The sequence below is a fragment of the Zingiber officinale genome, chromosome 9A, assembly GCF_018446385.1.
Source record: "Zingiber officinale cultivar Zhangliang chromosome 9A, Zo_v1.1, whole genome shotgun sequence".
Lineage (NCBI taxonomy): Eukaryota > Viridiplantae > Streptophyta > Magnoliopsida > Zingiberales > Zingiberaceae > Zingiber > Zingiber officinale.
The window spans coordinates 112,542,276-112,614,364 of NC_056002.1; the positions used below are offsets into that span (position 1 = coordinate 112,542,276).

Consider the following 72,089-nt stretch of genomic DNA (forward strand, 5'->3'; position numbering starts at 1 on the left):
AACTCAAATGGTCCTACTCAATACACTCTAAGTTTACTAGTGTAATTATATAGTTAAGATAAACTAATACCTAATTACACTACGACCTTCCAATGGTTTGTTCCTTTCCATCTTGGTCGTGAGCTACTATTTATAATTTATAAGGAACCGATAACATGATCTTTTGTGTATGACACCACACACCATGTTATCTTCAATATAAATTAATTGAGCAACTACATTTATCATAAATGTAGACATTGGACCAATGTGATTCTTATTTCTAGATAAATGTTTATACCAAAAGCTAGGCTTTTAGTATACATCCTAACACTACTCACAAAACATAACATAAACGTAATATTAAACATGCGAGAAGGTAAAAAATGATAAGTCCAAGAGCCAAAATAACAGATAAAGTTACTAGTTATCAACTCCCTCACATTTATTCTTGCTCGTCTCGAGCAAATAAAAAAAATAAGAAAAATAACTAAAGATGCATTCTCTTAGTAATTCTCAATTATATATAGAAAATAGTGAAAAGAAAAATACCTAAGATTGTCCAATTCAAATGACCCAGGCAATTATAGATTCAATTCATACACTGATTAACAAACATAATAACTTCAATCCATAATCGATAAACTGAAGATGATAACGAAATAACCTCACAAGGTAAGTGATGGTGGCTCTCCTCTCATATACATGTAATAATGAAGCTCACTCAAGGTACTCATGATTTATGCACTACCATAAGCTTGCTTTTCTTCTACTCTCCACCACTATATACATAAGAGTGCACAATAAAATAATGAAGGCATTATTTGAAATGTAAAGGAAACATGAATCAAAGCAAATAGTAGGATAAGAAAAGATATAAGGAAGGTAAAACAAGGTAATGATGGAAGACATGGACATAATGAAATGCTACATAGATGAGTACAAGTAAACAATGCCCACAAAGATATTCCATCCAAACTTCTAAGCTAGCTCTCCACAACTCAATAAAAATGTGAACAAACTCTATTATAGCTTTTACAATAAACATCCACTCATGATCTACAATAAAGTCTAAATTTTACTACAATAAAGATTGCCACTAACAAAAAGTTCTACCACATATGAATGCAAAAATAACACATGCAACATGTCAAAGTATTTTTTTTCCTTTTTCTATTTTTTTCCTTTTCTTTTTTTTCACGTTTCTGTTTCCACTTTTTTTTTCTTTTGTTTTTTTCCTTATTTGTTTTTTTTCAACATGTCGTGCATCTTCCCTATGCATCATCATCAATAGCTCAAATAAAAAGATGCATAGCATTGTTTACCTATGGTGATCAAGCATAGTTCATCTATGTTTCCCCTAAATTTAACTAAGCTATTTCTCTCCCCTACACTTAAACTTTTGTCCATCCTAGGCAAAACACTCATCATGTAACATCCAAAAATATCCACATCCCAAAAGTGAAATAGAGAGTGAAATAAATGAACATGATGGAAGAGAGAAAAGAATGATATAATGGATGATATGGATTTATTCAAGAAAAGTGTGATAAAAAAAAGAATGAATAAAAGAAAGTGAGATAGCCTTTAAAAAATTATGCAAACCTATGATAATGTGGTCTCGAAAGAATTAAGCAAGTTCTAGAGTAGCATTAACCACAAGTGCATCACTCATCAATAGGAATAATAGGCTCAAAAATATCCTCACTAGGTATATCAAAAATTATCATCTCAATCTATCAAGATAGAATCCATCATCAAGTTGTAACCACATGCAATCCAAGAATCCAAGAATCCAATCATGAAAATAAATTATCAAACTTGACAATCAAATTTAACTAGCTTTCATAATTTCTAAAATAATAAAAAACGTATAAAGAATTTATTATGAAAACCAACTAGACAACATAAAAAAAAACCTGCAAAAACACATAAAGCAGACAAAGCAAAGAAATATATACAAGCAAACAGAAAAGAGAAGTGAGATGGAACAAACTCCCCTGAAATTCTAGTGGTCGGAGCCGATTCAGTTCCAGAAGTCATTTTAGAAGTGAGATGAATGTAGATGAAGTGAGGATCGCTCCCTCCACCTTTAACTCCTCAAAACTTTTCTCCAGTGGCCGAAGACGGTTCAGTTGGAGTATCCACTCCAGAGGCTTCATTATTTCATACAAAGTTAGGGCCTTCTTCAAATGGTAGAATGCATCCTTGCGTGAGTGACTGCAAATGAAATGTCTGTAGAAATCCTGTGCACTAAAAAGGGAAAGATGCAATTCCTACATGCATGTAATGTGAGATAGACTATAAACAATATCAATATAAATAGAGCATGAATCAAAAGATGTGTCAAATTCAATAAAATCTAACTTAATTACCTCCATGGAATTTTCTAAGAATTTAGAAGAAATATTGACCTTACCATCTTGAAAGGTACATGGAGGGTCTAGAATATTGAATGTGACATTATCTTGGTTAGATGAAGGATCTGGCTCTAAATCAGGTACAATCAATGAAAGTGATTCTTGAGTTGCCCCTACACTTCCATCGTCACTAAGTAGAATTGGAGACTCAACTAGCTTAAATGGTAAAATAGTCATAGGAAGCGATTCTTGGGTCTCCCCTACACTTCCATCATCAAAACACTTGCAATATCAAGAATATCTGGAACAACAACATTATCGAAAAAAATATTATCAGGATCAACTACAACATCACAATGTAAAAAACTAGAAGAGTCATGTAGAGAAGCAGAATTAAGATCAGGAATATCACAAACTCTACAATCGATCTCTTTGGGAATTGATGCAGTAGATTAATTTGATAGCAATTGTAACTATGTTGATGAATGTGTTCTTGGCTGGAACTGTGTTTCTTGATATTGCAAAAAATTTGTAACTGCTCCCTAAAATCCTGTTCAGGTTGATGCTGAAAATATGACTGGTAATGGTGGGACCACTTAGAAATCCCTTTTTATATGTTCCCATGCCCGAATCCTGCAAATGAATTATACATGTTCTGCTGACGAGTCTGATAATACTGAGGATCAGGCTGGTGATACTGGATCCTAGTTGGAAATACATTGGTAAAGGAATGAACATCTTTAGCAATCACTGGTCTAGTCCCATACTGTTGATAATTTACAGCCATAATCTCAATAAGTTCTCTGACTTGAGTAGATGTCTTGTTAACTAGAGCCGCTCCACTAGCTGCATCAATCATACTCCTTTCCATAGGACACAATCCCTCATAGAAGTATATAATCAGTAGTTGATCGCTTATCTGGTGCTGAGGGCAAATAGCAACAAGTCTTTTAAATCTATCCCAATAATCTTGAAACGGTTCTCCTGTGAATTGTTAGATTCGACAAATACTCCTCCGAATAACTGCAATCCTAGAAGCAGGAAAGAACCTCGCCAGAAATAATTTCTTCATCTTGATCCAGCTGGTGATAGAGTTGGGTGGGAGACAATACAATCAATTTTTTGTTGAATCTGCTATTGAAAAAGGAAATGCTCTTAGTCTAACATCATCTCTTGATATGCCATGTGGATTTCATGAAGAGCAAACCATATCCAATTCTTGTAAATGTCTGTTGGGATCCTCACCAGATAGTCCATGAAACTTCGGTAATAGATGTGCAATTTTTCATAACTCAAAGTCTACCTCTAAATTAGAATATCTAATGCAAAATGAATCAACTGACAAATCTGGTGCCTAAAGCTCTCTGAGACTCTTTTTAGTGTTCTCCATAATTCATATCAGTCTGAGATCCTGATCACACTGAAACTTTGGAACTACTGATAACACACAAGAGATTTCCTGATCTTACCTGAAACACTCATGCAAATATCATCAAAAGACACAAGAAAATATACAAGATAGCACACATGTATACAAGAGATGAAATAATTAAGCCCCTAACAATATTTTTGAATTTTTGCAACCCAAAAAAAATAAAAGCAAGAAAAGAGAGAAAAGAGATAAATAGAAAAACAATCCTAAGATCACCAAACACCGCTACTTCTCCCCAGCAACGACGTCAATTTGATTATGACCCAATTTTGTCGTGAAATGGGCATTAAACAATGAAGTACCAAACCCCTCCTACGCTAATGTAGCATAGAAATGACTCGGGTTGTCCACCAATGAATGTAACGATAAGTGATAAACTTAGGATCATATGTTATTTCTATTTTTGGGATTTTTAATATGGAATTGGGGATTTTAGGTTTTGATTCTAAATCTAACAAATAAAAGTAAAGCACATAGGAAACTAATCTAATGTTGGAATGAAATCTAATTGAGTGCTAGCAATTAATCCACAACGCATTGTCACTCTACATTATGGGTTTCACCGTCAACACAATTAAACTAAGGAATGAAATGACAAAGCATTAAATGAAACCTAATCTAATAAATAAAAGACAATGCGAGTCATAAAGTTAAGCCTAACCTAACTACAATTGCAGAAAATAAAAGACAACATGAAGTAAAACATAGAACGAAACCTAAAGCATGTAATGAAACCTAAGCTACTCTATCCTAATTGCATCCAAATAAAGAACTAGAACTTAACGAAATTGATAGAACAAGACAAAGCTAGAATTAAACATGCTAAAATGCATCAAATTGAATCTAACTAATGGTTGAAGCAATTCATCGAACATGTTATATGCTTAGATCAAATTAGATAAAGTGCATGCAATATAAACATGGAAGATCAAGTTTGCTACAAACATTCAATGAATTAACAAACATCAACAGTAAACATGAAATAAACTAAGACTTCCAACCATAATTCTTACATCAACTACCAATTCCAATGACTACCCTTCGTCGTCACATGAGGACCCGACTCCGGAACCCCCAAAGCCGATGGATAGCAGTGAAGAACTAGTGGACAACTCACTAGCTTCGACAACGATGATGGGATTGTTGGACCCCGTGGTAGTTTTGATGTGATCAACCAAGTTGGTTAGGTCCTGCTGTGTTTGATCCCTGTGTCTGAGTGTGCAGGAGCTTAGGAGCACAGGAAGTCAAGCGGAAGACGCAGCTAGCGAGAAGGACGGCACGGGAAGGGAGCCGACGGGCTCGGTGCGTCCGAAGGACGAGAGAGCTGCAGAAGAGTACTCCGGTGGGCGTGAAGAGCGTGCGCGGCGTTCGAGGGACGTTAAGCCGGGACGGAAGGCTGCCCGAGGAGAAGGCCGGAAATTGGGTTCGGGTGAGCCCTATTCCGGTTGGCCGCAATCACCCAAAAGAACGGAGCGTCGGAAGCTGAAGAAAGCAAGCTGTAATTGGAGCTGCCAGCTTGGAGGCGCCTCCATCAGGCTTGGAGGCGCCTCCAGCTTGAAGGCGCCTTCAACCTTGTTGAAGGCGCCTTCAACAGGTCAAAGTGACCGTTTCAAGCTGCGGATAAAGTTTTATCCGCTCACCTCTTGGAGGCGCCTTGGACCCCTATTGGAGGCGCCTTGGACCCTCGAGATCAGATTTCCAGAGGCTATTTAAAGGCCCCTGGAGCTAGGAATTCACAACAACTTCTACATTCAACTCTGTAAGCATTTCCTAGCAGTAGTTCTGAGCCATTAGAGTGTAAAAGGTTTCTTTGCCTTCAGCAAAGGAGAATTTTCTTAGTGCGCTTTTCACTGCCCTGGATTAACAACCCTCTTGGTTGTAACCAGGTTAAAAATTTTGTTTCTGCTTTTATTTTCTGCCTCGATTATTTTACTACTGTATTTGTTCTGAGTTGAAATTCGAGGAGGGTAGTTTTATTTTTTGTTTACAGCAATTCACCCTCCTCTTGTCGGCCTCCGCTGCACCTACAGGGATGATATGAATCTTCCACCGAAGAACCCCCTCGGATGGAAGTTGATTGGAAAAATTGGACTGCTGCCACTCCTCTACCTCTGCCGCCTAAACCCCAAATGGTGGAGCCTTGGAAAAGTGTCGAAAGGTGAAGGATGTCATCGAAGAACCCCTCCGGCGAGGTGGATGACCGAAATCACTGCTGAAGTTCGCTGCTCCCGCCACTTGTGCTCGCTGTCGTCACCGTTAGAATTGAGAAGAAGAAGGTAGAAAGGGTTGGAGATCCGGCCGGCAGTAGTAAGGGTAAGGGAAGAGTGGCCACCGGCTGGAGGTGAGGAAGAAGAAATGAAGGAGGTGTTGTGGAGAAGTCCATGTGCCCTAGCTGTGTCGTGAGTAGAGAAGTCATGAGAAAGAGGTTCGACCATTGTTCGTCCGTGTGAAAAGAGTAAAGGAGTAAGTTTCTTAATGGGGTTCAGGTTTGGGTAAGGAAAGGGTTCCGAATCCAATAAGAGAAGGGAAATTGAGTTATGAAATTGCGCTTCAAGAGTTGAATTGGGTTCTTCCCTCTTGGAATGAAATGATCCAAATTCAATTGAAGCTTCAAATGAACTCTTGGATGACTTGAGCACTCAATCAACGGCCTAGATGCTCCAAATGTGATCTCTACTTTTTCCCTTCAAATCAAGCTGAACTTGATTTGACTCGACTCAGATTCATGGCTCTTTAGATTTCCTAAATAATCAAATTAAAAATATAAGAACTAATGTCATAATTGTAGGAAAATTATAATTGAGTCCAAAATAAATCCTACTCACAAAACATAACATAAACACAATATTAAACATGCGAGAACATAAAAATTAATAAGACCAAGAGCCAAAATAACAGATAAAGTTGCTAGTTATCATGGGCCCACCCCGCCAAACAATTTAAGCGGATTGGGTTGGAATTTTATCAACCCAAGCCTGTCGCGGGCCAACCCGTCTAGGCCCATGACCCGCGTGGGTCGACCCGCGACGAGCTTGGGTTGGCCCGTGGGTTGAGAAACATATGTAAACTAAGTTTTATGTCAATTTATTATCCTTCTTTATTATAAATTTAAAATAAAAATAGTACTTTTCATCTAACATAAGTACTCATTTGTGCCAATTTATATTTAAAATACATATTTATGAATACATTTGATTAATGAAACCTTTCCGAAGTAAAATGTTGAAAATATGAAATATTTTTTTAATTTTTTTTTTAAATGATGGGTTCGCGAGTTGGCCCGTCAAACTTGCAACCTGTCTTGGATTAGGTTGGGTTAAAAATTTCTCAACCCGCCAAGTTGACGGGTCGGCCTACCCCGCCTCGCCAAGTTATTAGGTCCTCTTGAGTCATTTACTGCACGCTTGGTAAATAATACATTAGATCACACATAATCTAACTTTAACATTTTGTCATACATTGTTGGTGCAGTTAACATCAATGATTAAACCTAAGTTTTGCTGATTGAAAAATGGATTAAAGTTAGACATGTTGTGTGATCTAACTCTTCTACCAAGTGTGCAAGACTTGACTGGTCTGACACCAGGCTGAAATCTAGTTAGGTCTAGAGGACCTAATATTGATGTAGAAGTCCAGATAGGTCAAGGAGTGACCCGATATTTGACAGGAAGTCCGACTAGGCCCACGGGGCCTAATAGCTAGCCGAAGTCCAGTTGGGTATGTGGATATAACTATTAGAATTTGAGAGATGTCCTAAGGAAATCGCCTTACGATTTTTTTCTATTTATTTGATAAGTATAGATTCACTATTTGAGTACATATTATATGTTTGATTATCTTAAACTCATTTAATGAATGTCCATAATATAATTCATAGCATGAGAAAATTTATAATTAGATCGCAATTAGTGATTACTTCTACATGTGTAATTATGAATATATTGAAATTTCCCTAGTCGTCGAATTGATGCATTCGGACATCATCAATTCTGTAAAATTAGCACGGGTTATACTCCTTGGCTTGGCCAAGTAGCTATTTTCTCACTGACTAGAGACATTAGGATGTCGAGAGTTAAACGTGGATGCTAGTTATGGTAACTAGTTCATTGGAGTGACTCGCTGTAAGACTTCATATAGTTCTCTACATATATATAGATATGTCTGTGAAGTTCTTACTACAACACAAGTGCAAGTTTCCTTCGATTTGAGGAATACAAGTCATATTGGTCATGGAGACATACTTTGACATCTTAAGCAAACATCTTATTGAGATATGGACCCGGGATGATTAAGTATAAGTTAAAGTGCCCGAAGGTGTTTGGATAGCCCACATAGGATTTACTGCTCCTTGTGAGGAGACGTATACCCTACGGTGACTCATTCAGATTATTACTCAAAGTTTTTGGCCAAAGCATCACATGTTAAGAGTGCGAGACTCTTATACACATGTACGAGTAATTTGAATTCGTAGAACGAGGAAGTATTACTTGGGCTAGGTGTGACGTAGTTAGTCTAGTGGAGACAAGACACATAGATCATGTCCTAAACTAAATGGGTATAAGATGATTGAAAGGAACGAGGCATGACTCACTGTAGTTGCTGAAGGGTTTAGAATTAATTCTAAGATCAAATATGATTTTTTGACTAATTGGAGATCATGATGTACTACTAGGTACCACTCATGATCATTCTATAATTAAGTAGTTAATTATGGACGACCAAGATAAACCGGGAAGCTATGGGGTCACACGTACTAACGAGTCTCTAAAAGACGTAAAACAAGTTAAAGAATATGATTTTTAGATCAAGAGATAAATGTTTGGTTGGACCATACATAAGACAAATATGAAAATATTTGTCGCAATGGAAGTATGGATGGGTCACATCTCTTATGGAAGAGTTGGACCATATTTGGTTTAATCATGAATTATTCATGAGCCAACTTGGTTTAGTTGTGAACCAAACCAAGAGTTTAATGGATAAATTTTTAGTTAAGGGATAATGGGTTGGATTTGAGCTTTCTAATCCAACTCATTAATGAGGGCTATATATTGATATGGTCGAGAGAAGATTATACAGATGATATCATTAATTGGCTTGTAAGGTTTTTGGAAAACCTTAACCTAATTTCTCTTCTCCTCTCTCTCTCCCCTCTCTCTTTGCCGCCGCCAACAAGGGGAAGTCTTTCCCCTTATTGTTGTGACCACCATAAGGGAGAAAACTCTCACTTGTGTGCTTCTCTTCTTCCTCTTGATCCCTCTTCTTCGCTCATGGCTAGTAACTTCCGAAGGAGAGGCTTGTACTCAAGGAGTTATTTTGAGGAGTTCGTCGTGGATACAAATAGAGGCAAGGTTTGACAACGTCACTATGGTTGATGCCCTTCTCGTTATAGGTCATTCGTAAGATACACCTAGAGTAAATTTACTTTACGTAAAAATGTAATTATGCGATCATGTTTGGCATGTTGTATCCTTGTATGCGTATGGTGCATGTGATGTAATAATTTAGAAATTATTATTGTTTTATTTTCTGCTGCATATGTTTACGAAACATGTTTTAGCATACACCATATTGGGTATATCCCAACAATAACAACTAGCGGGAAGACCTAATAGACCAAGGTAGAGTTAAGAAATTCTACAAGGTAAGTAAGTCAAGTCACTAGAGAAGAGTGTTCCAGTGAAGACGAGTCTCAATTTGGGACTTTAGGCACAGGTTCAATTTAGGTCCATTTCGAAAACCTAAATTGAGACCCAAACTAGATCTTGATCTCGGGGAGACGGGATATAATTACTAAATTGATTACTTTTATTGTGCTAACTTCATTTTGTAGGGTATACTTTATTGTGTTGGACTAACACCTTTTGCAGGGCGAAAGGAGCACAAAATGCCTCAGGTGAACAATATCGAGACACCTTTTAGATGAAGGAAGGTGCCTTGAGCTTGGCGATGGAAGGCGCCTTCAAGAGCTTGGAAGGCCCCTTCGGTCGGATCAAATTAGACTTCGTTAACGATAAGAGGCAAACTGTTCGGGATAAAACTTAGCAAATGGAAGGCACCTCCAGTGCCATGGAAGGCACCTTCAACACTCAATAAAAGAAGGTCTCGCTTAAGGCTTCAACACATCTCATGCACAACTCTTCTACAAGCTTCTAAGCGTTCAGTCGACATTCTGACTACTCTGACTTCATGCTACTACTCTGCTATGACACTGGCATGCCCAACTACAATAGACAGACTGTCACTAACACATAAATGACCCCACTTCTACTTCGATTGTTGGTAACATTTAAATTAAGTTGTTCATTTATATTATTAAAGGAAATGTAGGTTGTTACACTATCCTTTGTTTGTTTATCTTCAATTCCTCTTCCAATGGTTTCGAAAGAAGCTATTAGTAGATTACCCATCAATATGTCCAAACGACTTTGAGGAGGAGTCGTTGAAAGCTTCGAACTAAGTAAAATCGTTTCAGTTCTTGTACTTTTACGTTTCTATTTTTTTCTACTGCACGCTCTTTGTTTTAAAAAAAAAGATTAAAATAAAAAGAAAAGTTTTTAAAATTACATAATTCACCCCTCCCTCACACGTCTCACGTGCGATATGATCCAATAAGTGATATCAGAGCGAGGTTACACTCTGAATTGGTGCGACCACCAATCGAGCAAAGGGGGGTTCTCTTATTTTCTTTCTTACTAAATCTCATTCGATTTTAAGATTTTCGATCTAGTTCAAATTAATGCAATCACCTCTTTTGGACAAGTTTTTCATGTTGCAAAATACTCTGAATTGGTGTAACACCAATCAAATTTCTTTTTATACTTATCATCTCCCACACTACTAATCCAAGACCTAGTTTTGGGATTTCTTTATTAGTTTATTTTTTGTTTGAAAGGTTATATCTCTAATGGCCCAAGGCAAAGGTTATAGCATTGCTCACCCTCCCCTCTTCAGCGGGGATGACTTCTCCTACTAGAAGAGAAGAATGGAGGTATATATTTGAAGACGAATATCGATCAATGGTTCACCATCCAACGAGGATACAAGGCACCGGTAGACAAAGCAACTAAAGTACCTCTCGACCCAGAAAGATGGAATCTAGGAGACAAGAAGAAGGCTCATATCGACTCAAAGGCACTGAATACACTTTAGTGCAGTTTGACGAAAGAAGAACTCAACTGAATTAGACCATTCGAGAACGTCAAGGAGCTCTAGGACAAACTGATCGAACTGCATGAAGGCACAAGTGATGAAAAGGTAACAAAGCATGACTTATTATTAAATAATTTGTTTAACATTAAAATGTAGGGTGGAAAAACAATAACTCAACTGCACGCAAGAATCATGGATATTTTGAACGGGCTCCACCTAATCAATTACCAACTAGAGAATAGGGATGTAATAAGGTATTCCTTAAACTCCTTTCCTTAAAATGCACTGTGGCATCTATAGTAGATGCCTACAAAGTTTTGAGGAATTTAAACAAATTAAAATTAAACAAATTATTTTGTGAACTTGAACTCCATGAACATACTAAATTTAAGCAGGTCGAGAAAAGTGTGATTTTTCTTGCAGGTCCATTAAAAGAAATGAAGACTAGAACTCAAGTCAAGCTTGAGTTAGAAGATGAATCTGACTCAGAAGCTGACGAAGAAGAACAATTAGTGAACATAGTCAGAAAAATATTCACTAGAAGGAAGAACAACTTCACAAAGAAGGACTTAGAAAAGGTGATTAAATCAACATCCAACGACATGAAGGCGAAGATCACATGCTACGGGTGTAACAAGAAAGGACACTACAAGCATGAGTGTCCAAAAATGAAAGAGAACAAACCTAAAACAACTAGAAGACACTCAAAGCGACTTGGGACGAGTCATCTTAAGAAGAATCAGACAATGACCAATCGAAGCATCACAACTATCTCATGCTGATGACATCCAGACCAGAATCAGAAAGCGAGGCGGATCAAGATGACGAGTCCAAATACAAGTCAACCTACGAGTCCATACTCGTTTTCGATGGTTTCGACGAGGTACAATCTATTTTAACTACAAAATTCTTTACAATTATTGTCTATTTAATAAAAAATTAATTAAATCTAAAAAATAAAATAACACACTCGTTAAGGAAAATCAACACCTTAAGAAACAACTTAATTCCCAAACAGAAAACACTAACCCAACTCAAGTCGAAAGACTTGAGGAAGAAAACTCTAAATTTAAAACTGAAGTAACCAATCTTAAAGAATTATTAGAAAAATGTATAACCAGATTCAAGTACCTAGATATAATACTTGGATCTCAACAAGCTGTATATAATAAATCCGGACTCAAATACAAGTTCAACTCGACAAATAAAACGTTCATCTCATTAATAAGTCAAATAAAAAATAAACCAAAGCTTGAGTTTTAAAAGCTTGTGTAACCAAGCAAGAAGGACTCAATCAATATTATGCACCTAAAAAAGAAATTCACTACCTAAAACCAAATCAAAATAAACCAAATGTAACACCCCACCCTCCTCACTACTGGACTGGGAGGGCGGAGCGCTACTGGACTACTAACTTTACTTAATTAGAGTTGTTCACATGTAAAGATCAATACATAAACTCTCTAAAAATACAATTAACTAGCAGCGGAAAACTAAATGACTCATCTAATATATTCTTAATAAATGGCAATCTTAATAAATCCTTATGCTAGGTCCCAAGGCTTCTATAGTCCAGGCATCACACATCCATCCGCACCTCCTTGTCATCTTCCTTTGCTATAACTTTTCCTTTCCTTTATCTGCAGTAAGAGGAAATGCAACTATAAGCAAAATTGCTTAGTAAGTGCTATCTAACTCACAAAACTCGAATATGCATGTGAATAAAATAAATCTAAAATTGATTTGTGAAGTTTTGAAAACTATTTTCATAATAGATAAAAATAATAATCAAAATGCTGATGGGCCCGACAACTGTACTTGCTATGTGCGCATCCCTAACTAGACTCGAGATAGCTGGTCCCGAATCTAGTAGGGTTTACTAGGTTATCTAAACCTAGGGACTACTATGGGAGCCCAACCCAAGGACAACTAAGAGTCCAGCACAGTGCCACTGATAAAAGTAAAATACTGATTTATAAGCTGATTTATCTTAATTACTTATCTTTTAATACTTCTAATATATAATGCCTCGGCATTTTCTTTAAGCACCTTGTGTGCCAAAATCCCTAAAGTCTTGACTTTGGGATATACTTAAGGCCTTGGCCTTTTTCTGTTGGGTTTTTCAGGCCGTGAAAACCGCTTTTCGCGTCGCGGAAACCCCGAATCGCCCAAGCCACGGATCTCGTGCAAGGTAAAACTTTCAAAAAATGCGAGTACGAGTTTAAAACACGATCGACTCTTAGATCTACGAGGGAAAAACATTTACCCTTGATGCGTGCCCTTCGCAATCCCGCAACGTCCAAAGGTAGCCAGATCTCGAGACCGTCAAGCGAACGGTCCTCTAGCGGTATCCACACGAACAAGGAGTGGTCTTCTACCACTCAAAGATGGAGAAGAGAACCCACAAGTGTGCTAGCACTTTCTAGGGCTCTCGGATTGGATCTAAAAGGTGAGAAAGGAGAGAAGGGGAAAAGGAACTCACACACTCCTCTAGTTACTCTCCTTTTGTGACCTTCACACCACCTAGTTGCTTAGAATCAACTCTCACTTCTTCTCCACCATGAAGCCACGACCATCAACAAGCTAGAGAGAGGGAGAAGCACCCAAGGAAGAAGAAGCATTGAACACAATTCAATTTCACTAAATGAAAACCTCTCATCACTTAGTGTGGCCGGCCACCACATGTGTAACCCCCACATTAATGTGGCCGGCCACATTAAGAGGATTAATGGTGTGTAACCTCCATGAGGTGGCACACCATTATATAAGGGGATGATGTGGCATGCCATGTAGGATGAGTCATCCTCATGATGTGGCAATTCATCAAGTCAAAACTTGATGTGTCAACCTCTATTTGGTCAAGTCAAACTTGACCAATGCTCTTCCTTGTTGAGTTAAATCCAAGCTTTGATTCAAGTCAATTTTAATTTAATGAATCTCAATTCATTAATATAAATTGACTCATGAATCAAATTTAAATTAGACTCATTCAACAATTGAATCTAATTGAGTCTAACTCAATAAGTCTAATTTGAATCCAATCTTTGATTCATCATATGAATCTAATCCTATTGGTTCATCATATGAACCTAATCTCCATGCACATGTTCTTTGTGTGTGACCCAATAGGTTCTTGTAACGTTGGCAATGTTATAAACTCTTTTAGAAACACAAGCAATGAGCGGCATCTAGCAATACATCATTGCTACCCAAGTTACAAGAAATGTTGAGATCCAACATCACCTTGTGACTACTAATTGTGACTCCTCACAATATGTGACAAGTGTCCTTCTATCCTAGACATCTAGATTGATCAATGTGAGGCATAGACCGTGTCATCCTCTGACCAATCTAAATCTTGAACTCCGAGTAGACTCACTCAATCAAATGAACTCAATATCTCATATTGACTCATTTGGGTATGGCCATACACTTCGTGGTCTCACTCTATCAAGAATATCGATGTCTCTCCCGTCATATAGGAGGGATAGATCCCATCTACATCACTCACATCCCTCTGCATAATTTGTTATATACCCAGTAATCGCCTTTATAGTCCACCCAGTTACGGGTGACGTTTGAAGAAACTAAAGTACATAACTCCTTATGTAGGGATCCATGGTGACTTCAGGTCTAAGGACTAATAGTCATACTAATAGCACATGAGAAAGTATATGACACTCATATAACGATCCATGATACTTTCTCATGGCGGGTCATTCAGTATACATTCTCTAATGCATACCCATGTGTCAGCTTGATATCTCTATATCCATGACTTGTGAGATCAAGTCATCGAGCTGACCTACATGCTAGTCTTATTGTATTAACATTGTCCCTGAATGTTAATACTCGACTAGGAATGATTTAGAGTAGTGTTCCCTATATCATCTCACTATCGATTCAACTAATCGATTGATATAGGTATGAACGTTCTACTCAAGGACGTTACTATACTTATTTTATCTGACACTAATACAAATAAGCATAATAACCAAAAACCAATGCCTTTATTAATATACAAAAAAATATGATATACATGAGTCCATACAATCATCAAATGATTGGCTCTAGGGCTCTAACTAACATTTTCCTTCTTTTATTTATCTTTCTTATACTTGTTAATACCTCTAATAAAAGAAGACTTCTTTAAAAACTGAAATGTTTAAACAAATTCTAACTTTGAAATGCATAAACAAAAATCTGCATACTATGCTAATCAAAATTCTACATATTATACTAATCAAGATTCTGCATTCTATGCTACACTATTTCTGCATACTATGCAAACATAAATTCTGCACTATAATACTTAACCAAACTGCACTATAATCTTTTCCTTTAAAAACTGCACTATAAGTTCCACCAAAAATCTGCACTACAAGTTCCACCAAAAATCTGCACTATAAATCCCACCAAAAATCTGTACTACAAGTTCCACCAAAAATCTGCACTATAAACTTTAAAGAAATCTACACTATAGGCTTAATTAAAAATCTGCACTACAAGCTTAATTAAAATTTGCCCTATAAGCCTACATAAAAATCTGCAATATAAGCTTAATTAAAATCTGCACTATAGGCTTAATTAAAATCTGCACTATAGGCTTAATTAAAATCTGCATTATAAGCTTAATTAAAATCTGTACTATAAGCTTAATTAAAATCTGCACTATAAGCTTACATAAAATCTGCATTATAAGCTTAATTAAAATATGCACTATAAGCCTACATAAAAATCTGCACTATAAGCTTAATTAAAATTTGCACTATAGGCTTAATTAAAAATCTGCACTACAAACTTAATTAAAATCTGCCCTATAAGCCTACATAAAAATCTGCACTATAAGCTTAATTAAAATATGCACTATAGCTTAATTAAAAATCTGCACTATAAACGCTTCTCATGCTTCTAATTCAAGAAGAACTAAGGTCCGAAACTACTCCTACTGCAGTTGAGAAGCACTTACCTTTGCGTTCTTGGGCTTAAACCGGAAAGAAAACTTCTAGGGGTTGCGGGAATTGCAAGCTTCGACCCCTCCTTCGTGCTCACAATTTCCCCTTGACGAGAGGATCACAACCATGTGAAGATCTCCCAAAAATCTCCCTTGGCCGGCCGCCGGAGAGGAACCTTAGATTCCCCCCTTTTTTCCTTCGCCCAAACAGGAGACGTTGTGCCGTCGGGAGAGAAAAGGAGAGGAGAGGTTTAGGTTTTGGAAAATAATCTCTAAGTTCTCCCTTTTTATAACTTAATATTTCTGTTAACTATCTTAAATAAATTCACTACCTTTTCTAAACAAACAAATCCAACGTCAACTTATCCCTTTTATAATCCAATATTCTGTTAATTATCTTAAATAAATTCGCTACTTTTTCTAAACAAACAAATCCAACATCAACTTATCCCTTTTATAATATTCTGTTAACTATCTTAAATAAATTCGCTACCTTTTCTAAACAAACAAATCCAAGATCAACTTATCCCTTTTATAATCCAATATTCTGTTAACTATCTTAAATAAATTCGCTGCCTCTTCTAAACAGAAAAATCTGTTTGCCCACCTGGTCAGTTGGATTTTGACCGAGTCAAAGGTCGTGGGTTCAATTCTCGGCTTGGACATTTTTTTGTCGAAACTTCCTTCGTCTAGTAAAAATACCAAACGACCTCCAAAAATTATATAAAAATACTCTAAAAATTTATAAAAATCCCTAGAATATTTCTATAGCATTTTTAAATATTTTTAAATTACTTTTAGGACTCTAATTGAGGAAATTTGGGTCGTTACAATTCCCCATATCTTATAAAAAGTTCGTCCTCGAACTTAGAATAATTCTATAGCATGTTCTCTACCTTGTACATGCATTAGTTTGCGTCCATAATCTAATGTACTAAGGAAAACCACATCAAAGGTATCTTAGGACCTCCTAACCTACATACAATGAACATAAGCATAAGCAGTGACATAAGCATGATAACATAAACGTAAGCATGGTAGATGAACTAAACATAATGATAGACTCGATCACAAGCATGTCCATATGCATACGCAAGAACATAACATGAATATAACGTGGACCTAAACATAAACGTAAATATAAATATAACATGACTTGAACATACTTGCATGCATACTTATAAGCATACTATTGTGGTGGCCTAGTTGCACTTAGTAGTACCGTAACATAAGTTGTTGATCAGACAACTACCCTAGCGCTAGGTTGGTAGGGGTCCGAACTTAGGACCGGAGTTCCCCTTTATTCTGGCGCGCTCACCGGGCTTAGGTCCCCGGATCATACTTCCCCTTTGATTCTGGCGCGCTCACTGGGCTTAGGTCCCCAGATCATACCACCATCCCAGAACATATCTTGTTTGATTCTGGCGCGCTCACCGGGCTTAGGTCCCTGGATCATACCACCATCCCAGAACACATCTTGTTTGATTCTGGCGCGCTCATTGGGCTTAGGTCCCCGCATCATACCACCATCCCAGAACACATCTTGTTATGTAAAAGAAACTAAGCAGAATTCTTAACTTTATAAGCACTTCTAAACATCTCCCTATTCTGTACATATAATCTAATACTTCTAAGGATTTCTCTTTACTGTAAAGAATAAAAAAAAGCATACTAAAAATTAAATACTTTCTTACTTGAAGACGGTAAGGTTGGTGCTGATGTGTGATGTTGGAGAATAGGAACTGCTCTGATACCAACTGTATTTACCTTTATTCTTGGACTCACAACCGAACAAAAAGGGCTTCTAGGACCTTGGTCGGCCGCCGGAGATGATGCCCTAACTCCCTTTCGTTTTCTGCCCGAGCTCCGCCATCGTACGCAGAGGAGAAGGAGAGAATGGTTTAAGTCACGAAAAAATAGAGCATCAACTGTAACACCCCACCCTCCTTACTACTAGACTATGAGGGCGGAGCGCTACTGGACTACTAACTTTACTTAACTATCCTTGTTCATATGTTGATAGAAATTCCTAAAACTCTCGGAGAACTCAAAACATACAATTAACTAGCAGCGGAAGACTAAATGACTCATCTAATACATTCTTAATAAATGGCAATCTTAATAAATTCTTATGCCAGGTCCCAAGGCTTTTATAGTCCAGGTATCACACATCCATTCGCACCTCCTTGTCGCCTTCCTTTGCTATAACTTTTCCTTTCCTTTATCTGCAGTAAGAGGAAATGCAACTATAAGCAAAATTTGCTTAGTAAGCGCTATCTAACTCACAAAACTCGAGTATGCATGTAAACTGAAAGAAATCTGGAAACTGAATGCTCATCTAATAGCAAATGAAACATAGCATACTGAAATACTAAACATGTAAGCAAATCTAAACAACATGTCAGTATATAAGAAAGCTAAACTTGCTGAATTTTAAACTTATGTGAAGTTTATTTCTTTTGTTCAAAAACTTATACTTATAATTGTAACGCCCGAAAATTCTCAAAACTATTTTAGAAATATTCTATAATTATTCTGGAATTTTTAGATATTTTTCTGGAATTTTTAGAGTAGCGGAAGTAGCAAAAATAATTAGAAAAGCAAAATAGCTTAAGCGGGAATCGAACCCGGGAACCCTCGGGTCCGTTAAACCTTTAGACCGCTTAAGTAACCGGTTGAACCCAACAGGGCCGTGCTGAAAGGAAAGGGAATCAATTAAATTTATATTGGAGTTGGGCTAATTAATTCCTAAATATAAATAGGGAAATTATTAAGTGAGGAGATTATTTTTCCACCGTGAACTTTCTTTCCTCACCCTAGCCACGCCGCAACCCTCCCTTCTCCTTCTCCCTCTCGGCGCCAACTCTAGGGTTCCCTCCCTAGGGCCCCAAGGTCATCTTCCGGTGACAACTCCGGCACGAGGACGCTCTTCTTCACGAGAGGAACGCATAGACGCGAGAAGATTGTCGAAGGGGTCGTCTCCACTGGAATTTTAGCGAATAGAATTGTAAGGAAATTAGCGTACGAGGTAAGAAACCCCTCACCTGCAGTATAAGTAGCTTTCGTTTGATTGCATGCCTTTAGTTTAGCTATATGCAGATTTTTCGGCACTCAGGGTGTGTTTAAACCCTCCTCGCAGATTAGGGATCTAGTTGAGCACCTCTAGATGGGCCAGACACGTTATTCTCCTTCAGTTGGAGGCTCTAGACGTTGTCGGGTGCCTAGAGGTGGTCTCCCTATTAGAGGGCAGAGTTGGGGCACACCAAGTGTTCGACAAAATGATTAGTGTAGCTAAACACCACCTCAGATATTTTTTTAACAGCTCAGTTAAATGCATTAGTAGCATTTAAATCAGTATATTAGTCTAGTTTCAGCTTACATGGGATTACGGTCCAATGGGTGGGCTCCCACAGTCGCCTCTAGGTTCAGATAACCTAGTTCTTGGTTCAGATAACCTAGAAACAGCAAAATAAGCAACTAGTAGCTATATTCAGTATTTTATTTTCAGTGGCACTGTACTGGATTAGATATCCATTGGGTTGGGCTCCCACAGTCGTCCCTAGGTTCAGACAACCTAGTAACCCTACTAAATTCGGGACTTGCAAACCCGGGTCTAGTTAGGGATGCGCGCACAGCAAAGTACAGTTGCCGGGCCCACTAGCAACATGATTATGTATTTTCACTTATTACGATAATAGCTTTCAAACTCATAATCTAGTTATGTGATCATAGTTTAAGATCAGCACTAGCTCAGTTTCAGTTACAGTTTCTGCTTATTTTCTCCTAGTTGATATCATGAGATAGCTCCATGCTTAGTTTTTATTATGCATGCCATGTTTCAGTGTTTATGCCATGTAACTCCAGCATGCCATGCTTTAACAAATTCAATGCATGTTTTCAAATAGCATTCTTTAAAAACATGTTTGCATCGTTGCATGTTTTTAGTGAGGTAGATGGTTTCTTACTAAGCTTAAAGCTTACAGATACTATTTTCCCTTATACTGCAGATAAAGGTAAAGGGAAGATGGACTAGCAGAGGAAGCTGGAGGTCAATGCAGAGATGATGTGTGTGGCAGGAACCTGGAATGAAGATCCTTAGGAAGTTTAGCAAATTAAGAACTTAGTTTCTTTTCTTAAGATACATTTATGCATTTCTAGTGGTTTAAATGCTATGAATTAATAAACCTTGCACTATGTCATGTTAGAATGCTAGTCAGTGGATATTAGAATGTTTTCCATGCATTGTATAATCGTTGTGTGAGGTTTTGGCACGAACTAGTGCTGAAATCAGAGTTTCAGTGCAAAATCAGAAACTCCGATCGATCTACGGATCGATCAGAGTTGAGTTGTGCCACCGGATCGGTCAGCTGATCGATCCAGTCGCGAACAGAGAGTTTATGGATCGGTCAGCCGACCGATCCAGATGCAAACAGTGGGTGCAGAAGCTCACTGATCGGTCAGCCGACCGATCAGTGAGCCACTGGATCGGTCTACCGACCGATCAGTGTGCTCCTGGATCGGTCGGTAGACCGATCCAGCCACATCCAGAAGCGAGATAGCTTGTAGATGGCTTGTGGATCGGTCAGCCGACCGATCCAGAGCATTTCTCCGTGCCAGTGTCAAGTTGGATCGATCACTGGATCGATCTGACAGCCCAATCGATTCACAGATCGATTGAAATGCCTGATTACAGCTAGCAGGACATCCGAGAGGCATAGATTACCTTCCCTAGCATGTGTACAACTCCTAGGTACACCTAGAATATTAAGTTCTGATTTTACAGTAATCAGTTTAGTTAAGTTTTAATCAATCCAGATTTTCCGCAATAGTAATTTAGCACAGCATTACGTAACGATCGGCCTTACAGCCTAGTCAGTAGAAGGCGGGTTGTTACAAAGTGGTATCAGAGCAGTGTTCCATACTTCCTACACACACATCAGCATTGTACCTACAGCTTCCAAGTAAGAAACGTCTCTCACTTTATTATGTTCTTTCTTTCATGTTTATAGATACTGTAGCATGTTGATTGATGATAGTACCTAACATGATAGTGATAGTAGTTATATAAACATGATTGCCTTAGTATGTATATCCTCTATGTCTTTAGAAATGGCACGAGGACGCCCAGCTAGAAGGGCACCAGCTACTGAGCCCCAACATGAGGTAGGCAGTTCAGTGCCTCCCCCAGAGCTTACAGCACTAGTGGCTCAGTTACAGCAACAGCTAGCTGAACAGCAACAGGAAATAGCCACCTTAAAGGCTGATCTTAGAGGTTCCACCAGTCCAGCCTACGGCACCAGTAGCCCCAGCAGCAGGAGCGCAGAGAGAAGCCTATCTGATCTAGTGGCAGAGAGTCAAGCCAGAGAATTTCTCAAGCAGCAGTGAACCATGGGATGCTCAGGCATGGTTCAAAACACTGGAAAGTACGATGGAGCTTCTGGACTGGCCAGAACATGAGAAGGTGAAGTGCGCCTCCTTCTGTCTGATAGGAGATGCACGCATGTGGTGGGAGAGAATCAGAGCGAAGCGCCCAGTGAACCAGATGACATGGGCTGACTTCGAGAAGGAATTCTTTGAGGAGTTCTTTCACATACGGGTCACCAACCGCCACTACGACGAGTTCACTGAGTTTCGTCATGGCAACCTATCAGTTGAGGAAGCCGTGAAGAAATTCAATAGATTAGCTCGTCTATGCCCTGAACTAGTCAGCACAGAAAGGGAACGAATCCAGTTGATGCTCAAGATGCTGAGGCTGGAAATAGCAATGAATGTGGCTGGTGGCGTTCATAGGCCACAAACCACAGAAGAGCTAGTGAGCAGTGCTCTAATCACTGAGCATTACCAGAATAGCATCAAGCAGCAGAAGCAAGTCCTCTCAGAAGCTAAAGGTCAAGGAGGCTCAGGCACTCAGAAACAGCAGGGCCACAGCTCCCATGGCTCTAACTGGAAAGGGAACTCCAGCAACAATCGCAAACCAGGGAGTTACCCAAAAGGAGGACCAGCTAGCAAGCAGCCCAGTTATCCAAAGTGTGCCACATGTGGGAAATTCCACCTTGGAGTTTGTCATAAGGGCACACGAGGATGCTTTGAATGCGGACAGGAAGGGCATATGGCCAAGAAGTGTCCAAGCAAGACCAGTCTTCCTCAGCTACAGCCGATTCAGTATGGAGGCCAGCCAGCTCAGTTACATCAGATGCAGGCCGCTTTAGATGGTCCACATATCAGCCAGGGCAGGTTAGAAGCCCCTCCATCTATGACCAATGCGAGGATATACTCACTCACCAGAGAGGACGCAGCAAATGCCTCGACAGTTGTTATAGGTCAGATTAGTATTTTACAGCAAAATACAACTGTCTTATTCGATACTGGGGCAACCCATTCATATATATCCAGGGCATTTGCCGAGAAGTTAGCAATACCTCCAGAGGTACTCAGTAGTCAGTTTCTGACGACACTGCCTTCAGGAGAAATTATGGCATCCACGCACTGGCTCAGAGCAGTGCCAGTCATTATAGAAGACAGAGAACTCTTCTGTGATCTGATCGTGCTAAATATGACTGACTACGATGTCATTTTTGGAATGGACTTCTTGATCAGATACGGTGCCTCCATCGAGTGCCGTAAGCAGAAAGTCGTATTCCAACCTGAAGCAGAAGCACAGTTCGAGTTTATCGGAGAACCCAAGAGAAAAGCCAAGAAATTTCTCTCAACTATGAAGGCACAGAAATTATTGGATTCAGGATGTACGGGATTCTTAGCACACATAGTCAGTACCAGCCAGGACAAGGACCAACAGCTAGCAGAGGTCCGAGTCGTATGTGACTACCCAGCAGTCTTCCCTGAAGAGTTACCAGGATTAGCACCAGACAGGGAGATTGAATTTGAGATAGAGCTCATTCCCGGTACCAATCCGATCTCCAAAGCGCCTTATCGCATGGCCCCAGCAGAACTGAAAGAACTTCATGAGCAATTACAGGAGCTGCTTGACAAAGGCTTCATACGCCCTAGTCACTCACCATGGGGAGCGCCTGTATTGTTCGTGAAGAAGAAGGACGGGAGCATGCGTCTGTGTATAGACAATCAAGAACAGGTATCCTCTTCCCAGAATAGATGACCTGTTTGATCAGCTAAAGGGAGCAGCAGTGTTCTCTAAGATAGACCTCAGATCAGGTTATCATCAGGTGAAGGTTAAAGAAGGGGGCATACACAAGACAGCATTCAGGACTAGATACGGACATTACGAGTTCGTAGTCATGTCATTTGGCGTGACAAATGCTCCAGCTACTTTCATAGACCTTATGAACAGGGTATTCAGAGAATATTTAGATAAGTTTGTTATCGTGTTCATCGATGACATTCTTATCTATTCCAGAACTCAGGAAGAACACGCAGAGCACCTGAAAACAGTATTGCAGACCCTTCAGCAGAATCAGCTATACACCAAGTTCACAAAATGTGAATTTTAGTTAGATCAGGTGTCCTTCCTGGGTCACGTCATCTCAAAAGATGATATTATGGTAGACCCCAGTAAGATAGAAGCTGTGAGCAACTGGAAAAGACCCAAGAACGCCAGTGAAATCAGAAGCTTTCTGGGATTAGCAGGTTACTACAGGAAATTCGTAGAGGACTTCTCCAGGATAGCCTCCCCACTGACAGCTCTTACCAGAAAGAACAGAAAATATCAGTGAACAGAGGGCTGTGAGAACAGTTTCAGCGAGCTGAAAAGGAGATTGACCAGTGCACCTATTCTGACGCTACCAGAGAACGCAGATAGCTTTGACATATATAGTGATGCCTCTAAGTTGGGACTAGGAGCAGTACTGATACAAGATGACAAGGTAATCGCCTACGCCTCCAGACAACTCAAGGATTATGAGAAGAACTATCCTACTCATGACCTTGAGCTTGCAGCAGTGGTGTTCGCTCTCAAGATTTGGAGACATTACTTGTATAGAGCTCAGTGCAGAGTGTATACAGATCATCAGAGTCTGAAGTACTTCTTCACTCAGAAGGATCTGAATATGCGCCAGCGCAGATGGCTAGAGCTGGTCAAAGACTACGACATAGACATCCTCTACCACCCAGGAAAAGCAAATAGGGTAGCAGATGCACTTAGCAGAAAGTCCAGTGCTACCTTATTATCTCTAGCAGCCATGTCACCACCCCTACAGAAAGAGATCACAGATTTCGGTCTCGAACTCATAGTCGGACAGCTCTCTACTATGACATTAGAGTCTACCTTGCTTGGTGACATCCAGACAGCTCAGGAGCAGGATCCTGAAATTCAGAGGATCAAGCAAGGCTTAGCAGAATCAGAAGGTGGAGAGTTCAGAATATCAAATAGCGGGGTGTTGTACTTTAGCGACAGATTATGTGTTCCAGATCAGGAAGAACTCATAAGGAAGATTTTAGATGAGGCTCACAAGACTCCCTATGCGATGCATCCAGGCTCCACCAAAATGTACCAGGACTTAAAGAAACATTTTTGGTGGCCTGGGATGAAGAGAGACATCGCTCGATATGTCAGCACCTGCCTAACCTGTTAGAGGGTTAAGGCAGAACATCAGCGACCAGGAGGAGTCTTGCAGCCTATTCAGATTCCGGAATGGAAGTGGGAAGACATTTCTATGGACTTCATAGTGGGATTACCCAGAACCACGAGTGGTTTTGATACCATCTGGGTAATAGTCGACAGATTGACCAAATCAGCCCACTTCTTAGCTATCAGGATATCCTACTCCATGGAACAGCTAGCTCAGTTGTATCTCAAGGAGATCGTTAGATTACATGGAGTCCCACGAACCATTATATCAGACAGAGATAGCAGATTCACATCACACTTCTGGGAGTGTGTACAGTCAGCTTTGGGCACGAAGTTGAAGTTTAGCACGGCCTTCCATCCTCGGACCGATGGAGCGAGTAAATCAGTACTCGAAGATATGCTCCGAGCATGTGCCCTAGATTTCAAAGGAAGTTGGTGCAAATATCTGAGTCTAGCAGAATTTGCATACAACAACAGCTATCAGGCCACTATCGGTATGGCACCTTATGAGGCTCTCTATGGGCGGAGGTGTAGATCTCCAATCTGCTGGTATGAGAGTGGTGAACAGAAAGAACTAGTGGCAGATACCACAGCAGCTATACAGCAGATCCGCCAGAGGATAGAGACAGCTCAGAGCCGCCAGAAAAGCTATACTGATACACGGCGCAGACCTCTAGAGTTTTCAGTTGGGGATTCAGTATTCCTCAGAGTGGCTCCCATGAAGGGAGTAATGCATTTTGGGAAAAAGGGCAAGCTAAGTCCCCGATATGTGGGACCATACCTTATTAGCAGAAGAGTGGGCAAGGTAGCATATGAGCTAGAGCTACCCCAGGAAATGTCAGCTGTCCACAATGTATTTCATGTCTCTAAGCTGAAGAAGCATACCCCAGATGCCACTCAGGTGATTGAGCCCCAGTTGGTACAGATCCGCGAAGACCTCAGTGGTAAGTCCATAACTAGTGTCACAAATGAACTTCAAATTAATTCAATGTGTGAAACCCCTCAACTACTCAAAGATATGACATAGCATAGGGCCCAAGTCGATTTCTCAAGGAACCTAGCAAGTGAGTGCTTGATTTAGATCCAAATCCATGTTTTTGAACTAAATCCTAGATAAAGGAAGAAGTGCCAACTAACAAAGATAATGGCAGAGAAATGAAGTGTGCTTAAATGCAGAAATTAAATCTAAGTGAATAACTCAACCACTTTTCAACTAAAAACCTTGCAGAACAACTTTCAACGTAGTAGAATTGAATCTACGCAAGTTATTAAAATCTGAAATCAAAGTTAACAGAGAATTTTAGAATCTAAGTTGAATGCTAATACAGAAATTTGCAGGAATTAATTTCAAAACAAGCATGCAAAAATTCTGAAACAAAGTTAGATTGCAGAACTCGAAATCTGAATTGTAACTTTAGAAATAAAAGTTGCAGAATCAAAAATTCAGATCCTCAGCTAAAGAAACAAATTAAACCAAATTGAATTGCAGAAATTAGATCTAGAGTAACAACACTATAACTACTCAGTCCAAATTTGCAGAAACAAGGAATTCGTTATCAAGTTCTTAAGGAAACAAAATGCAAAAACAGTAAACTGCAGAATTCTAATGACTAAATCTGAAGAGAAGTAAATAAAACAAAGCAATACTCTAAAATTGTCAACTACTCAAAATTGAAACGATTCAAGTAATTCTAAGCAAGCAAAAACAATTGCAATCAAACAACAACTACTCTTTAATGATAAAACGATAACATTCTTCTTTGAAACAAAGTTAGAAACTAATTACACTAAAAGAAATCTGTTGAAATTGCTGTATCAACGAACACAAATAGAAACTAACTAATCCAACATAAACTACTGAAATTACTGCATCTAAAACAAGGATTGTAAACTACTTTCATTAAAAGAAACATGCTGGAAATTCTGCAGCAACGAACAGGGATTAAAATCTGCAACAAATATAAAATCAGCAACTCGGTACACTAAACAAATTCTTTAAATTACTGCATCAAATTCAAAGATTGAAAACTGATTACACTATCAGAAACTTGATGGTATTTCTGCATTACAGAACAGGGATCGAAAGCAAAATTCTGGAAAGAAACTAATCTATGCAATAAACTGTGCTATCAACGAAATCTAGATGTAGCTAAGAACAGTAATGAAATGCAGGATTAAAACTAAACCAATTCCAATCACAACCAATTCTTGAATCACAACTCTTGTCGTCACACAAGAGTCCTCACTTGAAACCTCAAATGCGAAATCCAGAAAAGCAGAAAAGGGAACGTAGCTGATCCGAGTTCAGATCCAAAACCCGCTGATCCTAGCCAAAGAAACCTCTCTGGAAGAACACAAGTTCAGATCTGTGCGAAATTGTTGAAATCTGGATCTGTGATTCAAATCTGTGAGCAGCTGTTGCTTGCTGATGGATCGATGATTGCGGCTGGAATCAAGTCGGTAAACACTAGAGAGACCTCTCTAACTCTTCCCGATGATGGCTGATGATCTCCTGCTGTCAACACCGTTCGAACAGGGGCGGAAATGAAGATTTGAATCGCAGCAAAGCTTGCCGTCGAGACCTCTTTGGCAAGCCTCCAGCTTCAGGAAATAGATCAGCAGCTTCCTTGCATCTTCCTCTATGGATCTGGAACTCAAGATGAGATTATCACTGGAATCGGGGGCTTGCGCGCGCGCTCACGGAGAGGAAATCGCCGTTGGCACGATGAACAGTAGACGCAGCCACTGTTCATCCGCGATTCTTTTTGGGTTTTATACCAAGGTTTGAACCGGGATTTGCATTTGGTTTAGGGCTTAGTTTAGGAGGAAAATTAGGGATTTGATGATAAGGTTTGACATGGGTTAGCTCAAGAGGAAAGCTCCATTTAATGGATCGGGCCCAATCCAAATTCTTGTAGTCCAATGAGCCTATTCCTTCAAAACAAATAAAGTACCATTATTAGATAAGATTCCACAAGAAATATATAGAAAATGCAACAAGGCTCTAAATAATTCTCAACTCATAAGATATAAGATAAAACAAGAATTAATCATATGAGAAGATGCAAAATACTCAATTCAAGAGCCTAATTATGCACAAAAAAATACTAGATATCAACTCCCCCACACTTAATCTTTCTGCTCGTCCCGGGCAAGTAAACAAACTAAAGTAATGACCGAGGTTTCACCCCCCTTACCTTTCTTAATCATATTCAGAAGATAGTAAAAAGAAGTCACCTAACATCATGAAGTTTCAAAAACTCAAACAATCATGAACTCCATTCTTACTTCGGTTAATCACTCAATGATTTCATCCATCATGAATAAAATGAAAATAATAACACAACTAGTCCTCACATGGTAGTTTTCAGTGGCTCTCATCCTAATTCTCAAATTCATGTAATGGTAGAGATCACTCAAGCTACTTATGGCAAAAGCACCACCATATGCTTGCTCTTCATCTAATTCTCACCTCCATCACAGATATTAAAATACATCCTTATGAAGGTTCATTGAAAGTATAAAGGAAAACAAAAGCAAAAGCAAATGGAAGCATTAGAATTAGGAAGGCAAGTTAAAGAACAGAGGTTGAAGTAGAAGTGGAAGACATGGAGTTAGGATGCTATGTGAAACTAATTTTCAGCCATGGCTTCCAATTCTGTACTCTTAGTCTTGATCAATGTTTTTGCAGATTTTACTCATGGCAGATACTTCAATTAGCACTTCCCTTGTTGGTCTCACATATGTTTCCAGCATTCTGCTTTGAATTCGAAAGTTGGCACATTTCCTTGCTATATCCTTCATTCCCTCTTTAAATCTGCAGATTCAACAATTTTTCAGAACTTACATGCTGTTGATTCAGCCAAAACAGATTTGGTTCTGCAGGTGGCTCCAAAGTTTCTTTCACTCATTTGGTTAAGCTGTAATTTGATTCAGCCATTACATGCTGTTGATTCCATCCATTCTATATCAAAAACAACAAATTCCTGATAGCTTACAGATTCTGCTCAGAGATAGTGTGGAAAATTCTGCATTCCTTGCTGAAAATCTTAGTTCCCAGTTTCAGCTCACGTTTCTGTTTTGTGACCATTTTAAAGTCTAAAAACCATGCAAATTATAAAGAAACAAGATCATTATTTCACCACAATCAAACAACAGCTGCATCATGCTTTTCAGGTATCCAGTAGCTTGATAACATGTAGCTGATTTTAGTGTATTTCTAAATTTCCTCTACAGCCCTGACTTTGTACCAACTACACATCATTTAGCTTCCCTAAAATCTCAACTCCTTTTCATTTAGCTTCTTGTGATCCCTATTGATGCATACTTCACAGAATTACAAGTTTCAGCAATTCTAGATGGTTACAACTTAATCCCCAAATTGGCACAGAAATGACTATTAGCTGAAATTCTGAACATTCTGTTTCTGTTTAATTGCTCTTAACCTTCCCGAACTGTTTGAACTTGAACCTTCAAAAGACTATCTTCTCATTTGATCCAATCAAGCTCAACTAATTGATGTCTAAAACTCAGTATGCAGTCTTGCACATTCCTGCAAATAACATCACATTTCTGTGATTAACAGTCCTTGCATATGTTTCCATCTGAGGAATAATATCTGTGCCCTCTTTTCTCTAATCTTATTTGTCCCATTTCATTCCCTCAGCACTTAAGAATCAATTAAACTGAATATATTTCAACTTCAGCTAACAGCTCTCAGCTTTTGCAACTCTGCACAAATCTGCATTTTTGTGTTTCTGCACAAAACTGAATACATTTCTGTGTTTTTTTTTCCAGTTCCTGCAATTCTGTTTTTGTTTCTGCATTGCTGCCTCTTGATCAATTTTTTTTATATCCGATTCCGCACAGATTAGCCTTCATCCAATTTCTCAACTGGCCACTGTTCCCTGCACACATGTATTCAGTTTCTCGAGATCAAAATGGACATGACAAATCTGAAATACCATTCGTTTCTGCATCTTGCAAGGCTTCCCTTGAACGTTTCAGTCATTGAAATGCTGCATCAGATTTGCGATACACCTTGATACTAAATTCCAGCTCTGTCTGAAACTATCAATATCACCTCTGACTACTGAAAAACATGATGTGCAAACACAAACAGCAGCAACCTTCTATAGATTTCTGCAACCATAAGTTTAAACCAAATGAAGCCATTTCTGAATTCTGCAACCATAGATTTCAATTTCAGAAATAGAATTCTACTGTAACTTCCTTCCAATGCATTACAACTTCACTGAATGCAGCTGGCCAAATCCAAAATTCAGCTACCAATTTCTGCATTTCCACCATTTTTTTTTTCAATTTGCTAATCTGATGTCTTAAACAGTTGACATTCCATTCCAATTTGCTTGAGAATTCCATTCCAATTCTGCACAGATTGAACACGAATTATGCTTCTGCAGCAATTTGGAATTAAGGTGCAGTTTTTGAAAATTTCAGAAACTGTACATCATTTTTCAGCTTTAGCAATTCAGTATCAGCAGAATGTTTTTCATATTAAGTACCAGCACTTCATTTCTTCTTCACAAAATGGTAAATTCCAGAATCTGAGTTATGCTTTTTATCCAAATCTTGATGCTGATTATTCCATAAATTGAAATCATAACTTTCTTCCCTTAAAACAGGTCCTTCATTTGCTGTAAATGATTACTTCTGCTGAATCAAAGACTAAATATCTCCCCCACACTTAAATTTTTGGCGTCTCGGTCAAAATAAAAGCATCACACAACATCCCATGTAACCATATCCAAGAAAATAAAACAAGGGAAAGATAAATGATATGATGATATAAGAAAAGACAATTAGTGAAAACTAGTGGGGAATTGGAATAACCTTCATTCAAATGATTTAATCTCTGATCAAGTGGAATATTGAAAAGATTCAAGCAAGTTCTAGAGTGACAAAAACCATCAGCGCATCACACAAGTAGGCTCAATTCTCACTAGGCAAGCAAAAGTTATTATCTCAAATTATCAATTAGAATCCATCACTAAATGTTAACCTTACGCAAGCCTAGAATTCATTTATGCAACAAAGACTTGAAACTTCATGTTCAAATGTAACTCTATTTTAAAACCTCTGAAATGATATAAAGAAGTGTAAGGGGGGTACCAATTATTAACCCAAAACTACCAAATTTGATTCAATGGTTTTTATAGGGACATGATTCCTAAAATTTGAATTATTATATGTGAAAGTAAAACTACTAAGAAAACTAAGAAGTTAAACCGGCCACCAAATGATGATATCTTATTCACTATGACCAAATTCATTATTAGAAAACATAAAGACTACTAAAACGAACAAGTGAATTATTCATGTAAATATGTAAAGACATTTATATCTTCGAAGACAAGAAATAATGAGAAATAACAAGACTTCCCTTTCACATTGGATAGATGGCCTCGGTACTGTTCATTTCTTGCATCACCATCCCATTTGCTCCTTCATGAAATATCTTTAGCCTATGTCCATTCACTTTGAATTTCCGATCAGTAGACTCTTCCTTTATCTCCAAGACTCCATAGGGGAAAATGTTAGTCACACTAAAGGGCCCTTCCCAACGAGATTTCAATGTGCCTTTCATCAATTTAAGCTGGGATTTATACAAAAGCACTTTGTCACCAATTTTGAACTCCTTCCCTATAATGTGCTTGTCATGAAAATTCTTGGTCTTTTCTTTGTAGATCCTTGAGTTCTCAAATGCCTCTAGTCTAATTTCTTCAAGTTCTTGGAGTTGTAATTTCCTCTCTTCTCCAGCTGTGCTAGCATCAAAATTACAAGCTTTCACTGCCCAAAATGCTCTATGTTCAATTTCCACTGGAAGGTGACAAGCTTTACCATACACCATCCTATATGGAGACATCCCTATGGGTGTTTTGAAAGCTGTCCTGTAAGCCCAAAGTGCATCATCTAATCTCTTACTCCAATCTTTCCTGTCAGGTCTCACTGTTTTCTCCAAAATTGACTTCACTTCTCTATTTGATACTTCTGCTTGTCCATTTGTTTGGGGATGATAGGGAGTAGAAATTCTATGTGAAACTCCATATCTGCTCAACATAGCCTTCATGCGTTTGTTACAAAAATGTGACCCTTGATCACTGATTATTGCCCTGGGCACGCCAAATCTGCAGAAAATATGTGTCCTGACAAAACTAACAACAACTGAAGAATCATCAGTCCTGGTGGGGATAGCCTCCACCCATTTGGAAACATAATCAACTGCCAACAAAATATATGAAAATCCAAAAGAGACAGGAAATGGACCCATGAAATCAATACCCCACACATCAAAGACCTCACAAAATAGCAAAAAATGTTGAGACATTTCATTTCTAGGTCCTATGTTCCCAGTTCGTTGACATTTATCACATGATCTACAAAAAACATAGGCATCACGAAAAAGGGTGGGCCAGTACAATCCACACTCCAAAACTTTTCTTGCAGTCCGCTGTGGTCCGAAATGTCCCCCACACTCAAATGAATGACAATATGCCAGTACAGACTGGAACTCAAAATCAGGTATGCATCTCCTAATAATCTGATCACTACAAAATTTCCACAGATAAGGATCATCCCACACATAATATTTTGAATCACTTTTCAATTTGTCCTTTTGAGCTTTTGAAAATTGTGCAGGAAAAACATTACCTACTAAAAAATTAACCAGATCTGCATACCATGGAGACTCACCATGCACCCTGAAGAGTTGCTCATCTCTAAAGTCATCATCAATAGCCGTATGGTCCAAATCCCCTTCAATTCTGCTCAAATGATCTGCAACCAAGTTCTCCTTCCCACTCCTATCACGAATCTCCAAATCAAACTCCTGGAGGAGAAGCATCCATCTAATCAATCTGGGCTTAGCATCTGGCTTCTTGAGGAGAAACTTCAATGCTGCATGATCAGAAAATACAACCACGTGAGAACAAAGTAAATATGATCGAAATTTATCTAAAGCAAAAACAATGGAAAGAAGCTCTTTTTCTGTCGTGGTGTAATTTGCTTGAGCCGAATCTAAGGTCTTCGATGCATAACAGATCACATGTGGTGCTCTCTCTACTCTCTGTGCAAGTACCGCCCCAATGGCAAAATTCGAAGCATCACACATCAACTCAAAGGGTAAAGCCCAATCTGGTGGTCTAATGATAGGTACAGAAATTAAAGCCTCCTTCAATCTCTGAAAAGCTTCCTTACACCTCTGATCAAACTGAAACTCCACATCTTTTTGAAGCAACTGAGACAGTGGAAGAGCAATCTTACTGAAGTCCCTAATAAATCTCCTGTAGAATCCTGCATGGCCAAGAAAAGCTCGAACATCCCGCACGCATGCGGGGTAAGATAAAGAAGATATAGCGCTAACTTTAGCAGGATCTACCTCAATACCTCTCTTAGAGACTATGTGTCCTAAAACAATACCATGCTCAACCATAAAATGACATTTTTCAAAATTAAGTACCAAGTCAGTCTCAATGCATCTATCTAAAACCCTAGACAAATTTTCTAGACATGCATCAAATGATGAACCATATACAGAAAAATCATCCATGAAAACCTCCATGCAGTGCTCTAATAAATCACCAAAAATACTTACCATGCATCGCTGAAAAGTTCCTGGAGCGTTGCATAATCCAAATGGCATCCGTCTGTAGGCAAATGTACCGAAAGGGCAAGTGAAGGTGGTCTTCTCCTGATCCTCTGGATTGATGCAAATCTGAAAATATCCAGTGTATCCATCTAGGAAGCAATAATGCGATTTCCCCGCTAGTCTTTCCAACATCTGGTCAATAAAAGGTAGGGGGTAGTGGTCCTTTCTACTTGCTTGGTTCAACTTCCTATAATCCACACAAACTCTCCAAGAATTTTTCACTCTGGTGGGCACTAACTCATTCTCTTCATTAGTCACAACTGTCACCCCTGATTTCTTTGGAACCACATGGATGGGACTTACCCACTTACTGTCAGAAATAGGGTAAATGATACCTGCCTGTAGAAGTCTAGTCACCTCTTTCTTTACTACATCAAGGATCAGTGGGTTAAGTCTCCTCTGGGGCTGTCTCACTGATTTCACATCCTCCTCCAAATAAATCCTGTGCATGCAAATAGAAGGACTGATACCAGGAATATCTGCTAAAGTCCATCCAATGGCCTTCTTGTGCTGCCTCAAAATCTCTAATAATCTGCTTTCTTGTTCTGGTTCTAGATTCTGAGCAATGATGACAGGTAGCTGCTGGTTCTCTCCTAAATAAGCATACTTCAAGTGTGGCGGCAATGGCTTCAACTCATCTTGTGTCTGGTCAACTGAAAGCGATCCTAGGGGTAATGCTTCTCCTAAGCAATCCCCTACGCATAATTTCTCTTCTCTGGGCGATCCTAGGGATAGAGCTTCTCCTAAGCAATCCCCTGCGCATAAATTATTTCTCTCACTCGGATATACTCCACAAGACTCATCATCCACACCCAAGGCTGAAATATCCTCCTCTTCTGAAAACAAAAAATCACCTATACCACCCTCTGCAACTTCTGAATCTGAATCAATCACTGAAAAGAAATCTCCAATATCCAGCTCCTCTGAAATATCCAAACTAAGAATTGAATGATCCTCTCTAGGATGTTTCATAGCGTCAAAAATACTGAATTGGACCACTGTGTCTCCTATCTCCATAGAAAGTGTGCCCGCATGAACATCAATCTTGGTCCTTGCAGTCTTCAAAAATGGTCGTCCTAGAATGAGTGGAGATCTATTGGCCAGATAGTCTCCCTCCATGTCAAGGATATAAAAGTCTGCAGGAAAGATAAGTTCTCTCACTTTCACCAATACATCTTCAATAACTCCAGCTGGGTGAGTCTGACTGCGGTCAGCTAACTGAATGACTACTCCTGTAGGTTGTAATGGTCCAATGCCTAAAGTTTGAAAAACTGATTTTGGCATCACATTAATTGAAGCTCCCAAATCCAGCATGGCATCTTTAAATAGATTACTCCCAATCTCACAAGGAACCGTAAAAACTCCAGGATCTTCGCATTTCTGAGGAACTGTTTGAAGAAGTGCAGACACATTCTTTCCCATGCTAATTAACTCATTCCCCTTCAATTTCTTCTTGTGCACACAAAGATCCTTCAAAAATTTTGCATATTTTGGAATTTGCTTGATCATTGTGAGTAACGGAACATTTACTTCCACCTTGCTGAATACATCCACAAGCTCTTGGAATTCCTTTGCTTTTTCCTCCTCTACATTCTTCCTTGGTTGAACTTTGCGTTGAGGGAAAGGCAATGGAATGCTCTGCTCTGAATTCTGAAATCCTGCATTTCCAGATTTGCTGCTTTCTGGAGTTGCTGCTGGAAAATGTTCAGCTGGACAAGAGTTGCTGGAAAAATCTGGCATCAGATTTCCACCTCCTTGTGAATGTTCCAAACCGTATGGATCAATGTGAATTGGATTAGAACTTGAAACTGGCACATTCTGCACTTCTGGAAGTTCTTCATTGCTGAAACTGGATGGCTGGATTTCTGAAAAATTTTCAGCAGCAGCTCTTCCTCTTGAAGATTCTGAAATTTTTCTCCCACTCCTTAAAGTTAATGCACTAACGTTCCCTTTAGGATTCGGAATTGTTTGAGATGGCAATTGACTCGATCCCTGAGCTTGAATTTGATTAATGCTAGAAGCCAATTGCCCAATCTGCCTTTCTTGATTTTGTTGTTGCTGAAGAATTTGCTGCATTAATTCCTCCAATCTAGCTTGCTGTGGATCTGAATTTGAAGCATTATTGGAACCTCCTTGAGTTAAACTCATCCTTGTAGGTGCTGGAAGTGCTGGAATTGCTTGCTAGAAATTCTGATTTTGAGATTGATAATGCTGATTCTGATTCTGATTCTGATTCTGAAATTGCTGATAAGGCTGATACGATTGCTGATATTGATTTGCAGGTTGGTAATGATGCTGAAAACCTTGCTGGAAATTCTGATTATGCTGCTGGAAACCTTGCTGAGGTTGCTGGAAATTACTGGAATTGTGGCTGAAATGCTGATTTGAAGATGGATGTTGATAGAATGAATTGCCATACTTCAAATTTGGATGATCTCTCCAACCCGGATTATATGTAGATGAATATGGGTCATGTTTTTGTTGGAACTGAGCTCTAGAGAATGCTGCCAAAGATTCATCTTGATGGAGATTTGGACAAAGTTCTGAAAGATGATCTTGACTCGAACAAATGCTACAAACTATGCTTTGTTTACATGGAAATTGCATATTCGGCTCAACAGAAGGTTGAATAGCATTGTTCAAAGCTAATTGTTTCACCAAGGTCGTTAATTCCATCAATGAATTCTTTATCTCCTTTTGCTCATTAGAAACCATTTGAACTTCACCAACTCCTCTAGTAGTGAGTGCTCTACTTCCAAATTGCTGTGAATTTTCAGCCATGTTTGAAATTAGCTCCCGTGCTTGTTCTGGAGTTTTGTTCACTAAAGCTCCTCCGGCTGCTGCATCTATCATACTTCTGTCCATAGGTAATAAACCCTCATAGAAGTATTGGACTAGTAACTGCTCACTGATTTGGTGTTGAGGACAACTTGAACATAATTTCTTAAATCTCTCCCAATAGTCATATAATGTCTCTCCCACCACTTGCTGAATCCCACATATGCTTTTCCTAATAGTTGCAGTCCTTGAGGCTGGAAAGAATTTCTCCAAGAAAGCCTTCTTCATATCAATCCATGAAGTAATAAATCCCGGTGGCAAATAATACAACCAATCTTTTGCTACTCCCGTAAGTGAAAATGGAAAAGCCCTTAGCTTGATATCCTCTTCTGAAATCCCTTGTGGCTTCATGGTTGAACAAACCACATGGAATTCATGCAAATGTCTGTTTGGGTCTTCTCCAGATAATCCTTGATATTTGGGAAGCAAATGAATCAACCCTGATCTCAGCTCAAAATCACCAGCTAAAGTTGGGTAAGTGATACATGAATACTTGAAAGCCTCATCAGGAGCTGCAAGCTCCTTCATTGTCCTACTATGATCAGCCATGGGGGTATCTGAAGATGATAAAGAACTTCCTGAGTCCTCTGAAATTTTCTCCTGAATTCTCAAAGCTCTGAAGGTCCTTTCAATTTCCGGATCAATATCAAGTAACTTATCACATGAAGACCTGGTCATACCACCAAAAATCAATTATTAGAACAAAAGTGGATAGACAATAAAATCAAGAAAGTGAAAACAAAGAAAAGATAAACTATGCACAATCTAAAAACAAACAAACTCTACTAAGTTCCCCGGCAACGGCGCCAAAATTTGGTAAGTCCATAACTAGTGTCACGAATGAACTTCAAATTAATTCAATGTGTGAAACCCCTCAACTACTCAAAGATATGACATAGCATAGGGCCCAAGTCGATTTCTCAAGGAACCTAGCAAGTGAGTGCTTGATTTAGATCCAAATCTATGTTTTTGAACTAAATCCTAGATAAAGGAAGAAGTGCCAACTAACAAAGATAATGGCAGAGAAATGAAGTGTGCTTAAATGCAGAAATTAAATCTAAGTGAATAACTCAACCACTTTTCAACTAAAAACCTTGCAGAACAACTTTCAACGTAGTAGAATTGAATCTACGCAAGTTATTAAAATCTGAAATCAAAGTTAACAGAGAATTTTAGAATCTAAGTTGAATGCTAATACAGAAATTTACAGGAATTAATTTCAAAACAAGCATGCAAAAATTCTGAAACAAAGTTAGATTGCAGAACTCGAAATCTGAATTGTAACTTTAGAAATAAAAGTTGTAGAATCAAAAATTCAGATCCTCAGCTAAAGAAACAAATTAAACCAAATTGAATTGCAGAAATTAGATCTAGAGTAACAACACTATAACTACTCAGTCCAAATTTGCAGAAACAAGGAATTCGTTATCAAGTTCTTAAGGAAACAAAATGCAAAAACAGTAAACTGCAGAATTCTAATGACTAAATCTGAAGAGAAGTAAATAAAATAAAGCAATACTCTAAAATTGTCAACTACTCAAAATTGAAACGATTCAAGTAATTCTAAGCAAGCAAAAACAATTGCAATCAAACAACAACTACTCTTTAATGATAAAACGATAACATTCTTCTTTGAAACAAAGTTAGAAACTAATTACACTAAAAGAAATCTGTTGAAATTGCTATATCAACGAACACAAATAGAAACTAACTAATCCAACATAAACTACTGAAATTACTGCATCTAAAACAAGGATTGTAAACTACTTTCATTAAAAGAAACATGCTGGAAATTCTGCAGCAACGAACAGGGATTAAAATCTGCAACAAATATAAAATCAGCAACTCAGTACACTAAACAGATTCTTTAAATTACTGCATCAAATTCAAAGATTGAAAACTGATTACACTATCAGAAACTTGATGGTATTTCTGCATTACAGAACAGGGATCGAAAGCAAAATTCTGGAAAGAAACTAATCTATGCAATAAACTGTGCTATCAACGAAATCTAGATGTAGCTAAGAACAGTAATGAAATGCAGGATTAAAACTAAACCAATTCCAATCACAACCAATTCTTGAATCACAACTCTTGTCGTCACACAAGAGTCCTCACTTGAAACCTCAAATGCAAAATCCAGAAAAGCAGAAAAGGGAACGCAGCTGATCCGAGTTCAGATCCAAAACCCGCTGATCCTAGCCAAAGAAACCTCTCTGGAAGAACACAAGTTCAGATCTGTGCGAAATTGTTGAAATCTGGATCTGTGATTCAAATCTGTGAGCAGCTGTTGCTTGCTGATGGATCGATGATTGCGGCTGGAATCAAGTCGGTAAACACTAGAGAGACCTCTCTAACTCTTCCCGATGATGGCTGATGATCTCCTGTTGTCAACACCGTTCGAACAGGGGCGGAAATGAAGATTTGAATCGCAGCAAAGCTTGCCGTCGAGACCTCTTTGGCAAGCCTCCAGCTTCAGGAAATAGATCAGCAGCTTCCTTGCATCTTCCTCTATGGATCTGGAACTCAAGATGAGATTATCACTGGAATCGGGGGCTTGCGCGCGCGCTCACGGAGAGGAAATCGCCGTTGGCACGATGAACAGTAGACGCAGCCACTGTTCATCCGCGATTCTTTTGGGTTTTATACCAAGGTTTGAACCGGGATTTGCATTTGGTTTAGGGCTTAGTTTAGGAGGAAAATTAGGGATTTGATGATAAGGTTTGACATGGGTTAGCTCAAGAGGAAAGCTCCATTTAATGGATCGGGCCCAATCCAAATTCTTGTAGTCCAATGAGCCTATTCCTTCAAAACAAATAAAGTACCATTATTAGATAAGATTCCACAAGAAATATATAGAAAATGCAACAAGGCTCTAAATAATTCTCAACTCATAAGATATAAGATAAAACAAGAATTAATCATATGAGAAGATGCAAAATACTCAATTCAAGAGCCTAATTATGCACAAAAAAATACTAGATATCACTCAGCTATGACAGTCGGCCTATTCAGATAATAGACCGAGCAGTTAAGAAATTACGGAACAAGGAAGTACCATTAGTCAAAGTTATTTGGCACAGTCACACAGCAGAAGAGGCAACATGGGAAACAGAAGCCAGCATGAGACAGAAGTACCCAGAATTATTCTAAATTCGAGAACGAACTTTTTATAAGGTATGGGGGAATGTAACACCCGAAAATTCTCAAAACTATTTTAGAAATATTCTATAATTATTCTGGAATTTTTAGATATTTTTCCGGAATTTTTAGAGTAGCGGAAGTAGCAAAAATAATTAGAAAAGCAAAATAGCTTAAGCGGGAATCGAACCCGGGACCCCTCGGATCCGTTAAACCTTTAGACCGCTTAAGTAACCGGTTGAACCCAGCAGGGCCGTGCTGAAAGGAAAGGGAATCAATTAAATTTATATTGGAGTTGGGCAAATTAATTCCTAAATATAAATAGGGAAATTATTAAGTGAGGAGATTATTTTTCCACCGTGAACTTTCTTTCCTCACCCTAGCCACGCCGCAACCCTCCCTTCTCCTTCTCCCTCTCGGCGCCAACTCTAGGGTTCCCTCCCTAGGGCCCCAAGGTCATCTTCCGGTGACAACTCCGGCACGAGGACGCTCTTCTTCGCGAGAGGAACGTATAGACGCGAGAAGATTGTCGAAGGGGTCGTCTCCACTGGAATTTTAGCGAATAGAATTGTAAGGAAATTAGCGTACGAGGTAAGAAACCCCTCACCTGCAGTATAAGTAGCTTTCGTTTGATTGCATGCCTTTAGTTTAGCTATATGCAGATTTTTCGGCACTCAGGGTGTGTTTAAACCCTCCTCGCAGATTAGGGATCTAGTTGAGCACCTCTAGATGGGCCAGACACGTTATTCTCCTTCAGTTGGAGGCTCTAGACGTTGTCGGGTGCCTAGAGGTGGTCTCCCTATTAGAGGGCAGAGTTGAGGCACACCAAGTGTTCGACAAAATGATTAGTGTAGCTAAACACCACCTCAGATATTTTTTTAACAGCTCAGTTAAATGCATTAGTAGCATTTAAATCAGTATATTAGTCTAGTTTCAGCTTACATGGGATTACGGTCCAATGGGTGGGCTCCCACAGTCGCCTCCAGGTTCAGATAACCTAGAAACAGCAAAATAAGCAACTAGTAGCTATATTCAGTATTTTATTTTCAGTGGCACTGTACTGGATTAGATATCCATTGGGTTGGGCTCCCACAGTCGTCCCTAGGTTCAGACAACCTAGTAACCCTACTAAATTCGGGACTTGCAAACCCGGGTCTAGTTAGGGATGCGCGCACAGCAAAGTACAGTTGCCGGGCCCACTAGCAACATGATTATGTATTTTCACTTATTACGATAAAAGCTTTCAAACTCATAATCTAGTTATATGATCATAGTTTAAGATCAGCACTAGCTCAGTTTTAGCTCAGTTTCAGTTACAGTTTCTGCTTATTTTCTCCTAGTTGATATCATGAGATAGCTCCATGCTTAGTTTTTATTATGCATGTCATGTTTCAGTGTTTATGCCATGTAACTCCAGTATGCCATGCTTTATCAAATTCAATGCATGTTTTCAAATAGCATTCTTTAAAAACATGTTTGCATCGTTGCATATTTTTAGTGAGGTAGATGGTTTCTTACTAAGCTTAAAGCTTACAGATACTATTTTCCCTTATACTACAGATAAAGGTAAAGGGAAGATGGACTAGCAGAGGAAGCTGGAGGTCAATGCAGAGATGGTGTGTGTGGCAGGAACCTGGAATGAAGATCCTTAGGAAGTTTAGCAAATTAAGAACTTAGTTTCTTTTCTTAAGATACATTTATGCATTTCTAGTGGTTTAAATGCTATGAATTAATAAACCTTGCACTATGTCATGTTAGAATGCTAGTCAGTGGATATTAGAATGTTTTCCATGCATTGTATAATCGTTGTGTGAGGTTTTGGCGCGAACTAGTGCTGAAATCAGAGTTTCAGTGCAAAATCAGAAACTCCGATCGATCTACGGATCGATCAGAGTTGAGTTGTGCCACTGGATCGGTCAGCTGATCGATCCAATCGCGAACAGAGAGTTTATGGATCGGTCAGCCGACCGATCCAGATGCGAACAGTGGGTGCAGAAGCTCACTGATCGGTCAGCCGACCCATCAGTGAGCCACTGGATCGGTCTACCGACCGATCAGTGTGCTCCTGGATCGGTCGGTAGACCGATCCAGCCATATCCAGAAGCGAGATAGCTTGTAGATGGCTTGTGGATCGGTCAGCCGACCGATCCAGAGCATTTCTCCGTGCCAGTGTCAAGTTGGATCGATCCGACAGCCCAATCGATTCACGGATCGATTGAAATGCCTGATTACAGCTAGCAGGACATCCGAGAGGCATAGATTACCTTCTCTAGCATGTGTACAACTCCTAGGTACACCTAAAATATTAAGTTCTGATTTTACAGTAATCAGTTTAGTAAAGTTTTAATCAATCCAGATTTTCCGCAATAGTAATTTAGCACAGCATTACGTAACGATCGGCCTTACAGCCTAGTCAGTAGAAGGCGGGTCGTTACAATAATACTTCAAAATAATAATCAACTTCTTCTTGGGCCCGACAACTGTACTTGCTATGCGCGCATCCCTAACTAGACCCGAGATAGCTAGTCCCGAATCTAGTAGGGTTTACTAGGTTATCTAAACCTAGGGACGACTATGGGAGCCCAACCCAAGGACAACTAAGAGTCCAGCACTGTGCCACTGATAAAAATAAAATACTGATTTATAAGCTGATTTATCTTAATTACTTATGTTTTAATACTTCTAATATATAATGCCTCGGCATTTTCTTTAAGCACCTTGTGTGCCAAAATCCCTAAAGTCTTGACTTTGGGATCTACTTAAGGCCTTGGCCTTTTATCAAATAACTCAATCTTAATATCAAAAATTAAACCTATTAAGCTAAATTCAAACCTAAAAAATAAAATGAAATCAAATAAATAAAACTCAAAAACTAAACTTAAAACAATTAACTACAAATTAATTTAAACTCAAGTTACAATCAAGTTTATTACAACTATAAAACCAATCGACGTAAACCTAAAACTTAAACCCAAGTTCAAATAATTTAAGAGGAGACACAAAATTAATTGACACCTCTAAAATAATAGTTTACCCAGTTGGGTAATTAGGATTAGCAAAATTAGGAACTAATTTAACTTGGCAAATAGTACTAGAGAAGTTTGGGATGATAGTAGATTAGGGAAGCTCTGTCTATGCATGTCTAGGAAGAATCATATGTGTTCGACTTGGTACATTTGGCTTAGTGAAACTAACTAAAGCTACCCCTTACCAATCTAAATTGGTTAGACCAAAGTTTTATACTAAGTTCTTTGGGTAGGACTATTTGAAAAATCTTGAAGCACATGGTTGCTCTAATGATGTTCGTGTGACTTACCATAACCTAGAAATTTATTCAAAGAATGCTTGCTTGATTAATCCAAAGCTAAACTTGAATCTAACTCAAGTTAAACCAACCCCTAAAAATCTAATTTAACTCATCTCATAAAATGATAGGATATCTTTGTCTGAAAACTTATACTGGGTGAGATGATTAGATTAATAAAATTTAAATTTAACCTAAAACCAAACATTGATCTAAAATTAAAATTAAAATAAAATAAAAATCAAAGTAAATTAAAATTAAAATTAAAATTAAAAGCAAATTAAAATTAAAATCAAAGTTAAAATTAAAATAAAACTTAAATAAAACTTAAATTAACTTAAGTAAGCCTAAGCAAAATTCTAAATAACAACTTAAACAAAGTTAAGTTAACACTTAAGCTGAATATTTACTCCTACTCTTTATAGGAATCTAAATGGATATTGGACAGTAGTTGTTCCCGACACATGATCATAGATAAAAAAAATATTCACAAAATTGACATTCAAAAGACTAGGAATAATTGGCTATTGAAACAACGGTAAACTTAAGATAATTGATATAGGTAACATTGAACTAAGTCTAATTTCATTATTACTTGTTGAAAATTTCAAATTTAGCTTACTCAGTATTAGTCAATTATATGATTCAGAGTATAAGGTTAGGTTTACATAACATAGAAGACTATCCCATACTAACTTTAGAAATCTCACTAAATTAAATAAACTAGTTAGAGGACTACCAAAACTACCTTAAATGCAACAATTTGTAATGCTTGTCAACAAGGAAAATAATTCAAGTCACCCCACAAATCAACTCATCAATCTTAGACTAAATCAATACTTGAACGACTACATCTAGATCTATTTGACTCTTATGGACTCAAATCAATTAATGGAAACCTATATTATTTAGTAATATAGATGTGTAACAACCCAAATTTCCTCATTTCGAGTCCTAATAATACTTAAAAATATTTAGAAATACTTTAGAAAAATTATAGAGATTTTTAGAAATTTTTAGAGTATTTTTATGTAATTTTTGGAGTTCATTTAGTATTTTTACCAAAAGAAACAAGTTGCAAAAAATAAAAAAAAAATTATCCAAGATTCAAACCTGCAACCTTCAGCCAAACCAAGCCTTAAGCAAATCCGGCTGACCAAGTGGTCAAGCAAGCGGTTCTGTTTAGAAAAGGTAGCAAAATTTATTTAAGATAGTTAACAGAATATTGGATTATAAAAGGGATAAGTTGATGTTGGTTTTGTCTGTTTAGAAAAGGTAGCGAATTTATTTAAGATAGTTAACAGAATATTAAATTATAAAAGGGATAAGTTGATGTTGGATTTGTCTGTTTAGAAAAGGTAACGAATTTATTTAAGATAATTAACAGAATATTGGATTATAAAAGGGATAAGTTGATGTTGGATTTGTCTATTTAGAAAAGGTAGCGAATTTATTTAAGATAGTTAACAGAAATATTAAGTTATAAAAGGGAGAACTTAGGGATTATTTTCCAAAACCTAAACCTCTCCTCTCATTTTCTCTCCCGACGGCACAGCGTCTCCTGTTTGGGCGAAGAAAAAAAGGGGGGGATCTAGGGTTCCTCTCCGGCGGCTGGCCAAGGGAGATTTCCGAGAGATCTTCACATGGTTGTGATCCTCTCGTCAAGGGGAAACCGTGAGCACGAAGGAGGGGTCGAAGCTTGCAATTCCCGCAAACCCTAGAAGTTTTCTTTCCGGTTGTAAGCCCAAGAACGCAAAGGTAAGTGCTTCTCACCTGCAGTAGGAGTAGTTTCGGACCTTTGTTCTTCTTGAATTCGAAGCATGAGAAGCGCTTATAGTGCAGATTTTTAATTAAGCCTATAGTGCATATTTTAATTAAGCTTATAGTGCAGATTTTTATGTAGGCTTATAGTGCAGATTTTAATTAAGCTTATAATGCAGATTTTAATTAAGTCTATAGTGCAGATTTTTAATTAAGCTTATAGTGCATATTTTTAATTAAGCTTATAGTGCAGATTTTTATTTAAGCTTATAGTGTAGATTTTAATTAAGCCTATAGTGCATATTTTAATTAAGCTTATAGTGCAGATTTTTATGTAAGCTTATAGTGCAGATTTTAATTAAGCTTGTAGTGCAGATTTCTTAGAGCTTAAAATGCAGATTTCTTTAGAGCTTGTAGTGCCGATTTCTTAAGAGCTTATGGTGCAGATTTCTTTAAAGTTTATAGTGCAGATTTTTGGTGGAACTTGTAGTGCAGATTTTTGGTGGAATTTATAGTGCAGAATTTTTGTGAAACTTGTAGTGCAGATTTCTGATGGAACTTATAGTGCAGTTTTTAAAGAAAAAGATTATAGTGCAGTTTGGTTAAGTATTATAGTGCAGAATTTATGTTTGCATAGTATGCAGAAATAGTGTAGCATAGAATGCAGAATCTTGATTAGTATAGTATGCAGAATTTTGATTAGCATAGTATGCAGATTTTTGTTTATGCATTTCAAAGTTAGAATTTGTTTAAACATTTCAGTTTTTAAAGAAGTCTTCTTTTATTAGAGGTATTAACAAGTATAACAAAGATAAAGAAAAGAAAAAAAAAGGCCAAGGCATTAAGTAGATCCCAAAGTCAAGCCTTTAGGGATTTTGGCACACAAGGTGCTCGTTAAAATGCCAAGGCATTTAAAGAAGAAATAATTAAGATAATAAGATATTTTACTTTGAAGAGGCTAGTACCCGACTTCCGAGGTTGTCGTTAAACAAATCCAGGTGTCCAATTCCGAGGTCTTGGCCCTGGTAGACCGAGGTTTGCTCTTTTAGGATTGGTGGCTCGCTACCCCAACCTATTAGGGAACGCGCATAAGATGGTACTAAGCCTGGGCCCAAGAAGAAAGTTGATTATTATTTTGAAGTATTATAAGTATAAGCTTTTGAACAAGTAAAATAAGTTTCACATAAGTATAAAAGTATTAAAGTATAAGTTTTAAACAAGTGAAATAAAAGAATAAGTTTTTAAGCAAGTGAAAAAAGTTTCAGCAAATTTTAGTTTCCCTTCTGCTAGCATGTTATTCTGATTAGCTTTACATGTTTAGCATTCCAGTATGCATTATTTTTTTGCTATTAGATGAGCATGTGTAGTAGTTTTCTTAGAGTTTTCAGTTCTTGGATTTTAGTATGTTTACATGCATATTCGAGTTTTGTGAGTTAGATAGCGCTTACTAAGCAATTTTGCTTATAGTTGCATTTCCTCTTACTGCAGATAAAGGAAAGAAAAAGTTATAGCAAAGGAAGGCGACAAGAAGGTGCGGATGGATGTGTGATGCCTGGACTATAGAAGCCTTGGGACCTAGCATAAGAATTTATTAAGATTGTCATTTATTAAGAATGTATTAGATGAGTCATTTAGTCTTCCGCTGCTAGTTAATTGTATGTTTTGAGTTTTCCGAGAGTTTTAGGAATTACTATCAACATGTGAACAAGGATAGTTAAGTAAAGGTAGTAGTCCAGCAGCGCTCCGCCCTCACAGTCCAGTAGTGAGGAGGGTGGGGTGTTACAAGATGACTATTCTAGATTCACCTGGGTAAAATTTTTAAAAAAATAAAGATGAAATATTTAGAGATTTTTGTAAATAATCTAAAAATAAAAACGACTTACAAATCAAAAGAATCAGGAGTGATAATGGTAGGGAATTTACAAATCATAAGTTTACTAAATTCTATTTAAAAAATGGATATCATCAAGAATTCTCATACCCTAAAATACCTTAATAAAATGGAATAATTGAAAAAAATAAAAAATAAAACACTACAAGAAGCAACTAGGACAATGCTTAATGAATAATAACTACCCAAATATCTATGGGCTCAAGCCGTAAATACAGCATGCTATGTACAAAATAGGGCAACAATAAACAAGAATTATAACAAAACTTCCTATGAACTATATTATAACAAAACACCCAACATTAAATACTTTAAGGTATTTGGATGTCCAGTTTACATATTAAACACACGAGAATACTTACAAAAATTTACCTCAAAAGTAGAAAATAAAATCTTTGTAAGGTACTCCCTAAACAGTAGAGGTTATAGAGTTTACAATAAACTATTCTAAGAATCGAGGAAATAGCCAATGTAAAATTTGACAAAATTACTAACTCTAAAGAATCTAACTCAACTCAACCTTAATACCAACTAATTAATTTCGTTAGTGTTGGAATGTATACTAAAAGCCTAGTTTTTTGTATAAATATTTATCTAGAAATAAGAATCACATTGGTCAAATGTCTACATTTATGCTAAGTGTAGTTGTCCATTTAATTTATATTGTAGATAACATGGTGTGAGGAGACACACAGAAGATCATGTTATCAAATCCTTATAAATTATAAATAGTGGCTCACAACCAAGATGGAATGGACAAACCATTGGAGTGGTTGTAATGTAATTTGGTATTAGTTTATCTTGACTATAAAATTACACTAGTACACTATGAGTGTATTGAGCAGGACCATTTGAGATAGTTTCTTTTTATACTGACTATATAAGAGAATAAAACCTTTGTTATTATGGAAGTACATGCTCTTAATCATGATATAATAACAAGCACGTATATTTAATATTTATTTCTTTGATTTATCAAAGGGTGCAATTTAGCTTGTTAAATCAATAGGCTCGATAAGTTAGGAAATGATATTATTTATATGGCGTGTTGTTGATTATAAAATGAAACTGTGTCCTAGTAATCTAGGTTGATGATGTCCCCTTGAGGAGCTTATAATGATTGTCATGTAAACTCTGCAGGTGGACCTAGTTCGGCATGACAATGAAGTTGAGTGGTACTACTCTTGGAGCTAGATATTAATTGAGTTGTCAGTAACTCATTTAATTAGTGGACATTCTATATCTTAAACACAGGGAGATTAATGCACTCATAATAAGAAGGAGCCCATAATGTAATTTGGGATTGGTGTGGTAGTTCAATAATAACTCTTTAGTGGTATGAGTTATTATTGATGAACTTGAGTTGGGTGTTCGGGGTGAACACAGGAAGCTCAAGCTCATCGGGAGACCAAAACTAATTTCTCCTCTCGGTCCCTGTTGTAGCCTCTATAAAATCTTGTATCCACTAAGTTCACTTCTTATCCAAGTAATAAGCCGAACACAACCTTGCTTGGAGCAAGGGGGTCGACCAAGCAATGGCTTGGAGCTCAAATAGTGGCCGGCCAAGCCATGCTTAGTGACCAAGCATGGGGTCGGCCATAGGAATAGGATTAAAGGAGATTTTAATTTTTGTTAAAATCTTTCTTTTTGGAGCCATTCATGAAGGGATTTAAAAGAGAAATTTTAATTTTAAAAAATTTCCTTTTATAGTCATCCTCATGGTTTAAAAAAGAGAGTTTTAGATTTTAAAATTTTTTCTTTTATAGCTATCTACAAAAGATTAAAGAGATATTTTAATTTTGTTATAATCTTTCCTTATTTGTAGTTGTGTATAATGCTTAAAAGAAAGATTTTAATTTTTGATAAAACTTTCCTTTTATGTAACCATGATTTAAAAGGAGAAATGTTAATTAATCTTTCCTTTTTTGTAGTTATCTACATGTTTTAAAAGAGAGAGATTAATTTTAAAACTTTACTTTATTACCATGTACAATAGGAAATTTAAAAAGAGATATTTTAATTGTTATTAAAATTTCCTCTTTTAAAGGGAGGCCACAAATAAGAAAGTTTTAATTATGTTTAAAACTTTCCTTTTTGTAAACATCATGGTTTAAAAGGAAGCTTTAATTTTTTGTAAAAATTTTTCCTTTTTAGCATACCATGATGTGGCTGGCCATAAGAAGATTAAAAGGAAGTTTTAATTAAACTTTCCTTTTTTTGCCATGACCAAGGATTATAAAAGAGAGGTATAGGGTGCCTCATGAGATTAATCTCTAATGAATTGATCTCTCTAAGTTCCCTCTCTTCTAATCCTTTGGTGGTCGGTCATCCCTCTATAGTTTCTCCTTGCTTGTTCTCCTTAGTGTCGGTTCCTATCTCTAGCTTGTTTTCTTCATCTTGCTTGGTGGCCGAAGCCTAGCTTGGAGGGGAAGACCTATAAGGGCCGGCGGCACACTTGGAGAAGAAGGAGAAGAGAAGGAAGTTTCCTAGTTTAATTGCTCAAGAGTCTTGGAGAAGAAGAAGTGGTCCCGGTGGAATTTATCTTGGTAGATTGTCGCCCACACGACGTCCAAGAGAAGGAGAGGAATACAATAGAAGATCAAGAGGTTTTTGTTTACAAAGAAAGGTATAACTAGTTGTCTTATTCCGCATCATGTTAGTTTTTCTTTGTACGGAATTTGATTTACCAAACACAAGAGGCTAATGATTCTAGGCAATCGAATTTATGTTTCAATTTTGTGTTTCTTTTGTTTTCCAATCTTATGATTCGATTGTTCTTTGTGGTTAAACCTAGGGCTACTGTGAGGAGATTAAATATTAAATTTTGTTGAAAGGCTTTGTCTAGGAAGTGGTGGATGATCCCATACCCAAGAAGGCCTAGTGCCTCGCCATGTTTAACCTGGAAGCCGATCTTCGAAATAAATATTTAATCAACTTTGTGACATGGGTGGATTTAGATTAATAATGTTAAGCATCATTTGCGATCCAAGTCTAAACCTCTAAGAACAAATAAGTTGAATTTGGAATCAATAATGTTAAGTTCTGTTTGCGATTCCAAATTTAATTTCTAAAGAACACAATAGGTTGTTAGGAAAGGTGCAGGACTTGTACAAAATTTTTGTAGAGGGGAACCAGTACGATATTCCGAGTAGCAACCAACAGTTAGAGCTAGCACTGATCTAGGGGGAGTACGTGAAAACCCAAATCAAATAGATGAATACGAAGATGAACAAAATCAACCATAAAAAAATTAATAAATACAAACTAATCCTAGAACAATAAGAGTTAGCTCAGACCACCTAATTGAACACATTATAGGTGACACAGACCTAAGAGTTCAAACTATATATATATATATCATCTTTCAGAAACCTAAGTCAAATATCTTTAATTTCTAAAATTGAACCCAAAATAGTAAAAGAATTCCTGCTTAACCCAGATTAGATTATAGTCATGTATGAAGAACTGCCCCAATTTAAGAAAAAATGAAGTCTGGGATTTAGTACCATTACCTAATAATAAAAAGATAATAGAAATAAAATGGGTGTTTAGAAATAAACTAAGTGAAAATAAAAAAAATTATTATAAACAAAGTTAGACTAGTTGCTAAAGGATTTAGTCAAGTAGATGGACTTGATTATGATGAAACCTATGCTCTAGTAACCAAACTTGAGTCTATTAGAATGCTATTAAGCTATGCAGCCCATAAAGAATTTAAACTTTATCAAAAGGATGTTAAATCCACCTTCTTAAATGGGATAATAAAAGAAGAGGTTTATGTAGGTCATCCACTTGGGTTTGAGAGTCTAGATCATCCTGACCATATGTTTAAACTAAAGAAAGATTTGTATGGTATAAACAAGCACCTAGGGCTTGGTATGAAAGATTAACCTCCTATCTAATTTCCAAAAGATTCAACCAAGGTCAAATTGATCCAACTTTATTTGTAAAATCACTTAAACAAGATATTTTCATAGCCCAAATATATGTAGATGATATAATTTTTGGTTCAATAAACTCAAAATTTTTACAAGAATTTATAGCTTTAATGGAACAAGAATTTAAAATAAGCCTAGTAAGTAAACTAACATATTTCTTAGGATTATAAATTAAACAAACAAATGAAGAAAATATGTTTACAAACAAAAATATACAAAAGAATTACTTAATAAACTTGAAATGAAAAATATCAAAGAAATAAAAATGTCAATAGCAACTAACATAACTTTAGATAGTGATCCAAATGGAAAACCAGTAGATCTAAAATATTATAGGTGTGTCATAAGCAGCCTTTTATACTTAACTAATGTAAAAAAAATTTGAGATACTTGAAAGGCACACCAAATGTAGAAATTTAGTACCCTAGAACACATAATTTTGAACTTATAGGATACTCTGACTCAGACTATGTCGGTTGTAAACCAGATCAAAAAAAGTACAAGTGGTGGATGTCAACTACTTGGATCATCATTTGTCAGCTGATTTAGTAGAAAATAACATTGTATTTCTTTATCTACTACTGTAGCAGAGTACATAGCAACAGGTGAATGCGTGGCACAATTATTATAGATGATGCACACATTAAAAGACTTTAACTTATAGCATAAAAATATAAAAATCTTTATTGATAATGTGAGTTTAATTAACTTATCTAAGAATCCAGTGCATCATTTAAGAACCAAATATATTGAAATCAAACACCTCTTTATTAGATATCACGTCACCAAAGGAGATATTAAACTTAACTATGTTGAGCCCAAGTCAAATCTAGCTGACATCTTCACTAAACCACTACCAAAATCTGAATTTAGTAACTTAAGAAGAAAATTAAGAATGTGCACGATACACTAGGACTCTTATTATCAAATAAATTTTCAAATAACTTACAAATTCTAGGCTACTCTTATTTGTATTTCTTTAAAAAATTCTCATTTCTCTAGTGTTTCAAACTTTATTTTAGCCTTAGTCTATGACAAATCCTTAGAAAGCATGATCCTATAGGCAATAAGCATCTCACAAACACACTAGGTCTACCTTGATTGTGTATTCAAAAACTTAGAATAGTGTGAGATGCATAAGTCTTTTGCCTGGACTTCAGATATTTATATTAGTGCATCAACATAAGTCTAAGTGAAAAATATAACAATATATTGATTAAGTTAGGTAGTCATTTTTCAGTAAATTTTTAACTGAACATTATTACTTAACTTAACTAACTAAGTGAATGTTGTTATCTTCTAATAGTTAGTTAGTAACTAAAGGTTAAACATTTAAGGAGGAAGGGGGGGGGGGGATATTTGAAAATTGCTTTCATAGTGTCTTATTTCAAAAATTTCCCTTCTCATGTTACTTTTTGCAAACTGGTTGTTTAAAAATGTTTTGAAATTAATTGCTTTAAAAAAAATACTCTTATACTTTTTCAAAATATCTATTTTAAAAAATGAAATGAAATGAAATTACTTTATAACCTTAAAAATATTTGAAAATTACCTTAAAATATTTTGGAAAAATAATTTTAAAAACTCTTTTCAAAATTTGGTTTAAAAAATTTACTTTCAAAAGTTGTACTGAACATAAAACTTTAAAAATTACTTTGCAATACTACCTTGAAAATTAATTTTAAAATTACCTTTGAAAAGTGTGTTGAAATTTGCATTGTAAAATGGTTTGTAAAATTCTTGTAAAGTTTATCTTTGTAAAATGTTTTTGAAAAAATTAATTTTCAAACATTTAACCATTTGCAAAATTTTGAAAATTCCTTTCAAAATTTCCATAATTGGTAATTTCTTTAAAAATATTTTGCAAAGTCATTGTGTAAATTATTTTAAAAAACTTGCTTTGAAAGGCATTTTAAAAAAATATCTTTTAAAAATTATTTGGAAATACTTTGCAAAATTTACTTGAATTCACTTACTCCTTCCTACAATAAACCTGTAAGTTTTTATACAAAACTTTACCTTTGAAAAATTTATTACTTGATATGCTTACTTGTGTATTTATATTTTCATACTTTGGTATACTTATATGCATATTTTTTTATGAATGCTAAAGGGGGAGGGTTATGGTTTAAACTAAAGAAAATCTGAAAAACTTAATCAAAAAATGATCAAGAAAATAAAATTTACCTATTTTATTTTAGATTTCTCTTAAAGTCATTTTCATATTTGTGTGCATATTTTTTTTCTAACTTTAACATATATTGTCATTACATCAAAAAGGGGAAAATTGTTGGTGCAGTTTGCACCAATAATCAAACCTAAGTTTTTATGAATGACAAATAGATTAAAGTTAAATGTGTTGTGTGATCTAACTCTTCTACCAAGTGTGTTGACTTGACTAGTATGACACCTAGGTTTGGAGGACCTGATAACTGGTGTAAAAGTCTAAATAGGTCAAGGAGTGACCCGATATCTGGTGGGAAGTCCGGCTGGATTTGCGGGACCTGACAGTTGGCCGAAGTCTAGTCGGGTTTACGGACATGACAACTGGCGAGAAGACCTGGTGGACCGAGGTAGAGTCAAGCGATTCTATAAGGTAAGCAAGGTAAGTTACTAAAGGAGAATGTTCCAGTAAGGATGAGTCCCAATTTTGGACTTTAGGTGCAAGTCCAATTTAGGTCAATTTCAGAAATTTAAATTGAGACTCTGACTAGATCTTGGTCTCGAGGAGACCGGGTCTAATTACTAAATTGATTATTTTTATTGTGCTAACTTAGTTTTGCAGGTTATACTTTGTTGTGTTAGACTAGCACATTTTGTAGGGTAAAAGGAGCACAAAATGCCTCGGGTGAATAGTACTCGAGACGCCTTCTAGATGAAGGAAGGCGCCTTGAGCTTGGCGATGGAAGGCGTCTTCGAGAGCTTGGAAGGCACCTTCAGTCAGATCAAATTGGACTTTGTCAACGATAAGAGGCGAACTGTTCGGGATAAAACTTAGTGGATGGAAGGCGCCTCCATTGCTATGAAAGGTACCTTCAACACTCAATAAAAGACGGTCTCGCCCAAGGCTTCAACACATCTCATACACAACTCTTCTACAAGCTTCTACACATTCGTTCGACATTCCGGCTGCTTCGACTTCGTGTTGCTACTCTGCTATGACACTACCACACTCAACTACAGTAGACATGCTGTCACCAACACATGAGCGATTCCGCTTCTACTTCGGTTGTTGGTAACATTTAAATTAAGTTGTTTATTTATATTATTAAAAGAAGTATGGGTTGTTACACTATCCTTTGTTCATTGGTACTCGATTTCCTCTTTTAGCGATTCCAGGAGAGGCTATTAATGGATTATGCATCAATAGATCTAAAGGACCTGGGTCTTGGAGTAGGAGTCGTCGAATGCTCCCAACCAAGTAAATTCGCTTGAGTTTGTGTGCTTTATTATTTCTATTTTTTGTTTCGCTGTGTGCTCTTTATTTAAAAAAATAAAAAAAATATTTTTTTTTAAATCACGTGATTCACCCCCCCCCCACCCCTCTCTCATACGCGATATGATCCAATATACATCAAAATCTGAATTTGATTATTAGTGTTAATTGCGTTAATAATCTCTCCCTTTTTAATGTAATGACAATTCAGGTTAAGGTTAGAAAAAATATTAAAAAAATAGCAATATGAATTGTGTTATGATTTTTCTTGAGTTTTTAAGTATTTGATTATCACACATTATCGGAAGATTACATGTTCGTTTCACATCGAGTTCAGCATATTATTGTTGTTGCAAAGTTGCAAATAAAATTTTATATTAAAAAAAAGGTGGATTCACTACTTAGCGGCCCCCTAGTGCCAGCCTAATAAAATTCTATATTAAAAATATATGGGAAAGATTATGGACATAAAGGGAAAGATATTTCTATTAGTTTAAGACCCTTTGGATAAAACCTAACAATAAAATTATGAAAATTTAAATTCAAAATGAATAATATCATACCATTTAGATTTAGAGATATCTAAATTCTCAGAGATCATCCTATCCTTGACTAACATGGCGCAAGGTATTTTTAGACACCTTATAGACTTTCATTATTCAAAATTAAAGTACCCGCTCACTAATACATTAATGTTTTCCCCATGCATGCAATTCTTGAAGTCTTTCAAGGGGTCAAAACCAATGTTCTAGGACATAATACTTTAGTGTTGTAATGCACTAAGATGATTTCCAAAATTTAGATAATACTTTAGTGTTACATTCATGCTATTTTTTTTTCGTATGCACGCATAACCATATTTTATGAATTTTGACACTTGTAAGACCATCAAGGTGTTCATTTTAAAAAAAAACACTTTGTTGGTCTTCCTTTATTCAAATTTGGGAAAGTAAACACCACCAAAGAGATTAGAGTGCTAAGCTATAATGGTGGAAGTGTGGATATTGATGCATATTCAAAGTACTTAAAGAAATAAGTGATGGACATCAATAATGTAATGGTTACAGTTTGATATAAGGTTTTTTTAATCTTTAATATATCATCTCAATGTCTCATAAAAATATAAAAATTTATTTATCATTCTTTCCACAATAAAAAATATCCCTATAATTTTTTAAGGGCCTATATTATCCAAAAAAAATTGTGCATTTTTAATTACTGACTTTATCTATATTGTTAATTTTAAAGTGAATGAGTAGATTGGAAATTCAATATCACTCTTAAACTATAAATTTCTAACTTTTTCATGCCGGACCAAACATTCGAATCGAGCACGTGATGGAGCTGTCATAATCAAGCAATTGCAAGCTCATGAAAAGACCCGCGACACACATGCACTTCCAACTTTTGAAAAAAGTGGCACCTATCAATGTTTTGAAAATTTAACAAACCTAGAAATGGGCAATCTGATAATGTCCACTTAAAGTCTTAAACTGATCAAAATGGTTGATCTAACAAAAAATCTCTTTCAAGTTCGATTTCGAGCCGCAGGACACGAGTGGGTTGCGCCAGCCTGCACCAGACTCGCATGTGGCCATTGGTCCCTCGCCTTCGCCCCTTGATCTCATCATGCCAAGTGTTGGTGTTCACTCATTTATGTGTGTGTATATATTCTTTATCCTCGCTGCTGCTGCTCTCCACATCTGTCATCTCTAGCTGCAACCACCTTCAGAATGAAGCAGTCGTCTCCTCTCTTCTTCATGCTGCTGCTCCTCCTCCTCCTCGCCTTCCACACCGCAGCGATGGCTTCTCGCGTTCTTCGTGAAGACGAGATTACAGGGCCTGAAGAAATCAAATATGAATCAGTACTGGATGAACTGGAGTTCTTCCCTCGGCACAATGTGAGTCCTTTTCTTCTTATACTGTCCCCTTTATATTCGGTAGGTGACAGAGAGTTGATGAATTCGCTAATTGTTAGCTCAGCTGGCAGGCACGGAGGGATGCAAGGATGGGAACGAAGAATGCCTCGACAGGAGAGTCATGTACGAAGCTCATTTGGACTACATCTACACTCAGCATCGCCCTAAGCCGTAGTCCAGCAACAGACTTAGAGGGAGTGGGGAAAGTGTAATCCATGGATCAATCTTTGCTCAATAAAAAAGGGCTTTGCCGCCAGTAATGTTAGCGAGAATGCCTAAATATAAATACAGACGACTAGTATTTCTTTTCCCTGGCCTTTTTCTTTTCTGAGACATGCATCAACAGATCATAGCTATTTGATAAACACCTCAAGTCTGTTCTTCGTTTGATCTTGTGTAGGCGTAAGATTGATTCATAATCTAGGCAAATGAAAATAATAATAATAATAATAATAATAATAATAATAATAAATAGAACAGAGTGAAGATTTGATGGGCGCCAAGTAAGATGACACTCAACAAAATATCCAGCGGAATCTTATCATGAAACAAGTGCATGCTCAACTCCAGTGACCGTGACGCACAGGTGGTAGCTAGGAGAGTTATTAAGCTGGCGACCCCAGCTACCATTTATTAATGGAAGGAAGTCAAATATGTAGGAATTCAGTTCTCAATAATTGCTTTAGCACATGCATGCAGCTAAACTAAGAAGCCTAGGTCAATTTATGGAAGTTAAAAGCTTTAGTTGGGGCGCACGGGAAAGCCACCCACCACTTCCCACAAACAAGTGGCCTTCAACTTTTTTTGGCTGGGAGAAGTGGCCACTCCATTAACTGTGGTCAATGGTGGTGCAGTAGGGGACTCAAACACTGCGACGATGAGAGTTCAGAATTCAAGACCCAGAAAACCAAGATGTTTAATCTATTCTATTCACCATCATGTATTTTTTAAATAGGTTTAGTTGTGTAAATTTAGGAAGGGGTAGTGTAAATCTATACTATACAAGCTGCTGAACAAGTTCGTGCTAACCCAGGTTGCAGGGCATGGCTGACAACCTGACACCTGAAAATAGAACAAGCACATTAAACTTTGGATCATTTTAGTAGGTCATCAAGCTCCTTTATGTATTTCAATTTCTTCTCCCCAGTGGAAATGCATTCATGGGTCATCATTATCAGCAAGCATGCAGTAGAACCTGAGAAGGCAATAATCGATGGCTGACTGGGGAAGGACCCACCTAACTCAGCTGAAGATGGACACCATGGGGTCTAACAATCAGGCTTGAGGTTGCTATGTTTTTCTGAAAAGTAGCCATGGGAGTTCTCAAGTGCTCACCCTATTCAATATAAAATTTTAAAATCCATATTTTATGGTGTAACTCTTAATGAAACTCAGTACTCATGTGATTGAATCAAACTAAAGTAACTGGGTAATTGAAAACTCAAAGCTCCTCTAAAACCATTTATTTTCTAATTTGGCAGAGACTTGTTGACTTAAACTTTCAGCATTGACAGTTGTACAATTCACTTAGTCAGGTTTTCAGAACCCATGCGATGATGATTCTTTTTATTTGATGGTTGATACGGTACATGGATGTGGGGTCTGTAAGATGATATGGTACGGAGTAAAAGTCATAAAAGGGTCAAGAGTTATATCAGCCTGGAGGTCAGAAGTCTGGCCCTCGTGGCTGGTCAAAAGTTAAGTCAACCTGGAGGTCAGAAGTCTAGCCCTCGTGGCTAGTCAAAAGTTACACCATAGTGGAGGTCAAAAGTCAGAATTACAAGGAGGTCCAGATTCCGACACACGTGGCTAAAATCAAAGCTTCAGTTGAGGTACTGGTCAAAGGATAGTATTCACAAGTTGGGTCGTATCCGAGGCCAGATCCGATCTCAGGAGGGAATCGAAAAAAGGACCTGACCCCCAGGACCAAAGTCAATGAAGGGTCGGTCCTAGGGGTCAGGTGCAACCAGGGATTGGGGGTGACTCGGGATCAGCTTATTGATCGGACGTATATACCGAATACGATTGCCGTCATGGAGGCGGGTCATGGATCCGACCCAACGTACAGGTCGGGACGATCATACGTGCAGGTCGGGACGTTCATACCATGGATAACAATATGCTCATACGGGTCATGGATCCGACCCAGCGTGCAGGTCGTGACGATCATACCATGGATAACAACAGATGGACACAGGTCAGGGATCCGACCCAACGTGCAGGTTGGGACGATCATACGTGCAGGTCGGGACGATCATACCATGGATAACAACAAACGGACACAGGTCAGGGATCCGACCCAATATGCAGGTCGAGACGATTATACGTGCAGGTCGGGACGATCATACCAGGGATAACAATAGACGGACACAGGTCAGGGATCCGACCCAACATACAGGTCAAGACGATCATACGTGCAGGTCGGGACGATCATACCAGGGATAACAACAGACGGATTCAAGTCGTGGAGCGAACTCAGCGTGTAGGTCGGGGAGCCGACCCAGGGTGCAGGCCGGGACCTTCATATTGGTGCGGCTAGCACTAACGATTTAACCTAGGTTTTGATGAATGACAAATAGGTTAAGTTAGTCTTATTGTTATCTGACACTTTGATCGAGTGTGCAGGAGAAGTCCAGCTAGGTCAACGGACTGACCGGATAGCTGGCGAGAAGTCCAAGCAGGTCGACGGGCTGACCGAACGCTTGGCGAGAAGTCCAGCTAGGTCGACGGGCTGACCGGATAGCTGGCGAGAAGTCCAAGCGGGTCGACGGGCTGACCGGACGCTTGGCGAGAAGTCCAGACGGGTCGACGGGCTGACCGGACGTCTGGCAGGTAAGTGAGGTAAGTCACTGGAGGGGAGTGACTGTGAGGCCGCGTTCCCGGGAAGGGGACATTAGGCGTCGATCCAGCTTAGATCCATTTCGGATGTCTAAGTCGAGATCGTGACTAGATTCCGGTCTCGGAAAGACGGAATCTAAGTCATACTCTTTTTCATTTATCTGTTGAACTTTAACTGTACTGACAATCTGTGTTACAGGATATACATTTGCCTCGGACTAACTTTGTTTTGCAGGAAAAAGGAGTTTTCTGGAACAAGGTGGTCCGGGCGCCCGGAAGGCAAATTCTATCCAGCCGAGTCGTCGCCACGTGGAGCATCATGGTTTGTGCAGCTACGTCACATTCCGTGCGCCGGAAGGAATCCAGCGCCGAACAAGATATAAAAGAAGCCCCGCAGAGCTTCGTAATCAATCAATTGTCGAGAATTCTTCTATTCGGTCTTCACGCTCAACGCGTTCGGCGACGCCAACAAAGCTCCGACACTACGCTCCATTCTTTTCCCTTCTTGTCGGTATTTTGTTTTTAGTTTTCATTAGCATTCACTGTACGGTTCTTTTGTAATCATTATTTCGAATTGCTAGTGATTGCCCAACGAAGGTGGTCAAGGACCACGGGCCTTCGAGTAGGAGTCGTCACAGGCTCCGAACGAAGTAAAACAACTGTGTCTATTTTACTTTTCCGCTGCGCTTATACTCTTGTTTTTCGAATCGATATTCACCCCCCCTCTATCGAATCTAACGGTCCTACAAGTGGTATCAGAGCATGTACCTTTCTGATTTGGTGCAACCACCAATCAGACAGGGGGTGAATTTTTTTTAAATTAACTTTAAAACTGTTGGTTCGTTAACTTAATATTTCTCTAATCAATTTAAATTAGTGCAACATGAATCTAGATTCCTTTCTATTTTTCTCTTCCCGCACTACTAATCCAAGACCAAGTCTTGGGTTTTTTTTGGTTATTTACCTGTGCACAGAATGTCCCAACAAGAAGGATTCAGCACAGTGCGACCTCCACTCTTCAACGGGGACGACTTCCCTTACTGGAAGAAGCGCATGGAGGTCTACCTCAAAACAGACTTTGACCACGAGACCCTACAAAATTCCAGTGGACAACGCCGGGAATCTAGTGGATCCTGAAGACTGGACAGCAGATCTCAAGAAAAAAGCATCAACAGAAAATAAGGCGATCAACACTCTACAATGCGGATTGACAAGAGAAGAACTGAATAGAGTCGGTCCACACAAAAACGCTAAAGAGCTATGGGACAAGTTGATCGAGCTGCACGAGGGAACGAGCGACGCCAAGGTAACAAAACGAGACCTTCTCTTAAATAAAATTTTTAATATAAAAATGCAGGAAGGTGAAACGGCGAATCAACTACACGCGAGGATCAAGGACATCCTCAATGGGCTCCATGCGATAGGCCACCAGATGGAGAACAGAGACTTAATAAGGTACGCATTAAACGCCTTTCCACGTAATAGTTTGTGGGCATCAATAGTGGATGCCTACAAAATTTCTAAGAATCTTTCTGAATTAAAATTAGATGAGCTTTTCTGAGAATTAGAATTACACGAACAAACTAATGCTGGAGCGGAGAAAGGTATAGCTCTATTTGCAGGTTCCTCCAAAGAAAAGAAAAGAAAGCCTGAATTTGAAGAAGAATCTGACCAAGACTCCGAAGACGAAGAACACCTGGTGAACTTGGTAAGAAAAATGTTCACCAGGAGAAAGAGGAGCTTCAGCAAAAAGGACCTTCAAAGATCAGCTCTCCCTCAGAACAAAAGAACGTGACTTGCTACGGCTGTAACAAAAAGGGACATTACAAGAACGAATGCCCAAAACTAAAGTTCGACAAACCAAAGCCAACAAAAAGGAAAGCACTCAAAGCAACGTGGGACGACTCCTCGGACGAATCAGAGGAAGAAGAGCAGAAACATCAGAGCCACCTCGCACTGATGGCCCGCAAATGAGTCGGAAGATGAAGACGGGTCTGAACCCGAAACAAGCCACGAGTCCGTACTCGTTTCCGAAGGCTCGAATGAGGTATATTTTAATTTAAACAAAAAGTTTTTTAAAATCATTTCTTGTTTAAATAGTAAATTAACCAAAGTAGAAAATGAAAACAAATTACTTCTTGAGGAAAATCAAAACCTCAAGGAACAATTAAAAAATTCAAATCCAACTCAAGATCTAACACTTGAGGAGGAGAATTTATCATTAAAAAATGAAATAAACAATTTAAAGGAGATGTTAGAAAAATTCACAACAAGATCAAAAAATTTAGACTTAATCCTAAATAATCAAAAAGCATGTTATAATAAAACCGGACTAGGATATAAGTCAAATTCAAATAAAACCTTCAAATCATTAATAACCCAATACAAGTCAACCAATCTAGCTTGGGTTCCGAAAGCGTGTCTAACCACGCAAGTAGGACTTAATCAATATTATATACCTAAAGAAAAAATACATTATATAAAATTAAATAAACCAAACCAAAATCCAAAATACACACCTAAATCAAAGTCAAAATCTAAACAGTTTAAAAAACAACAAAATTATCACCAAGTTAACTATAACTATAAAAAGAATCGACACAAGCCTAAAATCAAAACTTAAATTAATGGCCAATAATTCAGGGGGAGGCTCCAGAATAGCTGGCACCTCCAAAACTAACTTACCCGACAGGGTAACCCAAAACTAACAAACCCGGCAGGGCAATTAGAATTAGAGACCAAGTTTAACTTGAATCATGGTATTGGTGAAATTTTTGGATGATAGTACGTTAGGGAAACTTGGGCATCGCATGTCTAGAAAGATATGGTTTCGATCTGGTGCATTTGGCCAAGTGGAACTGACCGAAGCTACCCTTAAACGAATCCTAACCAGTTAGACCAAGATTTAGTACTAAGTTCCGTGGATAGGACTATTCGGAAAACCTCGAAAGGTTGGTTACTTCTAATGATGTCCTTGTGACTCACCAAGCTTAGAAGTTTATCTGAAGAATGCCTATTTGTGGAAACCAAAGCTAAGTCTGAATCTAACACAAGTTAAACCAAAACTCTGTAATCAAACCAATTTCATCTCACAAAATCATAGGATTCCCTGATTGATAATATAGATCGGGTGAGATGAATAAGGCTTAAAAAATTAATTTTAAAATTTTAAACTTAAATTAATTTTAAACTTAAATTAATTTTAAACTTAAAAATTATTTTCAAAATTTTAATTTTAAACTTAAAAATTATTTTCAAAATTTTAATTTTAAACTTAAAAATTATTTTCAAAATTTTAATTTTAAACTTAAAAAATTAATTTCAAAATTTTAATTTTAAACTTAAAAATTATTTTCAAAATTTTAATTTTAAACTTAAAAAAAAAATTAATTTTAAAATTTTAATTTTAAACTTAAAAATTATTTTCAAAATCTTAATTTTAAACTTAAATTAATGCATGCTCAAAAGACTAACTTTAAATCCTACTTACTGTAGGAAACCAAGTGGATTTTGGACAGTGGTTGCTCCAAACATATGACTGGAGATCACACCAAGTTCACTCAACTCACTTACAAAAGCCTAGGAACAGTTGCCTTTGGAAACAACGGCAAACTCAAGGTAATTGGTATAGGTAATATTGAATTAAAATTAGACTTTATAATTACAAATGTCTTACTTGTTGAAAACTTTAAATATAATCTTCTAAGTATAAGTCAATTGTGTGATGCTAGGTATAAGGTCAAGTTTCTATCTACAGAATGCTCAATCAAACATCTAGATAATCCTACCATAAGCCTAAAAGGTTTTAGAAAAGACAACATCTATGTCATCAACTTAACCATTTCTTCCATTAAGTGCTATTTAACACAAAAAGAAGAAACTTGGTTATGGCATAGGAGAATGTCTCACACCAACTTTAGAAATATAAGTAAACTAAATGGACTTGTAAAAGGCTTACCGAAGTTACCTAACTTAGATTCAACTATATGTAATGCTTGTCAACAAGGAAAACAAACTAAATCAACCCACAAACAAACAAATCAACCACAAACTAACTCAATCTTAGAACTTCTACATTTAGATCTTTTTGACTCCCATGGAGTCAAATCCATTAATGGAAACTTATATTGTTTAGTAATTATAGACGATTACTCTAGGTTTACTTGGGTAAAATTCTTAAAACATAAAGATGAAACTTTTGAAATTCTTACAAATTTTTGCAAACAGATTGAAAACGAAAAAGATATTAAAATTAAAAGAATTAGGAGTGACAATGGGGGAGAATTTAAAAATCACAACTTTAACAGTTTTTGTCTAGAAAATGGTTACCATCATGAGTTCTCATGCCCTAAAACCCCCCAACAAAATGGAATTGTAGAAAGAAAAAATAGAACCTTACTTGAAGCTTCTAGAACAATGTTAAATGAGTATAACCTACCTAAATACTTTTGGGCAGAAGCCGTTAGTACAACCTGCTATGTACAGAACAGAACAACAATAAATAGAACTCATAACAAAACTTTCTTCGAAATATTTTATAATAAACAACCAAACATAAAATACTTTAAGGTATTTGGGTGCCCAGTTTTTATCTTAAATACAAGAGAACACTTAGGAAAATTCACCTCTAAAATTGAAAATGGAATTTTTGTAGGATATTCCCTAAATAGTAGAGGCTACAGAATTTATAATAAGGTTACCTTAAAAATTGAAGAAACTACTAATGTAAAATTTAAAGAAACTAAACAAGACATAGAACCTACACAACCACCGGAGTTTGTTCCAGAAATCAACCAAACACTAAGTCATGAAGAAGAGGAACAACATCAAGAGAATCAACCTCCTAAAACAATAAGGGTAAACCCAAATCATCCAACTGATCAAATAATTGGTGACCCAGACTTAAGAGTTCAAACCAGATCATCCTTTAGAAACCTAAGTCAAATTTCATTAATTTCAAAAATTGAACCTAAAACTGTGGATGAATCCCTACTAGACCCAGATTGGATTATAGCTATGCAAGAAAAACTAGCCCAATTTGAGCGTAATGAGGTCTGGGACCTAGTCCCACCACCTAAGAATAAGAAAATAATAGAAACAAAATGGGTATTCAGAAACAAACTAAGTGAAACTGGGGAAATTACTAGAAATAAGGCTAGGTTGGTTGCCAAAGGATTTAGTCAAGTTGAAGGACTTGACTATGACGAAACATATGCCCCAGTGTAGATTAGAATCCATTAGAATGTTACTAAGTTATGCAGCCCATAAGGGATTTAAACTATACCAAATGGATGTTAAGTCTGCCTTTCTTAATGGACTAATCAAAGAAGAAGTTTATGTAGGTCAGCCTCCTGGTTTTGAAAGCTTAGAACACCCTGATTATGTTTTTAAATTAAAGAAAGCCCTATATGGACTTAAACAAGCACCCAGGGCGTGGTATGAGAGGCTAACATCTTACCTAACATCTAAAGGATTCAAACAAGGTCAAATTGACCGAACCTTGTTTGTTAAATCATTAAATACAAACATATTTATTGCATAAATATACGTGGATGACATAATATTTGGCTCAACAAATTCAGAATTTTTAGAAGAATTTATTAATCTAATGGAAAAAGAATTTGAAATAAGCTTAGTGGAAAAACTAACCTATTTCTTAGGATTACAAATCAAACAGACAAATGAAGGAAACTATATTTCTCAACATAAATACACCAAAGAATTACTTAAAAAATTCGGAATGGAAAATACAAAAGAAATAAAAACACCGATGGCTGTAAACACAATCTTAGATAGTGACCCAAATGGAAAACCAATTGATTTAAAATATTATAGAAGTGCAATAGGTAGCCTACTGTACAGACCTGATATTTTATTTGCAGTTAGTATGTGTGCTAGATACCAAACTTGTGCTAAGGAATCCCATTTGACACAGGTTAAAAGAATTTTTAGATATCTTAAAGGAACAACAAATGTAGGAATCTGGTATCCTAGGACAAATAATTTTGAACTAATAGGGTATTCTGACTCAGATTATGCTGGATGCAAATTAGACCGCAAAAGCACAAGTGGTGGATGCCAATTATTAGGTGCATCACTTGTTAGCTGGTTTAGTAGAAAGCAACATTGTGTTGCTCTGTCTACAACTGAGTCAGAATACATAGCTATAGACGAATGTGTTGCACAAATATTATGGATGATGCATACTCTAAAATATTTCAACTTAAATATCACAAATGTAAAAGTATTAATTGACAATATAAGTTCAATTAACTTAACCAAGAATCCTGTGCATCATTCAAGAACCAAACATATTGAAATTAGACACCACTTCATCAGGGATCATGTTACTAAAGGCGATATTGAACTCAAGTACATTGAGTCCAAATCAAATTTAGCTGACATTTTTACAAAACCTCTCCCTGAAAGTGAATTTAGCAACTTACGACGAAAATTAGGGATGTGCTTAATAGACTAGGATCTTTCAAAAATACTTTCAAAAATGATTTTACCAAATTATAAGTCAAATTTATTTGTTTTCAAACTTTCCATTTTTAGATTTTCAAAAACAGTTTTTGCCTTAGACTAGTTTTGAATCCTTAGAAAGCTCAACATAAGTCTGGACGTTAAATACAACTCAGATATTAATCAGATTAAAGTTAATCAGTCAAGTCAAAAAAACTGACTGCTTGTAATCAACTTAATCTGACTAACCATGTGAAAGCTACTATTTTCTGATAGCTAGTTAGTACCTAATTGGTTAGACAGCTGGTTAAAGTTAAATATCAAGTTCAGGGGGAGAATTAACTCAAATTGTGTGTGTTTGAAAAATGCCTTTTAAAACCTAACCTATGTTTGAACATTGATTTACAAAATTTAAATTTAACTAAGTATTTAAAAAATGTGAAAGTTTAATCCCACCCAATTTTCAAACCTGATTTGAAAAGTTAACTATTTCAAAATTTAGCTTTTATCAAATTAGCCTTAAAAATTAATTTTTGACAAAAAAAAAAATTGGTTTGAAAAATCAAAGTTGAAAAAACTTACCTTTTTGAAAATTAGATGTTACTTAAACATAAAAAGTAAATTTGAAAAACCTATTTTTGAAAATTTCCACACGCTTGAAAGTTAAACTTGATTAACTTTTCAAAACTTAACTTGTCTCCCCCAAGTCAATTTGACTATTTTTTGACTTGGTGTTAAAAATTGCACTTTTATCTTTCAAATTTTGAACCAAACTTAGATATCTTTCAAAATTTGATTACCTGTTACAGTAACTCTTCACTATGATTATTTACCTTTGTTCATTTTTTTTTATGAATGCCAAAGGGGGAGGAGGGTTAGGTGGTTAAGTTAGCTAAACCAATTTGAAAACACAAACTAACTTTAAAACCACACAAATGTATGTTGTTTCTTGCATATGCTTTCACTAACTTAACCAGGTTGTCATTCCATCAAAAAGGGGGAGATTGTTGGTGCGGCTAGCACTAACGATTTAACCTAGGTTTTGATGAATGACAAATAGGTTAAGTTAGTCTTGTTGTTGTCTGACACTTTGATTGAGTGTGCAGGAGAAGTCCAGCTAGGTCGACGGACTGACCGGATAGCTGGCGAGAAGTCCAAGCGGGTCGACGGGCTGACCGGACGCTTGGCGAGAAGTCCAGCTAGGTCGACGGGCTGACCGGATAGCTGGCGAGAAGTCCAAGCGGGTCGACGGGCTGACCGGACGCTTGGTGAGAAGTCCAGACGGGTCGACGGGCTGACCGGACGTCTGGCAGGTAAGTGAGGTAAGTCACTGGAGGGGAGTAACTGTGAGGACGCGTTCCCGGGAAGGGGACATTAGGCGTCGATCCGGCTTAGATCCATTTCGGATGTCTAAGTCGAGATCGTGACTAGATTCCGGTCTCGGAAAGACGGAATCTAAGTCATACTCTTTTTCATTTATCTGTTGAACTTTAACTGTGCTGACAATCTGTGTTACAGGATATACATTTGCCTCGGACTAACTTTGTTTTGCAGGAAAAAGGAGTTTTCTGGAACAAGGTGGTCCGGGCGCCCGGAAGTGATCCGGGCGCCCGGAAGGCAAATTCTATCCAGCCGAGTCGTCGCCACGTGGAGCATCATGGTTTGTGCAGCTACGTCACATTCCAGGCGCCCGGAAGAGATCTAGGCGCCTGGAACAGCATATAAAAGAAGCCCCAGACAGGAGCTTCAGAATCAATCAATTAAGCTGAGAATTCTTCTACTGCTGGTCTTGCTGCACAACGTTCAGTGCGACACCAACAAAGCTCCGACACTACGCTCCATTCTTTTCCCTTCTTGTCGGTATTTTGTTTTTAGTTTTCATTAGCATTCACTGTACGGTTCTTTTGTAATCATTATTTCGAATTGCTAGTGATTGCCCAACGAAGGTGGTCAAGGACCACGGGCCTTCGAGTAGGAGTCGTCACAGGCTCCGAACGAAGTAAAACAACTGTGTCTATTTTACTTTTCCGCTGCGCTTATACTCTTGTTTTTCGAATCGATATTCACCCCCCCCTCTATCGAATCTAACGGTCCTACACTTCATACCATGGGTAACAACAAACAGATGCAGGTTGGGAAGCTGACCCATCGTGCAGGTCGGAAATCAGTAGATCGTCGAGAGGTACATACTTCGAATGACACAAACGAAGGTGGGTCAGGAGGCCAGACACTACATGACAAATAGGCCTGCAAGGAATCGTAACCATCTGTCAGAGAACAATCATCACATGTCAAGGAATATTCTAACAGTGAAAAGCTCATACCCCTCTTGGTTCCTCCGCCGGCCTATGAGAAAAAGCCACGTGTCGACCACCGCCAGACAGAATCTGACACCCGACATTCCTTGACATTCGCCAGGTTCCAGAAGCCTCAGTTGCAGTATAAAAAGGGATGCTTTATCCCTTACGCAGGTACGCTCTCTCGTCATTTTCTTACCAGTATTTTACTTTTTCTTGCTTTCTCTGTGACTTCTGGGGAAAAAGTACCTGACTTGAGCGTCGAAGGGCCTGACCAGGGGACTTTTTCCCTGGTCTCTGGTCTCTAACGACCGTGTGAATCGTCTGAGTGTGTGCAGATCAATAGCGCCATCATCCTGATCCTTTCTTTCCTTTGTACAACCGCTCGTGTGCACCTGTCCAGGGGGTACCTTGCAGACTCAGCATCTCGTTGACTCTTCGTCAACCTTTAGCACAACAAGGCCCGCTTTCATCCGACTCAGCTTCCGGACGGGATCAAATTTGGCGCCATCTGTGGGAACACAACAACCTGATCCGGAACGTGACGATGGAGGAGTCGGGCCGCATTCACGTTACTATGACCGCTAGGGAGTATGAACTCTTCAAGGAGGCCAAAAGATTGGCAGCCTCGGAGAGACAGGCAACTGTCTCGCGACCACGACAAGCCCTTGCTGAGGCTTCTAAGGAACCCCTGCCTGTTTCAGATCGGGGTTCCAAAAGAAAGAAGCCTGAGGTAGTTCCTCAGCATCCTTATCGCGAGCCTGGTATAGGATATTATCAGCCAGAGCCCCAAGCACAAAGCCTCAAGAAGAAGCAGCCTCAAGCATCTGTGGCTGAGAGCTCATAGCCGCGGGATTCGAAGAAAGGAAAGGCCCTCATCATACCTGAGGCATTCCCCGAAGATCCGGACGAGAAAGTACCTTTCTCAACTAGAATTCTAAACGAAAGACTGCCTAAGGGGTATAGAGCTCCATTGATCGGAGAATATGATGGGAGCAAGGATCCGTGGGAGCAAGGATCATTTGCGAAAATTCAAAAACGCAACCCTGCTGCATCAATATAGCGATGCTGTCAAATGTAGAACTTTCCTGAATACTTTATCTGGTTCAGCTTTAAAGTGGTTCGATGGGTTGCCTCAAGGGTCCATCACCTATTTTCTAGACTTCAAAAAGGATTTTTTGCGACGATTTGCCAGCAGTAAGAAATATCAAAAGACAGATCATTGCCTTTTTGCTCTAAAGCAGGGGCCGACTGAGCCCCTGAGAAGTTATATCAACCGCTTTAATCAAGTGGCTCAAGATGTCCCTACTGCCACTTCGGAGATTCTGATGAGCGCTTTCTCTCATGGATTGGGAGAGGGAGAGTTCTTTAGAGATCTCATCAAAAATCCCGCTCGGAATTTTGATGAGATAGTGGAAAAAGCTGCTTCCTACATCAAGGTGGAAGAAGCACAAGCAGCTCGAAAGAAGGCCGAAAGACCACTTCCTTCCACCACTAAGCAGGAAAGGAGAGCGCCTCAACCCCCCCCCCCCCCCCCCCTCAACCCCTACCGTGAGTCCGGGAAGCCAGACCTGCCTTTCATCCCGGGCCGAAAATTTGACCTGCTCCTCGAGTTGCTGCTGTACACATCCCCCGACCAGGGCCAGGGAGTAATCGGTACTGCACCTATCATAGATCTCGCACACATGATACTAACAGATGTTTTCAATTTGCTCGAGACTCTAAACGAGCTGCAGAGATGGGTTTGCCCTCGCCCGAGCTAGCGCCGTAGTTGATCAAGATGATGGAAGAACAAAGGATGGCAAGGCAGGCCGGATCATCTCGTCCTGACCTAGCAGGACCTAGCACTCATCAGCCTGGCCGGGGAAAAGAGCCAGAAGGATCACGAGAGGTCGAAAACAGAGGTAATGCAGCTGTTAGAGAGATCGACATGATTTCTGGAGGGCCGACTGACGGAGATTCAGGGAGAGCACGTAAGTCTCATGTTCGACGATTGGAGGTTCATGCTGTTGGATGCAGTTAGGAGCAAGCTGCTGGCCCTGTTCTTAGCTTTGGGCCTGCAGACCTGGAGGGTCTGGAGTTGCCTCATGACGATGCGCTCATCATCAAAGCCATCATTGCTAATAGTCGAGTGGCTCGGGTTTTTGTTGATACCGGGAGCTCGGTTAACATTCTATTCAGGACTGCATTTGAAGAAATGTAGATTGATGCTGCTGAACTTCAGCCAGTGGCTACATCTCTATATGGGTTTACTGGCAATGAAGTGAAGCCTATGGGTCAGATTAAGCTGGCAATATCTTTGGGCACCGAGCCACTGGTGCGCACAAGGAGGAGCACATTTATAGTAGTGGACTCCCCTTCTTCCTATAATGTTATTCTAGGGAGGCCCGCCCTGCACGAATTTAGGGCTGCCGTCTCGACCTTTCACCAAAAAATCAAGTTTCCTGTGGGCGAGCAGGTCGGGGAAGTTAAAGGAGAACAGAAGGTTTCTCGGCGGTGCTATATTGACATGGTCCGAGTGGAGGCTCGGAAACATCAAAGGATGCAAGACGGAGGTGTTCATGTTGTTCAAGAGGAGCCTCTTCCTACAGCTGAGGAACCCATCCCTTGGGAAGAAATACAACTACATGCTGATAGACATGAGAGTCTGACCAGGGTGGCGAGTGACCTTCCCCCTTTCCTCAAAGAAGAACTGATTCAGTGTTTAATCCGCAATCGGGATGTCTTTGCTTGGTCTACTGAAGAACTTCCTGGGGTCAGACTAGAGGTGGCTGAGCACAAGTTGCATCTGTTACCTGACTCCCGGCCTGTGAAGAAAAAGAAAAGAAATTTCTCAGCTGATCAGAATAAAATAATAAGAGTCGAGGTAGATCAGCTCAAAAAAGCAGGACATGTTCGGGAGGTTCAGTTCCCATCCTGGCTCTCCAATGTCGTTTTGGTGAAGAAGCCCAACAATAAGTGGAGAGTATGTATCGACTTCTGTGACCTCAACCGGGCCAGCCCCAAAGACTGCTATCCTCTGCCCCAGATTGATCAAATGGTAGATTCCACAGCTGGATGTAAAAGAATATGTATGCTGGACGCCTACCAGGGGTATCATCAGATACCTCTAGCCCGGGAAGATCAAGAGAAGGTTAGTTTTATTACGGCTGACGGTACTTTCTGTTATACTGTCATGCCCTTTGGCCTCAGGAACGCCGGAGCCACATACCAGCGAATGATGGATAAAATCTTCCGGGAGTAGATCGGGCGAAATGTGGAGGTCTATCTCGACGACATACTCATCAAATCCCCGCTGGCCGAAAACTTGATCAAGGATGTGGAGGAAACATGCAGAACTCTTCGACAGTATGGGCTGAAACTGAATCCATTGAAATGCTTATTCGAGGCTAAAGGAAGAAAATTCTTGGGTTACCTGGTAACCGAGCGAGGAATAGAGGTCAATCCTAAAAAGGTTCAAGTGCTCAAGGATATGCAGCCTCCTCAGAATTTAAAAGAAACCTAAAAGCTGGTCGGCAGAATAACAACCCTGTCAAGATTTATTTCCAGATCTGCGGACCGGGCCACTCCTTTTTTCAAGGTGCTAAGAAAGGCCTCTAAATTCCAGTGGGATGAAGAATGCACTAAAACTTTTGAAGAGTTGAAGAAGTATCTGGAGACCCTGCCCTCTCTTTTTAAGCCAGTTGTACGGGAACCTTTATGGGTTTATTTGTCAGCCACCCCTGAGGCTGTAGGGGCAGTGCTCGTTAAAGAACATGGCAATGTACAACGACCAGTGTATTTCTTCAGCCATTTATTGAAGGGAGTCGAATCCCGATACACGGCACTCGAGAAGTTGGTTTATGGATTGGTTCTTATGGCTCAGCGGTTACAACCTTACTTTTTATCGCATCCAATCACAGTTTTAACCAACAGCACCATGGGAAGAGCACTGACTAACGTGGAAGTTGCAGGTTCGCTTATTAAATGGGTCACAGAGTTGGGAGAGTATGACATACAATACCAGCCACGCACTACTATTAAGGCATAGGCCCTGGCAGATTTCTTAACAGAAGTACATCAAATCAGTCCTGAAGAAACATGGAAGATCTATGTGGATGGGTCTGCTAATCATTATGGAAGTGGGGTCGGGGTCTTAGTAATATCTCCTCAAGGGGATATACTCCAGGTGGCAGTGCGATTGAATTTCCGAGCCACGAACAATGAAGCAGAGTACGAGGCTTTATTGGCTGGATTGCAAACAGCTCGGCATGTTGGGGCAGCTCGGGTAATCATCTATTCAGATTCTCAGTTGGTGACTCAGCAGGTGGCAGGCAGCTTTATTATAAATTGTGATAAATTGCAAATGTATCGAGAAGCTTATGAGAAGATGAAGGCAGAATTTGCAGAGGTCACTGTAACAAAGATACCTAGGTCGGAAAATGAGCGGGCAGATGAGTTAGCAAAGATGGCCAGTTCCTTAACTACTTGGGTGCTGGATCGATCAACGGCACAAAACTTTTTGATAGCCCAGATAGATTTGCAAAACAACGCAGAAGCAACTATTGATTGGCGGGCACCCGTGATCAGTTATCTTAGGCATGGTATCTTACCGACCGACCCCGAGGAATCTAGGTTGATAAGAAGGCAGGTTCATACTTATGTCATGATCGGGGACCAGCTCTACAAGAGGTCCTTCTCCCGACCCTTACTTAAATAATTGAGTATGGAGGAAGCCAACCAGGCCTTATGAGAAATACATCTGGGATGCTGTGGCAATCATGTAGGCGGTCGGACATTATCTCGCAAGGTGCTCCTGGCCAGGTATTTCTGGCCTACTTCACAGAGGGATGCTCACAAGTTGGTGAACACATGCTTGTCCTGCCAGAAACATCAAAACTTGACCCATCGACCTACAGCCTTGTTAAGAACAGCTATAGTGTCCTGTCCTTTTGATCAATGGGGCATGGATATCGTGGGACCATTTCCAATGGCACCAGGTCAGAGGTGCTTCTTGTTGGTGGCTGTGGACTACTTTTCTAAATAGGTAGAAGCAGAAGCCCTGGCCCGGATTACGGAAGATGCTGTCATCCAGTTCTTGTGGAAGAACATCCTTTACAGATTTGGTATTCCTCACAAGCTGGTGTCCGACAATGGAAGACAATTTCAAGGACAAAGAATACAGGCTTGGTGCA

General features: G+C 38.2%; 2 protein-coding genes across 4 annotated transcripts; one reads left to right on the forward strand and one right to left on the reverse strand.

The window, feature by feature from the left end:
- Positions 1-26,432: 26,432 nt before the first annotated feature.
- Positions 26,433-35,235, reverse strand: LOC122018615. Its single transcript, XM_042575984.1, has 2 exons — positions 32,133-35,235; positions 26,433-27,353 (listed from the first exon to the last, which is right to left on the reverse strand). Exons 1-2 carry the CDS (start codon positions 35,233-35,235, stop codon positions 27,169-27,171), a joined length of 3,288 nt encoding a protein of 1,095 aa, XP_042431918.1. The 3' UTR covers positions 26,433-27,168.
- A 19,686-nt stretch (positions 35,236-54,921) lies between these two features.
- On the forward strand, positions 54,922-55,625 carry LOC122020942 (putative phytosulfokines 6). Of its 3 annotated transcripts, none has more exons than XM_042578997.1 (2): positions 54,922-55,297; positions 55,375-55,625. In XM_042578997.1, the coding sequence occupies exons 1-2, from the start codon at positions 55,130-55,132 to the stop codon at positions 55,525-55,527; spliced, it is 321 nt and encodes a 106-aa protein (XP_042434931.1). In that variant the 5' UTR covers positions 54,922-55,129; the 3' UTR covers positions 55,528-55,625. The 3 variants fall into 3 exon arrangements, with proteins under 3 accessions (XP_042434931.1, XP_042434932.1, XP_042434933.1); XM_042578998.1 differs by having other exon boundaries at positions 54,937-55,297; positions 55,387-55,625; XM_042578999.1 differs by having other exon boundaries at positions 54,955-55,297; positions 55,380-55,625.
- Positions 55,626-72,089: the final 16,464 nt, after the last annotated feature.

Excerpts from the sequence above, each read along its gene's own strand:
- LOC122018615 (XM_042575984.1), bottom strand. The coding sequence starts at position 35,235 with ATGAGTTTAACTCAAGGAGGTTCCAATAATGCTTCAAATTCAGATCCA. Across the intron at positions 27,354-32,132 it reads GCAACTCTTCAGGGTGCATG|GAATAGGCTCATTGGACTAC; the intron begins GTGAGTCTCCAT and ends TTTGTTTTGAAG.
- LOC122020942 (XM_042578997.1), top strand. The coding sequence starts at position 55,130 with ATGAAGCAGTCGTCTCCTCTCTTCTTCATGCTGCTGCTCCTCCTCCTC. Across the intron at positions 55,298-55,374 it reads AGTTCTTCCCTCGGCACAAT|CTCAGCTGGCAGGCACGGAG; the intron begins GTGAGTCCTTTT and ends GCTAATTGTTAG.